This window comes from Phoenix dactylifera, chromosome 1 (assembly GCF_051530095.1).
Source record: "Phoenix dactylifera cultivar Ajwa chromosome 1, Ajwa_hap1_PhDact_Kaust_v1.1, whole genome shotgun sequence".
Classification (NCBI taxonomy): domain Eukaryota; kingdom Viridiplantae; phylum Streptophyta; class Magnoliopsida; order Arecales; family Arecaceae; genus Phoenix; species Phoenix dactylifera.
The window spans coordinates 68,402,391-68,464,958 of NC_143190.1; the positions used below are offsets into that span (position 1 = coordinate 68,402,391).

General features: G+C 42.6%; 1 protein-coding gene across 1 annotated transcript; it reads right to left on the minus strand.

Moving 5' to 3' along the window:
• Window positions 1-214: 214 nt before the first annotated feature.
• LOC103724350 (glycerophosphocholine acyltransferase 1) lies at window positions 215-17,868 on the minus strand. The gene is made up of 8 exons (XM_088710785.2): window positions 17,582-17,868; window positions 17,337-17,468; window positions 17,041-17,098; window positions 16,807-16,907; window positions 5,490-5,585; window positions 5,303-5,396; window positions 2,520-2,757; window positions 215-816 (listed from the first exon to the last, which is right to left on the minus strand). Exons 1-8 carry the CDS (start codon window positions 17,657-17,659, stop codon window positions 435-437), a joined length of 1,179 nt encoding a protein of 392 aa, XP_088566911.2. The 5' UTR covers window positions 17,660-17,868; the 3' UTR covers window positions 215-434.
• Between the last annotated feature and the right edge of the window lie 44,700 nt (window positions 17,869-62,568).

A 62,568-nucleotide genomic window follows, 5' to 3' on the forward strand; every position in this document is an offset into this window, starting at 1 on the left:
AATACAATAAAATATAATATATATTAATATATAAAATAGAATCTCAAGCTGTAATCTATATATATATATATATAGAGAGAGAGAGAGAGAGAGAGAGAGAGAGAGATAGAGTGGCGGGGGAGACCAGTGGTGCAAGGTGTTGAGTATTTTTTTTGATGCATCAGTCCGCAGGATACGAAATAGACATAAATGAACTCTCCTACTGTAGAAATAATTTAACAAGCAACATAATCAATCTGCATCTGCTGTAAAGGTTCTTTACACAATGTGAAAAACCACACAATGATTTCAAGGCAAACGTACAAGAAAGAGCTCTGAAAGAACTGTTTACCAACAAACCAACCACCACCCATAGACTACAATTTGCTAAAAGGAAGGAAATTAAATGGACCGATTGCTGCTTCGACAGTGCTAACTCAGCAGGCAAGGCAGAACTATCTTATGTCTTGTGAATTATTTTGCTCGTCGGGTGTGTCAGATGTGTACTGGTTGGTGCTTGAGAGATCTACCGCGGGCTGTTGAGGCTGCTCCAGGATGGGCTTCATCTCCAGTTTCTTCTTCTCCTTCAGGACCACCTGCCTTGGCATGACTTCCAGAAGAAAGCTCCCACCGTTCCATGTGGTTGCAGAGACTTTGAGGACTTGAAAAATCACATGCATCTCGTAGGAAAGAAAGATGGGGACCGTGAGAGCCATGGTTGCAACGGTGAAGATTCCTTGGAACAAGATATACATGGTGGGGCGGTTCTGATCGCCGAGCAAGCCACTTAACCGCCACCAGATGTTGTTGGCCTTCTGTGCCTTCTTTGAGAGTTCCCTGGAATACACACAAGGGGATGAATTAAATTATTGCGTCTAGAAATACTTTTTAAAGAATTTTTAAGTGTATCAAGCTCTATTTTGTGCATAGAAACAGTGTCACGACTAAATCCATCGGCTGCCTTTTGTATGAGCAATATCAACAAAACCACAGCAAGAAAAGCATAAAATACTCAAAATGATGCCTTTAATGTATCCTTAGGGTGTTGCCAATGATCCTAATGAAGACAAACCACCTGAGAAAGAAAAAAGAGCTTGACATCTCATCAGACATAAAGATAGCTGGATGCTTCCAAATAAATAACTTGTACATGAACTACTTAACTTTGCAAAGCATCTAGAGATTACCGTAATTGGATGCATCGATTAGTCAAAACAAATGGTCAACAATTGCACATCTTGCTAATGTATCTAAAAATACATCAGCCACCTCAAACCCCACTTTTTCGGGGGAGTCTCTCCAACCGTGGCTGCCCAGTAGGCATTACCATCGGTAAGGCGACAGCGCGGCAAGGTTTCATGGCAATCAAGCCCGACATGGAGCAAGCTTATGATCACCTTTATTAGGAATCCTTGAAGCTTATACCAAGGCAATAAAGGTTTCTCGGACCAGTAGCTTTGGTGGATTCAGGGGTGAGTTATGAATCCAACCTTTGCCATTCTCACCAACGGAAGTCGATCATATTCGGATTTGAAAACAGATGCAGTTGGATTTTATCCGACCCGTTTTCTCCCCCCCCCCCCCTCCCCCCCCAAAAAAAAAACACCAAACACCCCCCGGCTTTGTTGAAGTCAACTCTGATGCTTCTGCTCATCATCATGAGTCTACTGCCGGCATTTGTTGTGTAAGACTATCGAGTTCTCCTACATGCAATGACTTCTCTGAATCCTTACACCACAATGCCGCTCACCGAGCTCCGGGCAGCCTGGGAAGGGCTCCAAACAGCGATGAAGGTGCTGCATGTGACCTTCATATGACTCTCTCACTGTTGTTCGTTGTGCCCAGCAATGCGAAACTGCTAGCGTGACACCATGCATGTGTGTCGTGGAGCCAACCAGCCAGCAAACTGGTTGGCGTCTCATGTTCTTAATAACTTCATATGAATGAAAGCCAGTACTGGATCATTGATGTGCCCATGGACCTTGGGATTCTTTTGTCCATGGACAGGTACGCTTGTATCTATACTTGATAACCAGCAATAATACAACCTTGTCTACAAAAAACCTCGGATAGCAAATAACTGATACAGAGAAATTTTACATCAGGAACTGAACTAATTGAAGAATGTACTAAAATTCTTCTGGGTCATCCCCTGAACCATTCTTCTCACCCCAGGATATGGGAAAAGGCTTGCCGATTCAGGCAAAAGTAAAGGTGTGTTGCTTTTAAGTCTCTACTATTCAGCATTTCAATATCCATTGAGCAATACAAGTTACCTTCTATCAGTTCTCATTTACAAACAAATCATTCAGCTTAAGTCTATCATAATTTCTAAGATCTTGATATATTTTCATAAGTTAATTCAGTTGATATCTTTTAAGTAATTTTTCAGACCCCAAAGGTTGGCGCACAACTCATTTGACAAGTGTAAATGTTAGCATCAGTCAATAAATTATATTTACAATATCACAAACATTAGCTGAAAATAATTATATGTCACATGTCAGAAAAAAAGGTGTCTTGATGTGGCAATGACTAACCTGTAAGAAGTCATTACTTCAGGATCCTGCAGAAGTCTCTGGCGACGTAGGACATTCACAATGAGGAAATAGAGAAGCTGCCACAGTGTGTATGCAACTAAAGGAACAAAAAATAACCACATCCATAGGTACGACTTATCCTCCACATAGGGCCAGGAGACTCTTGCCGCTCTCCCCTCTGGGTGCATAGCAGCAAAAGTTTCTGGATTCCACCACCGAATAGTGAAGAAGACTATCCCTGAAATAGATCATATATATCTGTAAGTTAAAAATGAATATCTTTAGTGAGGAAATATATTTATAAACTAAACTATTTAAGGAATATTTCAGGTTAAGTACCCATTACTGTAGTTATGCAAATCATTTTGATCATCTTTATCAACAAAGTATACTAGTTAACTGTAAAAAGTGAAAGGGAATGATAAGCATTGATGGACAAAAGGAAGAGCGGCAAAAATTAAGCTAAACAAGGAAAGAACAGTCATATCTATTAGTTAAAAAACTACAACATATGATTTATTTTTTGATATTGTTCGATAATTGGAAGGGAAGGGGGGAGGGAGATGGTGACAAGATCAGCACAAATAGAGTTAGAAAAATCATTAATGGGGAAGAGTTTGAAATTCATGACTAGGTGCTTTCTCCACATGAACAAAATTGTGCTACAAAAAAATGGATTAGCATTGGATAAGGGTGTAAAACATTATGAATTAACGCTTGTTGATTTTTCTACAAATGAAGGGTATCAATAATGATGAGCTTAAACAAAGAAGGAAATGACAATAGAGGAGGAGGTTGAGCACTTGCTCTATGCAGTTAACATAAAGAAAACAGTGAAAGAGAAACTATAGGCGAAAAATCAAGGAAGATGAATGAAAGTCAAAACATCTCCCCACACAAGTCCATATGCTCTAGCTCAAAGCACAGCAAGAGGTTGGAAATTCAGGGACTTGTGAAGACCAATGTAAGTGCTAGATATTTCAATAATTAAATTGTTCACAACCAGTTCCTTGATTCATGGTTTCCATCAATCCATTAAGTACAAGCTTCCATATTGGGAAAAAATTCTGAAGTAAAACTGTCATGCTAAAATTGCAAACCAATATTAAAATTGGCTTTATTGAGCGCAACCATGATTTTCAACTTCATGACCTTGAAGGTCTGATAGTCGAAAGTAGAGTCATGGGACCTCCATTGTATCACTTGGTCCAATGCTGCCTTGCAAAGATAATCTTAATTTTAAGCATAAGCTAGAGAACTAAACATTTATTTTTGGATTTCTCGCAACATTCTATGCATTCTTCAAACAATCTTTTGCCAATGAAGGTAGTGAGTGGAGATCCTTGTTAACTCAATGTCCTCAGCGCTCCTTTCTCCAACTTTTAGACATATCCCCTTCATCTTGTGATAACTTCAAAATTTTCACTAAAACTACAAATGGACTTAACTTATGCAATCATTTGCTGCACTTCTCCAAATTTCAATCCCTCACTGCTGCTGATATATTATTATTATATCATCATCATCTTCAAGATCATGAATCCATGATGACGTCCTTTCTACAACTTTTAGAAATATCCCTTTCATCTTATGCTAATTTCAAAATTTTCACCAGACTACAAATCAATTTAACTTATGCAATTGTTTTACTGTATTCTCCAATATTCAATCCCTCAGTGCTGCAGATATATGATTACAACATCATCATCATAAAATATTTCCTGTACCACCTACTATCATCATCATCATCATAGAATATTTCCTGTACCGCTTACCATCATTTGAAAGCTGGCACTCCAGCACCAACCGTCTCTAAGTTAACGTCTCCCGAAAACTTGTGGCATGTACCCACACTGAAATATGGCAGAGATTCAAGATTCACCAAACCTCTACTAGTTCATCTCCAGCTTATGTCATCTAACCCTCTAAGATTTAACTACCAAATCTAGGATGTTTTTATTTTTTTATTTTTTGCTTTTTATGTGCGTGTGTGCATGGGGGTTGGGCGGGAATCTATTTAGAGGAACATTTTACCAAATCATTACACACACTAGACATTAATTATCTATTACATTGATCAATCTACAGAAAATAAGATAAGTCAAACATTCAAAAAATATACTCCGTCAATAATAAAAAATTATTGATAACATTATTATCAGTTGTTTTCATTTTTCACAAAGTTTGCCTCAGGTTAGGGAACACAGAAAATTATAAATTTGGATATAAAAATAAAGGAGAACATGGACATTATGCAAGAATACTGAGTTCCACATGCTTACAACCTTTACCATAATACAGTTACAACTAATAATTATCTAAGAAATAAAATAAGAAGATCTAATAAAATAAGCTGCACCCAGTTAGCAATACTTGATATTCTTACGCTGCAGATACTTGCATAAAATATTTTTTCCCCATATAGTATGAGACATCTTCAAAATTAAATACAAAGCATTCCAATGCTCGAATCAATCTGAAAGGAAATAGCATATGTGTTGCAGATTCTACTGAAATCCAAAAAAAGTTACACAAATTTCAATAACATGTTCTATAACTTTTATAGCTTAATCAAGAAACAGCTGAAAAAAGATATTTCCGCATAAGTGATTACTGCATAACCTATGATATAAGCTTAAGCATTTTATTGATTGTCAGTATCTTCATTAACCAAAAATATGGGAAAAGGTCCAAAGGATCTGTGAGAATGCACAGGTATAGCATAGAGTTATTTTTCAGAAACATAAGGTTACACAATCTACCTCATCAAGTAGACAGCTTACCAGGTAAGAGATGTATTAGCACACTAACAATTTTGTCGAGGGAACTGAAAACCAAGCTGCAACGCCATACGATCAGCGCCCAAGCCAATGGCCCCTGGAGCAATTTTGTCATCAAAATAAATAGCTTTGAAAATGAACAATAGCTTGGGGAAGAAAAAGAGGACAAGAAGGAGAGAAAGGTTCTTACTTCAGCAAAAGAAAAGCAAACCATGAAAAGCTTCTCATTTTTCGGAAAGAAGAGGAGCATGATAATGAAGATTGTATTGGCATAGTAGCAGAAATCCTGTAAAATCCATGGGCAACGAGGTGGTTGCATTAAAAAAAAACACCACATTCCACCATATGAAAGCAGAGATTGAGGTTGTCTTGAAGTTACAAATAATATGATATAATAATTATATAGAGCCAGGACACTTTGATACCCAAATACTAGCAAATTCAGTGGTGTAAGACCCAGGAAAAATCATGCCATGCTTTCCATATAATAATTATAAGCTATGATACAATATGTATTTTAGGAAAAAAAATTGAGCTGAAAATCGCATGACCTGGTTTTCTCTCATCTGGAGTTACAGTAACTTCTCTCCTTTAACAGGATTATGGGAATGATTGGGGAATAAGGATTCATGAAGCCAACCCCAAACTGTGGAAAGAATGCCTGAGGGATGTGGCATCCACAAAACCATATTGAGAAAGTGAAAATACAGTTTGATATCTAACATAGCTTCTTAAAGCAAGATCATCTGGCTAAGGTGTGTCAAGAAAACAGCGACGTGGCATCCAAAGCACAATTTATTAGTTCAGTGTCAATCTAAAACTTGAGTGCTGTGAATATACATGTATGGAAGACACTAGCACCTCTAACTCCTAACTTTTTTATCCAAGCTGTGAAGAAATATAATAAGCGCCCTTGTTGCAAGATGTAAGAGAAGAGGCTCTATGCTAAGGTTTTTTTTTTAAAGCTAAGATTTGGTCATGCTCTGAACATTAGGTATCTGTCAAGTTTTAAGTGCCTAAGTTGCTCAAGAAGCAACTAAGCATTGATGAAATTTTTCATGCTAATGACTAATTCTGAGCTGAGGTCATGTTTCTATTGTATCTTTGATAAAGGAAAAAAACAATGCCCTTATTGTTCTATAGTAAGCACATATAATATCTCCACCCATCCATATAATTGGGACAACTCATTTCACTGGCCTTTGATTCAATATAAAAAATCAATCAAATTCTTATCTGGCATAGAATATCAAACCATCAGCCCCCCAACTGCCAGGTGCCTTAGATATCACAACAAACAACCATAGTAAGCCTAAAGAAGCCAAGTACATGGTGCACAAGTTTATACTTAAAATGCCATATCTATAGATGTTACACACTCCATATATTAAAGTTCTCTCAATCTTGTGTAGAAGATTACATAGGGTAATGGCTTTTATGCAGATTGATAGTACAAGAGAACAGCAAGGTTGCCTAGTAACCTCCATAAGCATCTTGCTGTGATGGGGCAGCCAGGTTATGACCGGCTGGGCCACCTGGAGACAAAGCATAAGCTTAAAATTCTAATTTGATGCTAGCATAGCCCAAAGTTCCTAGATCTTCATGGCTGACTCAGAGCCCTTTCTATTCTAGTTTCATATTAAAAAAACCATGACAGCTTTGACTCATGCTCATTAGTCCTGAATATAATGATATAATAATATCCTTTAATATCCAGTAACAACAAGCAGTAATGCTGAAATCCTGTTCTTTTTAGCACTGGCTTGCATTATCCCTGTTCAGCATTCATTCTAACAAGGTAATGGCTCTCACTTATTGCAATTTTTTACAACTCTTTCATAAATCCTTCATGTGGAATTTCCCTTATACCTCACAAATAAATGCAAATCACAACATTTTAAAGGCATGTCATAGCTTTCATCGAAAGTTCATCATTTATCTCTTCATTCATATGATAGTTGTGCTTTGACTTTCCTGACTTTCATATGCAGAGATAAATGGTGAAGAACTTGCACTTCATTTCTCTATCGACCATAACGTTAGACTAGAACATCACTTCCATTCAACATTCCACATCAAATGCATTTAATATTCTTTGGTTTGACTCAACTGAATATCAGTCCCCTGTTCTTCAAATAATTCATATTTCCCGTTCAAAATTTACATTAAATCTCACTAGATCAAGTAACACTATTTCAATTAAAAAAATGCAATGGGCACTTAAAAATAAGTATCTGTTTAATATTGATGTGAGTAAAAAAAGTATAGGCTTAACTGCTTAAGGCCAACTTTAGTGCAGGCCAAATCAAAGCCCGATTGTCCCAGCAAATTTACATCTGAACCTGTCATGAGTTTCTCATACATGTCATCATATAATTCAATATTAACCATAGATTCTAATACTAAGAACTGCTACTATATCTGTTAGATAATCATAAACATGTTTGTTACACATTTTATATATATATGTGTGTGTGTATGTAAATTTGGTCGACACTAAGGTTCTTCCATTGTGACCTGGATATCGTGGGTTTAAAACATGAAAATAGCCTCTTTACATATGAGAGCAAACTGCTTACATCTGACCTCTCCAAACTCTGCAGTGGCAAAAGCCTCATGCACTGAGATGGGTTTTTTTTATGTAAATGCATATATCATGAAAGATGGGATTGATTCATGGCCCACCCCCTTTAAAACTTCAAAATTTGTCTTGGCACTTAAAGCAGTGTTTGGTTGCAGAATAAATTAACTTGGAGTAAATGGGTTAACTTACTCCCAATCCTCTTCACAATAATTTACTCCACCATGTAGGCACGGTTTGGGGCAGGATTTGCCGTTTTGCTGCCGAACTCTGTACCGGTGTCACACTAGTACAGTGTCAGTATGGTATGATGCAAAAATTTTTTAGCATACCGTGCGAAGTAGTACAGTATGCCTCGTACCGCCCCAAACCGAGTGGTATGGCGTACCATGGTTTTGGGTGCTTGGTCGGTTAAATGACTAACCATCTCTTAACCAACAAATAACCAACATCCAAACAGGGCCCAAAAAGGTGCTTAAATGCATAGAGCTCTCTGTACTCTCTTTCTTCACAATTTTACAATAACTTAATCCCACTAACCCTCAAATTTCAACTAAGCCAAGAATATCACTGACCCAGGAATAAATGGATAAGGGTGGGATTCCAAGAATTAAGATTAACTATCCCTCGGTTAGTTATCCTGCAACCAAATGCAGCATAAGAAATAATAGTTTATTCCAAGATAAGTGAAAAGAAGCGCAACTTATCTTTACCCATCTTACTCTTTGAATAAATAGGCTAGTTTTCTAGCATTTTTAGCAGGTTGAAGTGAAATAAGTGGAGCAAAAGGGGCCTTTGTTCCATTTCTTCCTTTAGCCTGTAACCAAACACAGCCTAAATGGTTAAACTTACTCCATTTTTTTCTTGGTACACAAACTTACTCCATTTTGGTGGACAAAATATAACCATTTAACCTGCATTAAAGGGTTAAGTGGAGTAAAAAGTTACGGCAGCAAAAATGTTATGGTCAGATTTTCTGAAATTTCTATTATGCTCTCAGCAAAAGTGTTGTACCCATTAAAAAGGTGGCTGTTTGTTTGAGTAAACAGAATAACGGGCAAACTACCCAAAATAGGATCCTGACTGCCTCGTCTTGTTTGCCCTTACCTTTTGTGCTTCCCTCAAACATTTTACTATAATTCTAGATATCATCCATAAATCTTAGATTCTTAATGGATGCAGTAATAACTTTAAACAATAAATCAATATGCAAACATTTTTGCTGCTACTTTAAAACATATACATTTGTATGTATGTAAATGCATTTACTCTAAATGATCAGATTGATTCATGGCTTAACCCCTCTGAACTTTCAAATATTTGCTCTAGCACTTAAGGTGACTAATTGCTGGGTTCACTCTTGAATTTTGACAACTCTAAAATCGGGAATTCATTTAGGAGTTCACTCCAGACATATGAAGAAGTGAACTCGAGTAAGAAGCAAACGATACTGCGCACCAAAGAATTGTCCATGGCTTGCTAAAAACATTAGGACCTCATTAAAAATACTTAAGAATCCAATTCAAAAATTAATATACCATATTTAATAATTAAGCAGTGGAGGGATAAGAAATAAGCCCGTTGTACCACATTACCAATTTTGCACAACCGATTAGAGCTGAAATCGGATTAGATACGGAACGGATACTAATATATCCATATCCATATTTGTTTTGTATGACAAATATAGATACGGATACGGATGTTAGTCAGATGCAAAAATTCATATTTATATTTGTTTTTAACGGATACGGATACAGATCGGACATAAAAAATATGGATATAAATACGAATATAAATCAGATAATTAAACTTGATGACCACAGAATCAAAGATATTACTAAGTGGATGATAAATCAAGTTAATAGCATGTCAATATGATCATTTATTTTTCTTAAAAGTTCATGAATGCTATATAAAATTAAATAGGATTATAAATAAAATCGAATATTCAGATACAGATCGGATAATTGCCTATCTATATCCATTTTTATTTGACGGATATGGATACGGATACAAATATTAGTCGAATGCTCAAATTTCTATCCATATCTGGATAGATTCAAATATGAAACAGATCCAAATAGATATTATCCAATCCACTTTCACTCCTACAACCAATGGTTCTAAAATTAAATGCATGTTCGACTATACTCAGCACAGGAACCGACAAGCTGATGTACACTATGATGGGATATTTATGGGATTCTGTAAGACCAGGTATTGTTTAGGAAAAAGATATAATATGGAATGTAGGGTTTTACATTTAGAATTGTATATCACATCACGTCAGGTTGCTGACAATTAATCAAAGTATGGTTTTATAGGGGTGAGGTTGAGTAGGGATGATAGGAAAAATTGACTTACTGATTCTTGAGAAGGAAAATTAATGATGTTAAGATTTGAAGTGAGACTTTAAAGAAAAACATGTCGCAAAACTCACTTCAAGCACATATACACATGCAAAATAGAAAGGTAGGAGAAAAAAAAATCCATGGAATCTATCTTCTTTTTTTTGTCTTTTTGAGGGGAAGAGAAAAAATTCAAAGAACCTATCAACGGAGAAACAACAATATTTATCAACATTGGATATATCTAAAGTATTAGTGATACACTAAAAGAATCACATAGATAATTTATGGCTCACGGAACTAATGTACTGAAAAACCTAATTTGATTAGGATTCAGCATCAATTCAAATTTTATATGGAAAACCATAAGATTAGACACTTGCTTCCTAATCTCTAAATCTATGGTTGTTTGACACACCATACACCAAAGCTTGCTGACTACTAAAGCCTATGAAAGTATAGAATCTGCATATAAGCTGGTTGACTATGACACCTGTGAAAAATATTAAAAATCTGCATATTGGAAACACCTTAAGCAATGAAACCCTACAAGCAGAATAAAGTATATGAGAAGCAAAATGAAAGTCGAAATATGTAACAAAGCTCTGGCAGCATGTTGGTCTAGGTTAAGTATGTTTGTATGCTGCTTAATGGTGCGGACACCAGTGCCAGATCAGCCATCATCGAGTCTACGGTCGCCACAGGGTCCAGCCAGTGCGGCCAGTTTGATTTTATTTTGGATTTATTTATTTTAGTTGGATTTATATTATGTTGATTGGGTTTATTTGCATATTGTCATTTTAGGGTCTTTTCGGATTGTTTTCTTTGCAGAGGCCTATTTATTATTTTGTGATTCTATATATATGGGTCCACCCTCATGTTTAGGGTTTGATGAATGTTGAATGAAAATTAGCCTTCTTGTCCTCTTCTTCCCCCTCCTCTTCTCCTCCTCTTCTTCCCCCTTTCCTCTCCTTTCTGCAGTTGTCCTGTATCAACTTTGGTATCAGAGCCAGGTTCGACTTTGCCTCTATTGTCAAAGCCCAGCCTTGAATAGAACAACTCTCTTCCTGGGAAAGAAACCTCTCTCTCCCCTGTGACATGCTGGCCGTGAGTTCCTTCTTCCAGAAATCCATCTCGTAGCCGTCCAAGGGATCAAGAAGCATCAAGGGAAAGTAGTACAAAAATTAAAAAAAAAGAAAAAAAGAAAAAGAAAAACACCCTTCTGTTGCCCCTTTCTTCTTTCTCTGCTCCCACACAAAAGAACAAAAGGGGAACAACCCCTGTGCCGGACCCTCCCCGCCCGTCGTCGCACCTGAGCCTACCGCCGCCATCAGTCGTCGCCGCTGCCTCCCCCACCTCGCAGCACCGCCAGTTCGCCACCGCAGACCGTCGCATCTCCACGGAAGCCACCGTCCTGAGTCCCCGTGTCTGACAGGCCTCCATCCACCGCCGCAGGTTACAGACCCGCAGCCGTGACTGCCTCCCTCCACCCTGGAGCGTCGTTCCCCACCCGAGTCCGCCGCCCCCTTCCCCGCAGCCGAAGCCGCGAAATACGGCGCATCCCAACGAACCCGTCGGAGATTGAAGACGGACTGCATTAATGGGTAAGATCCAAAACCCGGTAACCCGCTCCGCTCCACGAAAAAAAAAAGAGAGGAGCCGCACGTGAACTGCGCGTGCTCACTCGCACGTGAGTCACACGCGCAAGCGCGCACGTGACCACACGTGCGTGCCAAAAAAGGCAAAAAAAAGAAAAGAAAAAAGAAAAAAGAAAAAAAAAGACAAAAAAAGGTACATGTTCATCTTCCTCACTGTGAGCACCCTCGCCACCGCCTTCGTCCGCCCGCCTTGCCGCCAAGCTCCACCATCCTCCTTCCCTTCCGTTGCTCACTTTTTTTCACAGCGGCCGTCCGCAGTGCCGCCTAACCTTGCCGCGACCGCCGTCGCCGCTCCACCGCAACGCCGCCTTCGTCTTGCCGCCCTCGCAACCGCCGGTCCGAGTTTTTTTCCACCGCAAAGCTCAGCCGTTCCACGCCGCCGAAGCTCGCTGCTCCACCTTCTCCCTCCACGAGCCCACCGCCCCTCCGCACCGGCCCGTCGCACCATTACCCCAAATCTCCCCCCCCCCAACCCGTCATCTCCTCCGATCACACCGAAACCGCACCTCCGGGCGCCCTTCTCTCCTCCCTCTTTCTTTCTCACAGGCCCGACTCCTCCATCAGGCCCACTGCCCACCCCGATTTCGTTTCACGGGCCAAGACTAACGGCCCGCATGCCACTTCAGCCCGCCTTGACTTCTTCTTCACGGGCCTAAACTGACAGGCTTGCAACGCCACTGCAGAGCCCACTGCAGCCTGCCTCTTCCTTCTCCCTTTAGCCCACGGCCCAGCAGGCCTACGCAGCTCCCTCCCCTCCTGTGCTTCGTGCCCGTTGACGAGCCGTTTGCCGCACTTTGTTCGTCGTCCTCTACCGGGCCAGGTTTGTCCTTCCCTGAAAATTTAGTTTGCTTATTTAAATTTGGCATTTAATAGTTACTTTTTGTGCTTGGTGGTTTACCCCAAAAATTCTAAAACACACGCTTCACACATCCCACGAAACACACATAAACTCTAATAGTAGCCCTCTTTATTATTAATTGTGGAGCTAAACCTTCGTTGGGAGACCTACGTGGCTCCGTGACACCTTGCAAAACACGAGAACTTAGTATTACTTGACTGCAGCTACTTGTTGGCCTGCGTCTCATATTAATTTTCAGTTTGAAATAATTATTTGCTAGGGAGTAGTTTTAGTTTATATTGAGTATATACTTTGCAATTTCAAATTACTCTCATGCATTAGGTCTACTTAGGAACCTCTATAGTTGGTAGGATCATACATATCTTCATTCATTTTATGCATCTACGTAGTGGTCGTGTCACATTTCATTCTGAGTCCCAATTAGACATAGATTTCAAAATAGAAGCTCTATTAAAAGCTATCCAAGACACTAATGCTCAAGTCCAAAACACTAATGCTCAAGTCTAAAACACCAATGCCCAAGTCCAAGCCAACAATGCCCAAATTCATGACCTAACTACAATGTCCACCCAGGTTAATGTCCGACTTAATTCAATTGAGGCTTCACTTCAGAGGGTTATTGAATCCAAGAAAGATAGTGCCTTCCATTTACCGGGTCTTGAAGGGGACGACACCCTAGAACAAATCCTAGAACAACAAGGCTCTATTCAGCAGAGCAATTTTGATAATAGGTCTGCTCCAGATCACCATCATGCCTACCCTCGCTCTAGAGGACTTGGTCCCTTCCCTAATATTGATAGAGGTTACTGACATAACGTAGAGCCCAAAGAACCTCGTGACCCTGATGAAGATGTAATGAGAGGCATTAGGGTTGAAGCCCCCACTTTTGATGGTCGTCTTGACCCGAAAGTCTTCTCAGACTGGTTACATGAAATGAACCACTTCTTTGAGTGGTACAATTTATCTGAAGAGAAGAAGATTTGGTTTGCCAGAATGAGGCTCATCGGTCGAGCTAAACTTTTCTGACAAAGCACCGAACATCTGCTAACTAGGAGACATCAATATGCAATAACTGATTGGGTAGTGATGAAAGAGAAACCTAAGGAAAAATACCTACCCTTGAGCTACCAGGATGACCTCCTCAACCGATGGAATAATTTGCGACAAGGTAATCGGTCTGCTACAGATTACATCGCCCAGTTTGATGAATTAATAATGCGATGTAATGTGGAGGAAAACGAACGAATGGTCCTGAGTCGGTTTAGACGAGGTCTTAATGATGAGCTTAGGAAGAAAGTCATCCTTCGAGAAATATCCACTCTCGACCAAGCCTACACATTTGTCCAGAATTATGAGCAGGTAACCAGGTCTACATTTGCTCGTCGTTTTGACCCTCAAGGGCCATTTGCCAGTGCTCTCCCTTCCAGATCCTGACCTTCGCTTGGATCCATGCCTTCTAGACCAGTTTCTGCCACCCCCACCCCTAGTCGGGACACTAAGGGCAAGGGCATTCTTGGTGAAGCACCCAAGTCTAGTTCGAGAATTTAATGTTTTAAGTGGACATGTTGCCTCACAATGTGCGACTACATCTCTTGTCATTGAGGCACAAGAACAAGAGGGTAATACTGGCGAATTGGAAGAACAAATCTATAAGCCAAAGTTAGATGACATCCAAGACATCGATGATAACCAAGATGAACGTCCCGATAATTTAGGATGTATCTACACCACGCCTCCACCAGTTGTGACTGCATCCGATCAGTCCGCTATGAATATAGTAAGGTGTGCTCTCGCCCAACCTACAGAACATGATGACTGGAGGCGAACTTCAATCTTCCATACTTATATAAAGTGCGGAGATAAGGACTGTAAGGTTATCATTGATAGCGGGAGTTGTATTAATGCAATATCTTCAAACGTTGTTTTCCATTGAGGTTTGATTCCAGCCCCTCAGATCCAACCTTACAATGTCTTTTGGGTTGACACGTCTTCTATCCATATCAAAGAGCGGTGTCTCGTACTAATTCAAATTTTTTCTTATAAAGACACTATCTAGTGTGACGTGATCCTGATGGATGTGTCACCTAGTATTGGGGAGACCGTGGTTGTTCGACCTTAATGTCACTATTTCTGGTCGGTCCAATTCTTGTTCTTTCGTATTCGAGGGCACGAAAATTAAGCTCAATCCTTTACCACATAAGCCACCTGACAAGAACAAGAGAAGCAAAGTATCCAAGGACAGGGGTCTTCACATCCTGCGTCCTGTTGAATTTAAGCGGGAAGTGTTCCACAAATCTTTAATGCCCACCCTATTTGTCCAAAAAGTTTATCCTCATAATTCAGTCCACAGGTCTATAGGCAGGAGTCCCTTTGAGATAGTATATGGTTATAAAGCTAGAAAGCATGTCAACCTTCTACCCATGTCACCGCACATTCACATTTCAGAGTCTGCACTTGCATTTGCACATCACATGCATCAGTTGCATCAAGACATTAGTAAGCGCATTCATGTGCATAATGCTCAATATAAACTACAAGCTGATTTTCATAAGCGGAATAAGATATTCCAATCTGGGATTATGTTATGGTGCGTATTCAGCCTGAGTGGTTTCCGCAGGCTCGTAGTGCTGGACCCTTTCGGGTATTGCATTGGATTGGCACGATTACCTATGTTATTATTCTTCCATCTGATTTTGGTATCAGCTCTACTATTAATATTGAAGATCTGGTTGCTTTCAAGGGTCCACCATCCATCCTTGATGACCCTTTCGCTGAGCCATCTCTTGCGCTCGGTGATTCACCTATTCTTGGTTCCATACCATCTCCACTTCCTTTGCCTCTCCCATCAGCACAAAAAGAACTCATTGATGCCATATTAGACGAGCAGACTATTTTTTCCGGCGCTAGGAGCATTCAGCGCTTCTTGGTTTGTTGGCGCGAACGACTGAAGTTCAATTCGACTTGGATCACGCACGAGGAGCTACCGTTGATTGACCCATATTTGTTGGAGCTCTACCGGGGCTTCACCGAGCCGCTTTCGTCGAGGTCGACTTCTTCCCCCTCGGGGAGAGTTGGTGCAGACACCAGTGCCAAATCAACCATCATCGAGTCTACGGTCGCCACAGGGTCCAGCCAATTCGGCCAGTTTGATTTTATTTTGGATTTATTTATTTTAGTTAGGTTTATGTTATGTTGATTGGGTTTATTTGCATATTGTCATTTTAGGGTCTTTTCGAATTGTTTGCTTTGCAGGGGCTTATTTATTATTTTGTGACCCTATATATATGGGTCCACCCTCATGTTTAGGATTTGATGAATGTTGAATGAAAATTAGCCTTCTTGTTTTCTTCTTCTCCCTCCTCTTCCCCTCCTCTTCTTCTTCCCCCTCTTCTTCTTCCCCTTTCCTCTCCTTTCTGCAGTTGTCCTGCATCACTTAACATAAAAAATCTTCTTCATGTGCATGTGCTATCACCAGTAATGAAGAGACTCACCCCTACATGTCCAGATACAATTTTGCTGAACCCTCGTTTAAGGTGACATCTTTCATGTGCATTGCCTTTTTCTTATTTTTCTAAAAGTAACAATTTTGTGCCTCTTCACTTTCCACATTGTGTTTAGTGTACTTTTCTCTTGTGGTTTAGGAGTAGAGGAAAATATGCAAAGCTTAGGCAGACATTCTAGACCCACAAAAAGGAATAAAAAGTAAAGTTTCTGCCAAAACCTGAGTGCGGGTCTAATGTCAACACCTTAAAACTTTTGGTAGCACCTTGCCACCTTGTTAGTTGCATAAGCCATGAAATAAGCACCTTTCTTTCTTTTTATAAAAATTAAAATAATGATAAATCTTCTGCTACTTTAATGATCATGCAGTCCCTTGTTAAAGAAGTAAAGAGCATAAGTTCATATATAGGAAGTGATCGACATCAGCCAGTATTCATCGTAGTCATTAAAAAGCATAATACAAATGACAAACCTAACATGACTGTTCCCAGGAGCATCAATAAAAGATGTGAAAAAGGAAAGCAAAAAAAAAAAAATCATTCTCATGCATAGCTCACCAGAAGGTAATAATGCCATTTCTTGTACCGATAATATATCCACCGAAGAGGAACAAATGTAACATAGAACAAGCAATACACGTAAGGGATATCTTGCGGCCCTGATAAATCAAATTAAAAAAAAAAGAAAAAGAAAAAATAAGAGAAGCGAAGAAAGATAGAAAGTAAAATAACATGTTAGACAGGAACGAAATCTTTCATCAAAATAAATACCCGGAATCAAGCATTACTTACGTGCCCCCAGTATGAAGCAAAATGCACCAAATCCAAGAACACCAATCAAATGGGTCACCTGATATCAGCAAGAAAATTTTAAAAAGATCATATTTACAGTGCACAACCGAGCGATTTAGCATACCAAATAGGTTATATCACAACATAGAACTAGAAAACCATAACCCAATCCCCAAATCGATAACCTATCTTTCAATCGCTAAAATATCCACAGTACCGTATCCAACATCAACAGGCCCAGCCCAGAGAAGAAACCCATCGGATGGATTAAAATCCACAAAAGGGGAAAAACCAACCTTGAACAAAATCCGTTCATGCTCCTCGGCTTGCTTGGCGATCTTGACAGCCTGCTTCGACAGAATTTCTTTGGTCTTTTCTTTCGTCTGCACCGCCTGCTTCGACAAAATCTCCTTCGTCTGAACAACCCTCTGACCAATCGAACCAAGAAATCAAACCGCAAGCAAGAAACCCCGTACAAGATTCACAAGCTAACTCAAACGAATAGAAGAGCAAGACGGGGGAAAATTTTAAAGCTCGGTACCTTAGATTGGTCGGCGATCCTTTGACGGACCTTTCTAAAGGCCTCGCCGTCGTCGAGGCCCGCCTCCCCTTCCGACATTGGAGAACGGATTCCTTTGTTTGCCCTTCGTTGTTCGCCTTCGCCCCCCCTTCTTTGGGAGGAGAGAGATTTAGAGAGAGAAGGGAGGCAAGGGAAAGAGCAGACGCTTCCGAGAAACGTCTCAACGAAAGACGACGCTTTTTCGTTTTGTTTTATCGACAGCTGCAGTTCTGACGACACGAGGAGTGATATGATCGCTCATGGTTTGTACGCCGTTGGACGAAGCCGATTTTTTTTTAGGCCTTCGGACTTTTGATGCGCGGCTGGAGCAAGAAAACCGTGGGTGGGAATATCGCGAGCGAATTGATATGACTGGGGGTGGTGGTTTGTACGCCGCTGGATGAGGGAGACTCACCATATGGGTGCAGCCCATAAAATTTTTAAAAAAAATAATAGAAGAGAGAGAGAGAGAGAGAAACAGAGACAGATACAGATACATGGTTCTTCCAAATAAAATTTTCGAAGTAATAAACCGCATAGAATGCCACCCAATCCGCAGCACCGTTCGCCTTTTTATAAACCTGAATAGTCTGATAGAAGGCGCGCTCATTCAAAAGACTACGGATGTCGTGGAGCAGCCGTATCTCATTAGCAGCGTGCCCCTGACTTTTAATCTACTCAATTACTATGACTGAGTCCCCCTCAAAAAGAATGCGGTTGTGTTTAGCTTCCGATATTCCCACCTATTGTTTTGTGCTCCCGGCATCGAAACTCCAAATTTATTGAACGCATGGAAGCATAAGCAAGGGACACGAGGCTCGCAATCAGACCATCTGCCTTATATAGGTGACGCTCTTCTATGCGGCTATAAGCTTGGCACTGGTGACGGTCTGATCACAACCAGGGGCGGCCCAATGCATTTGGAGGCCTAAGGCGATTTCACTAAAGGAGGCCTTTTTTTTTTGAAAATATGGATCTAGCAATGTGTCGATCCAACACAGTTTTTTTTCACCGTCACGAAGAAATGAATATTTTCTCCAAACTATTTTTGAAAAAAAATACCTAAGGAAACTATTTTTCCTTAAAAAGCAAACCTATTTTTGAAAAAAAAAGAATCATTAAATCCCTAACTTCTCCAAGCTCCAGAATAAACAAGAAGAAAAGTTGACTCTAAATTGAAAGATTCATATAGCTCCAATCAAATTTCTTAGTCTTTCCTCGTATTCGTCTCTAAAAGACTTAAGACCCTAGGAACAGGTACTCGTGAGTCCTCTTAGGACCCAAAAGCCAAGCAAACCCTTTTTTTTTTTTTGCTAAAAAAAGAGGGAAGGGGGGAGGAAGGGATAAGCCCATCCCCACGTAGCAGCCCCCACTGGGCCCCTGCCCTGCCAGGATCCTTTTTTTTTTTGCTAAAAAAAAGGGAAGGGGGAGGAAGGGACAAGCCCACCTTTTTTTTTTGCTAAAAAAAAGGGAAGGGAGAGGAAGGGACAAGCCCACCCCCGCGTAGCAGCCCCCACTGGGCCCCTGCCCCGCCAGGAGAATGTTCAATGCGGGCAGAAATGGCCGTGTATTGGGCACCCCAACCGGTTTTACTCATACCCTTCCCATCCGTGGGCCTGGCTCAGCTACCCCTCTAGGCTCTGGCTCGAGTCCCACGTGTGAGGACGTCACACCTGGCACCACCCCGGCTACTAGAGGTCCAAGAAGCGTTCTTATGCCTCATGTCCAAGCAGTGGCCGAAGCCATATATTAATCAACGCCGTAGCGACTCGAACTTGGAACCATGAGGATAGAAATTCCGTCCAGTACCGCTAGGCTACCACCTTGGTGGCCAAGCAAACCCTTCAAAATCTCTTTTTTATCCAACAAAATGGTAACTTTAGATTTTAGAAGGGGAGGAAAAAAAAAGACAACCTACAAATTGCTCTGTTCTTACTAAAATTTCACAAAACAAAATTGACATACGGCTTTAGAAAACTAACAAAAAAGGAAAGAAAGAACAGAATTATTAAAATTAAAAAGAGGCAAAGTTCTTCATCTTCTAAAATGAACTTCCTTGGTTCTTGTACAAGATCTTCAGAACTTGTTCTGCCTCATCCCCTCAAATTTCGAGTTGGTGAGCTCTTTGAGTTCCTGGAGGTTTCTCCTCCTCCTCGACCCACTTGAAGCCTGCCATGCAGCAACAGAAGGTTATGTCAGTGTTACCATCCACGACGGCAAGAAACAAAACAGAATAAAGTACACTAAAGAGGACGATGAGGGAGAGACCCTTGAAGTTGCAGGCCGCACTTTGTGTGTGCGTGTGTGTGTGTGTGAGAGAGAGAGGAGTTTCTTGGAAGAAGAGTAGGTCCGATTGAAGGAGATGAGAAGGGAGGGGCATCCAATCCATCCTATCGCCATCAGAGGAACAAGATATCTCTCCCTCTCAGTGCCAATCACAAAGGAAAAAAAGAAGAAGCCCTAACCTGCCTCGCCGGGGCCCGGGCCCGGGTCACGCAGTGCTTGACTACCTGAGTGGCTGAGCGAGAACTCCGGTCTCCGGACTTCGGAGTAGGGCGGACGGCGGCCCAAGAACTGAAGAAGTCGTCTAGAAACTGGAGAAGAACTGGAGTCTGGGGGTAGGGGGAGAGCCGGAGAGGATGAGTCACTGAGATTCTGAGAAGAACTAAAGAAGCCTCAGAAGGTTCAGAAAACAAAAAATGCACTGGGAGAGAAGAGGAGGGGGGAGAGAAGAGAAGCGGGGTCAGAGGCTTGTAGCTCACCTCAGTCATCGACTTACCTATAGTCGTAGCTTGTTTCGCTGTCCGTCGACGGGAACCCACTGTAGCGGTGTTGCCAGGTGGGACAGACATCCTCCTACTCCTTCCTAGCTTTCGGATGTGAAAGCTATAGCTGTGCAGGTGGCAAAACGGGGCCTTCATTGAGCCGGGGGCTTTAGGCGACCGCCTTAGTCGCCTAAGGCTCGAGCCGGCTCTGATCACAGCCTCGTGCCTCTTGCTATGCTTCAATGCGTTTAATGCGTTCGGAGTTTTGATGCTCGGAGCAGAAAACAATGGCTGGGAATATCGGGAGCTAATCGCGAGCCTCATGCCTTCTCCTAACCACAAATATTAGTGTAGTAGCAGCGCACATAAAAATGCCACATTTCAGAAAATGAAGGCCCCCATGGTGCGTATTTGGCAACTATGGCTATCCCAATACCGAATAGACTCGGTTTTCAAAGTAAACAAAAGCGTTTGACCAAAAAAAAAAAAAGTAAACAAAAGCGTTCCATTTTGGGATAGACGAGGATAGATAACGTAGCAGCGACGCGTGCATGTACGCGATGCAAAAGATTCGCCATGGAGGTCCCTTCACTAGCATTTATTAATCATGGATACATAAAAAAATTTAATCACTGAAACGTGGCATATCAAATGTGGTCCATAAAAAAAAAAAATCCAATACCAAATATGATAATTTTGGACCATCAAGGATCCAATTATCACGAGATGAGAACATCAGTGATCTAAGATCACCAAAGTAGCCATATTTGGGTCACCAAACGCCGCCATTAGAAGAAGTAGCAAGAATATGAGATGACCAGTGAACTGATCCAGATTAGTTGAAAATAAGCTGCTTAAGAGATATGACTGATTTAGTTTTTCTATTGGATTATTCTTCTATATGTACGAGGACTGTTTTCCAATTGAGAGGTTGCAAAGACAGTCATTTTTTATTAGAGATTCGATCCAATTAGCAAAGAGAAAAGGAGATAGAGACAAAGAAAGCACTGAATATGTATCTTTAATCGTTGAATGGTATTTTATATATCAAACATGCAAAAAAAAAACTAGTAATTAGGTAACATCTAAGATTTGGGTCCAAATTAAACAAGTCGTCATGAGTTTAGTGAATCTTTGCAATCAGGTTGTAGATGCTTGAAAACTTGCAGTAGTACACCAATTTGAGGGCTAGTGCAGATTTAATTAGGATGATTACAATTTAGAAAATATAAATAACACTCTGGGGAGAAATAGAACTAGCAACATGAACAAAAATTTATCATAACTCTTCATTTCAATTTCCTTCCTCTACCTCTCTCACACATCTTATTTGGATGCTTAAATGTGCAGTGTATAAAACTGGCAAGTGAAATTCTGATAAAGTCGATGGGCTATATTAGCAAAACAATATCACAAACTCAGCAACTTTAATTTGCAAGCCACGCTACATGGAGTGATAAGGAGAGGCTTGCAAACTATAAACATCAATCTATCCAAAGAGTGGCAAGGCGCGTGATGAGTTTGAATCAAAGCAATCTCATTTCCAACAAAGCTGAAACTCCAGCCAGCGAAGAAACAGTTTTAGCTAGCAAAGAGATGGCTACGAGTCATTTGAATACAAAAGAGAGTAAGGTTGTTGCAACTACAAAAACAGATGGTCACCTGATGATCATGAAATAACAAACTATATCTTGTAAAGATATAAACTAACTTGTACTCATTAAATACTCATGAAAAGACATTCTGGTGCTCACGTTTCCTGAGTACAGAAATTCATAAACATATAAGTCCCTTTTTTAGTTTGGTACCAGAGCCATTGTGAGCATCAAGAGTTTCATTCTTCCGCTACAATCATGTCAACCATCTCTTTTAATGTCAGCAACTTTGTCACCCTTAAACTCACACCAGATAACCCCTTATGGCGTGAGCAGGTCATTGCACTAGCCGAAAGCCAAGATCTCTATGGTCATCTCACAGAAGACATGGTGCCTCCAACCATGTACACTCCAAACACATCAACAACAGATAAGCCCCAGTTCAATGCAGCTTATCCTCACTGTAGAAAGTCTGTTCGCTTACTTCGAGGGTGGCTCATTGGCACTCTGACAGAAGAAGCACTTGGGCTTGTTGTGGGACTTCAGACCGCCAAACAAGTATGGGACGGTCTTCAAGAATCCTACGCCCAGGATTCCAAAGAACGGGAATTCACCTTAAGACAACAGGTAACATATCTAAAGAAGGATTCAGCAACAACCCTGACTATCACCTTCGTGCCTTCAAGAAATTGTATGACAGCCTTGCAGCCATTGGCCGTCCAGTTTATGATAGGAAGAAGGTATATTTACTTCTCACTAGCCTTGGTCCTCGATATGAAACCTTCGTTACCACCATGCTCGAACTGCCGATGCCAGGCTACTCTGAATTGTGTCCCTTCTTCAAGGGTATGAGCAAAGAATCCTATGGCAGGAACCACAACAAATGGCTTTCTATGGCCAACGACAACACCATCAGCATCATGGGACTTCCAAAAATAGCAAACATGATTTCTCCTCCAAGGGACGTGGGTTTCAGGCTTTCAGCCAACCAACACAAATACTTCAGCACCTCGTGATGGAGGAAACCGAGCCACTGGACCAATCCTCCCAGATGGAACGCACCTCCAGCGCATGACACCTACAGAGCGAGAACGCTATAGAAATCAAACATGTCAGATCTATGAGAAAGAAGGCCATATTGCAACTATATGTTGGGAACGATATAAGAAAAAATCTGTTCAATCTGAAGAAATCCCACAGGCCTTAGCTACTCTCACACTTGATACGTCAGTGCAGGATACAGAATGGACAACTGATACAGGTGCCTCAAATCACATAACAGGTAAACAGATCTACTGTTCAAGTTACATTCTTATTTTGGAAATGATTCAGTTCTAGTTGGTAATGGGAATGCTCTATCCATCAAAGCAATTGGTGATACACGGATTAAACATGGGAAGACAAATTTAACATTGCGAAATATTTTATTGGTTCCTTCATTGGCTCGCAATCTACTTTCGGTGAGCCAACTTACAGATCAATTTCCATTGAATTGTGAATTTTCTAATGTAAATTTTTGTGTTAAGGAACAAGAGACGGCCGAATTATGATGATAGGACATCGTAAGGGTGATTTGTATGTGTTATCACCTCCCCATGAAGCTCATTTTTCAAATCGATTCACAAAGACAGCAGAGGAGGTGTGGCACCAGAGGCTTGGGCATCCACAAGCTGTTGCTGTCCGTATTCTAAAGTCTAAGGGTTTAATTAGAAGCACTGGTTTGAATAAAATGACCACTCTCCGTGAGAGTTGTCAGTTAGAAAAATTAAGCAAATTTCCCTTCAAACATTCGGAGTCTGTTAGTTCTAATTTGTTTGATAAAGTTCATTGTGATCTCTGGGGTCCTGCACCAGAGTTATCAATTGGAAAATTTAGATATTATGCATGTATTATTGATGATTATTCTAAGTATTGTTGGTTAATCCCTTTACGTCTCAAATCTGATTTTTCCTCCGCTTACTTTGGCTTTTGAGCATTATGTTTACAGGCAGTTTGACAAGAAGATAAAAATATTTCACTCAGACGGAGGAGGAGAATTTATAAATGCAACACTGACTTCACATTTCAAAAAGGAAGGGATAATACATCAAATCTCCTGTCCAAATACTCCACGACAAATAGGTTCAGTTGAACGACGACACCGAGTGATCAGAGAACTTGGCATGACCATGCTCTTTCACAGTGGAGTCCCCAAGCAATTTTGGGTGGAAGCCTTTCATACAGCAGTTTACTTAATAAATAGATTACCTTGTTCTGCAATAGATTTTCAGACTCCTTACTTCCAGTTGCATAAGAGACATCCTGATTACTCCAGTTTAAGGGTCTTTGGCTCAAGATGCTATCCTTATACTTGGAAGACAAAAAGAAACAAATTTGACCCTAAAACAATTCCTTGTGTCTTTGTAGGGTACAGTGACAATCACAAAGGTTATAGATGCTATCATCCTTCTACACAAAAATTTTTGGTTTCACGGCATGTTGCATTCGCTGAGGATATCTTCCCATATCGAGCAACAACTCAACCAATTGCACCTCATCCCTCAACAGTGTCCATATCAGAATTTAAAGATTGGATTGAACAACATGACTCTTACAATAATGACTGTTTGCATTCATAGGATAAACCTCTCATATCTCTTGGTGATATCACCATCTCAAGCACTCCTCTCTCATCAGCTCGAGTTACTTCTTCTGAAAACAATACACCCACAACAGTTAGCAGCGAGATCTCCAACTTACCAGTACCTCCTGAAGGACATAGCTCTACACCTCCACATATGGACATAGCCAACACCTCACCAAACGATCAGCAAGAGATACAGTCATGTGGAGATCAACGACAGCTTTCTGATCCACACTCAGCAACTGCAGCAACTGAAGCACTTGTGGAACCTCATCACCCCATGCCTGAGCAACAAGTTTCAGACACTCATGTATATCCGGTTTCAGATACTCCTATACACCCCATGGTCATGAGACTCAAAGCTGGTATAGTAAAACCTAATCCCAAGTATGCTCTCACTGTGGCTTGGCATGATATTCCGCAGGAATCCAAGACAGTCAAAACAGCACTTCAACACCCTGGGTGACGAGCTGCAATGGTTGAAGAGCTAGATGCTTTACATCACAGCAAAACATGGAGATTAGTCCCTCGCACACGAGACATGCATGTGATCGGTGCCAAATGGGTCTTTAAACCAAAGTTAAACCGATGGTTCTCTTAACAAATTGAAAGCTCGTCTTGTCGCTAAAGGATATCATCAAGTTGATGGTGTTGATTATTTTGAAACATTCTCTCCTATTATCAAACCAGGTACTATTTGACTGGTCATCAGCCTCGCGCTTCTTCGCCATTGGGAGATACGTCAGTTAGATGTTAAGAACGCCCTTCTCTATGGACAAACTACTAAGGACATATACATGATTCAACCACCTAGAATGATGAATCCCGCCTATCCCAACCATGTGTGCAAACTTGAACGTGCTCTCTATGGTCTCAAACATGCTCCAAGAGGATGGTTTGATCGATTCAGCTCCTTTCTTTTACAATGTGGTTTCTTTTGCAGCTTGGTTGATCCATTCTTATTCATCTATCACTCATCACATGGGACATTAATTCTAATTCTCTATGTTGATGATATGTTAGTTACAGGTTCCAGTTCCGATTTGGTGACCCAGTTCATTGCAGTTCTTAATCAGGAATTTACTATGAGGACCCGTGCGGGCGTGTGTTTAGTCCCACATCGGTTATTCGCTGGGTAGATCTTGGGTACTTATACAGGATCAAGGAACCTAAATAATATCTTCCGGCTAGCCATTTTAGGTGAGGTCCTGGATTGTTACAAATGGTATTAGAGCGGACCCGGCCCATAACCTATGTGGACTAGGGGACACTGCAGCACGGATCCATTGGGGCTGACCACGGGCCAATCGTGGTGTTTGTGATTTGATTTGAATAAATATGAACCCTTAGCCTGACGAGGATGTCAGGGCTTGAACGGGGGGAGTATGTGAGGACCCGTGCAGGCGTGTATTTAGTCCCATATCGGTTATTCGCTGGGTAGATCTTGGGTACTTATACAGGATCAAGGAACCCAAATAATACCTTCCAGCTAGCCATTTTGGGTGAGGTCCTCAGTTGTTATATTTACCATGAAAGATCTCGGCACACTTCACCACTTTCTTGGAATGGAGGCCACTCCTACTTCAGAAGGTCTTCACCTATCACAAACTCACTATGCCCTCACAATTCTAGACAAAGCAGGAATGCTGGATTGTAAACCCATGCACCAATGGAGACCAAAACCAGTGGTCTCAAGGATGGCACTCCATTTGAAGACCTGAGCTTCTTTCGTGGCTTAGTTGGATCTCTTCAATATCTCACACTCGCTCGACCAGATTTAGCGTTTAGTGTTAATTTTGTGTCACAATTTATGCATGCTCCTTGCTACTCTCACTTAAAAATGGCCCGGCGTATTTTGCGATATATGAAAGGAACATTAGATCTCGGTTTAAATTTTCGCTCACACTCTACACTTGATCTTTTTGCCTTCTCTGATGCAGATTGGGCAGGTTGTCCTACCACTAAGCGGTCCACCACTGGGTATTGCACCTTTCTTGGCCATAATCTCATCTCCTGGTGTGCCAAGAAGCAGAATACTGTGTCACGATTCAGCATCGAAGCAGAATACAGATCCATGGTTCATACCATTGCAGAACTTATATGGCTCACCTTCATTCTGCGTGACTTGTGTGTGCCTCAACGTACTCCACTAGTTCTTTTTTGTGACAACCTGAGTGCTCTCTACATGACAGTCAATCCAGTTGTTCATGCCAGAAGCAAACACATTGAGCTAGATTATGACTTTGTTCGGAAACGGGTTGCTTTTGGTCAACTTGTCACTCGCCATGTCACCTCTATGGAACAATTTGCTGATACCTTTACCAAACCGCTCTCCAAAGTAACTCTTCGCCATCTATGCAGCAAGTAGTGCCTCACACCCCGGCACAACTTGAGGGAGGGTATTAGTGAAACAAAATCACAAACTTAACAATATCAGTTTGCTAGCCATGCTACACAGAGTGATAAGGAGAGGCTCGCAAACTGTACATATCAATCTATCCATAGAGTGGCAAGTGTGTGATGAGTTTGAATCAAGGCAACCTCGTTTCTCACAAAGCTGAAACTCCGACAGCGAAGAAACAGTTTTAGCCAGCAAAGAGATGACTGCAGTTTTAGTCGTGCTGTGGCAAGCACTCCCTTATCCAAACACTTAGTTTATGGAGCGTTTCCCCCCTTCGGCCTGTGGCCTCGTCCCCCTCGGGGGGAGTTGCAGGTGTTAAAATCAAGTTATCCTTTCGTTCGGCTTGGAAAGCCTCACTTCACTTCTTTTTTGAGGGTGATTTCTCTATCAAAAATCTTTGATAAAGCTTCGTTTTGATCGATGAATAGAATCCCTCTCTATTTGGTTAAAAAAAGTCGATTATCTCACGTTTTTGTGTATGACTTTTAACATATCATGATGAACAGAACACTAAGTGTGCCAATGAGTAGCTTTGTAACGCTAAACCTCCGAATCAGGAACTGTTACAACCTCCAAGTGGTTGATTTGATGTATCCCAAACTATAGGTAGTTAAACACTAGAACCTACCCTTAAACTTCCTGGTTGCCAGGATTTGTAAAGTTTAGGTGTCCTCAAACTTCCAAAAGCGGGTTGTTAACAAGCAGCATAAACTGATGTCGTGTTTAGGTGTTAAAAGGTTATGAAATCTCCTTTGATAACGGAGATTTCATAAACTGGCCCCTGCAGTGAAAGGGAGTGCTTTCCAAGCACGACTGGTATAAGGCTTCACCGTTTGAGAACCCCTTCTTTCACCTTGGTGAAAGGAGGCAAGGTAAGGCTTCGCCGTTTGAGAATACAAGGCTTCGCCGTTTGAGAACCCCTCTGATTGCACGATAAAGAGTAGAAAGTTTCCTTTAAGAAACTTTCCTTTTGTGAGAATTACCCTTGCTAATAAAAGTAGACAATCTCAATCCTCCTACTTACCTAAGTAGGGGACGAGGGCTCCTTCCCTCCACTTCACCTCCGGATACTGTATGGAAACAAATTTAGGAATTAACTTATCCTAGTGGACATGCAGCACACACCAGGAGCCTGGGGTATATTCAGTCTGAAACCCACACTTGCAACGTTGTCATCTGGGGCGATTCATCCACAGACTCAGAAGCAGAAGAGCCGGAATTGCCTATCTAGCCTAGCCTCAGGATGATCACATTGGGAGACTCCTCCAGCGAGTCTGAAAGTGAAGAAATCCCTCCACATTCCCCCTCCAACCTTGGAAGCTTCGAAGGCCGTCTGGAGAGGCCCAAGAGTCACAAGTCAATGAAAACAAAACGGAGGCCGTGGTCCTTCTAGCTGACATGCCCGACTTGTAAGAAGCTCCCGAAGAAGTTGAGGATAGAGGGCAGGCCACAGTAGATGAGTTGTTGGAAATCCACTTGGGTACTGAGGAAAACCCCAGACCGACCTACATAAGTGCACTACTCTCAGAGGAGAAACGGGAAATGTATAAAGTCCTACTTCTTGAGTTCATTGACGTCTTCGCATGGACCTACAAGGAGATGCAGGGCCTAGACCCCGAAGTAGCCGTCCATTACCTGGGTATCCCATTCCAGCGAATGATCCTATACAGTTCGTATATCTATTTCGTCATTCGATCACGAAAACAGTGATTCTTGAACGGGGAAGAATCGTTGCGATGAAGGAGAAGAAAGAACTCATCGATCGACCTTTTCCAAGAAGAATTGGTTTTTTTGATCGGTCGAGTGGTCAAATACCCAGCTAGTGGGACCAGTTTATGGATTGAACAAGAATAGTACGACTTCGGGCTGGGCTGGATGGAACAAGTGCGAGCCTTTGACAATCTTCGTACACAGCAGCCAACGTCCCGGGGCGGGGCGCTCTGACGATGAAGAGAGCAAACAAAGGCGAGTTTGAAATTTGCATTTGTAGTCTTGTTGCACGGTAGAAGAAATTCTATCGTCGCCCTATCTGAAGACGTAAGGCGAGGCCCTGTTTTTGCAATGGAACAGGAGAAAGGGGAGTGTGGCGGGCGGGCACCTTGCGCACAGGCGTCACAATAGAAAAGATAAGATGAATGCAAGAGATAGAAAGGCCTGCGGACCCTATCACGATCTTGATCACGAAACTGATAATCTCTACCATAGGCATCAGACTATGATTCCCTCGGTGGGATTAGTTCCAACAACCCCTACGGACTTAACCGAATACTACCTGAACCAACTAGATCTCCGCCTTCTTGTACGTACCACTGATTGAGGGAACCCGCAGGTCTTGAGTCTTAGTGGGAAAAGTTCTCCTTACTGGAGGAGGTCCTCTTCCCCAAGTTACAAGAGCTTTTGGGATGTCAAGTTTCAAGTTGCCCTGATCTAATACTAATACCGCCTCCGCTAGTCTAGGGCCCTAGACCTGGTGAGGAACTACTTCAGCTAAAAGCGGCTTTCATATTAGGTGATAACGTGTTCGGAGATCATTATACGTTAAAAGTCATTAACTAAAATGTGATTAAATCCACTTTTTGAAGACAAATGTAGACAGGATTCTATTCATCGATGAAAACGCGCTTTAAAACTCAATTTATTCTAGGAAAATCACCCTCGATTAAGAAGTGAAGTGAGGCTTTCCAAGCCGAACGAAACGAAGACTTTCTTTTCTTGTTTTTCCTGTGACCAACTCGACCTTAAGGGAGAGGGGACCTCATAAAAGGGTAAGGAAATCTAGGCTAAGGGAAGTCATCTCTTAGGAGGTAATTCCCTCCCCTTCCTTAGGCTATGGAACGTTACCCCCCCAAAGCCCACCTCGGGGGGGAATAGGAGGTAATTAAACTAGACGAAAGGCCGGGGGGCCCACCCCCCGAACCCCCGGTGTTCTCAAACGGCGAAGCCTTACCGCTTCCGGTTTTGAATCCAATCCATAATCTCATAAATTGGATCCAAAACCTCATCAAAACAGAAAAGCTTCCATACTATAACAGGAGGTGAAGCAGAGGGAGAGAAGCCCTCGTCCATCAATGCATGTGAGAGGTAAAGTTGAGTGTTCATCAGAGGGTCGGGGAGGGCTTATTGATTCTCTATGACATCCATTAGACAATAAAACCTTTACTTCCCTTAGCCTAGATTTTCTTACCCTTTTATGAGGTCCCCTCTCCCTTAAGGTCGAGTTGGTCACAGGAAAAACAAGAAAAGAAAGTCTTCGTTTCGTTCGGCTTGGAAAGCCTCACTTCACTTCTTAATCGAGGGTGATTTTTCTAGAATAAAGAGAGTAAGGTTGTTGCAACCACAAAAACAGATGGTCACTCGATGATCATGAAATAACAAACTATATGTTGTAAAGATATAAACTAACTTGTACTCATTAAATAATCATGAAAAGACATCTCTGGTGCTCACGTTTTCTGAGTACAGAAATTCATAAACATACAAGACCTTTTTTTAGTTGGCTATGCATAGGCTGCATAAAAAATGAAGTGCATATAATCCATTTATATCCAACAACAAAAATTCAATTCTGATTTTTTCTTATTCCATCCAAATTTAACCACACTTGTGGCTAGGATATTGATATGCTGCCAAAAAAATTCTGATATATTGAGATAACAATATATATGTTATCAATATATGCCCTTCTCCTTGGATCTATATTTAAATTATTTTAATTGTATTTGATAGAAGAAATATTGGACATTTCGATCTCGGATTAGATCGACACCGAGGTGAACAACTTCGGCAAAAACAAGGATTGTACTCCTTTAACTCTGTAATTTAAGCCTACAGCTCCTCGTTCTGCCAAAAACTAAAGTAACATGAAAAGTTGCATAGGCTAGTATCATGTCTCTATGGATCGGTTATACGTGTTGATGTCCAAATGCGTCGGGCTTTAACCAGACAAGTTTTGGAGGCTCTCATGGATCGGTTCTGGACCAACTGGACCCGTTTTGGAAGGTTCATTCGGACCTTCCCAGCGCTAACCGATATGGATAGGTGCAAAAGTGGTACTGCCGAAGCCTCCACCTCGCTACCAAGGTGGTAGCCCGGTGGTAAGGGGGCTTGGACTCCACCCGAGTTGTCCGGGTTCGAAACACGCGGGCATCGATTAAATCAGGAGACCACATGCCCCACGCCTGGATGGCTCTATGTGGATATGCTTTCCTTCCATTAGTACTAAGGTGGCGCTGGGATGACGTACTCACACGTGGATGGCCTAGTGGGGTTTCTCACAAGTTTTCTAATGGAAGGGGGGGCCTAGTGGAGGCTGCTAGGCTGGTAGTGTTCTGCCCCTCCTCCTCCCCTCCTATTTTTTTTTTTTTTAAAAAAAAGAAACCCCCACCTCCTTTTTTTTATTTTTTCTCTTTTGACTAGAGCGCTGATACACTCCCCAAATTTAAGTGCCTACCTCATCATCAACCGGTAAAATTACATTCTCTGTGAATAAAATTTCCATTTTACCCTCAAATAAATAGATGTAGATACGGTTTATGAGTTCTTGGGGATGAATACAGGGAGCACCCCCCCCCCCGGTGGGAAAATATCACAACGGCTCCCTTTCCCCTCCCTCGCCTGGATTTCTGTTCTGCGGTTACTTTCCCGTTTCCCTCGAGCCATCGACAAAGGAACACTGCGCTCGCTGAGGAGTACCACATCCTTACACTTAAAATCAGGAACGTGTCCATTTTCTCCCGAATTTGGTTAGAAAACTATTATGTACCCATGTGAAGTCTGCGTGTTAGCCGAAAATATGGATTTTCAAAGATTATAAAATATCTAAAAAATATTTTTTTGCATTTTGGTTGGTTACGAAGGAATAGTATGCTACAAAATAGCTTATATTTCGTTGAAAGTCTATTTTCTAAAAAAATTATATAAAATATTTATTATATATTTTACTCAAAAAATTCAAAAAAAAATTATTCTAATACTTAACTATAAAAAATTAATTTTTCCATACCTTATATAATTTTTTTTTTCATAAAATATAAAAAAATTATTTTTATAAAAAAATAAATATAAAATATTTTGTTATTCTTTTGGTACAACAGCAGCTCATACCAAACGATTGTGAATGCAGCCAATAAAGTCAGAAAACAAAAGACTATATAAAGCCTTTGGCAACAACGCATGGTCCACCCAGACAAAGCCTCTCGAGTGGTGAGCCGCAAAGGAGGCAACCCAGTTAACGGCACCGTTTTTTGTCTTCCTATATACATGTGTGGCCTAGTGAGAGTTGTACTCCCTCAAAAGTCTGCATATGTCACGGAGCATCGACCTCTCCTCAGTAGCGTATCTTCATCCTCGGATCCACGCGATCACCGTAGTCGAGTCTCCCTCGAGGAAAATGCAATCCACACCCAGCACCCACCTGGCATAGGACAGCCCCTCCCAGGCAACATTAAGCTTGGCGCACGCAGCAAACGTATCGAAGATCCGCTGACCCCCTGTTGCCACCAGCCTGGCAGCATGGTCTCTGATGATGAATCCCACACCTCCGCAACTTTCACCCTCGCCCACACTGCCATCGAAGTTCACGTTAAGAAAGCCAGAGGTGGGGGCACCTAGAAAACACATACGGTCCTGGACGCTGCAAGAGTAGAATGGACACACCAGATGTCCCTAGCTAACCCAACAGGTGAAGCCTCAGTAGTGCCAATGATCACTGTCGTGTGTAATAGCTCTCTATCCACCACCACCCTCGGATGAGAACTGTCATCCTTGAATACCCGGGTATTTCGGTCTAACCAGCAGTGGTAGGCCAGATTGGCAGCACTGGTCCCCCTCTCCTCCAGCTTGGATCTCCACACCAAAGCCTCCAAGAAGCATAGGAACACCTTAATGGACGTCCACCTCCTTCGCTGGTCGTGATGGGCCTTGACACACCTCCAGATCTGCTTGGCCCGCGGGCACTCGATGAGAGTATGGTAAATGACTCCTCCATCTTCGGGCACACCACACATACTGCCGGAATCCTCATCCCCCGCCACGCCAGCACGCCTCTGGTCGACAAACATCCCGAGGCCACCTTCTAGAGGAACAGGGCAACGCGAGGGTGAATGCACATCCTCCAGATCCATCCTCCATCAATCTACCGTGTTAGAGGCCTCCCAACTATCTCAAATATATCTCGAGCGCGCACCACTGACCTTCCGGTCATGGTCCATACTCTCCTATCCGCTGTCTCCCCAACAGGGATCAGCAGGGACAATACCCACTCAGTGAGTTGCTCCCCAAATATTCGCCTGACGAGGACCTCATCCCACCTTCGCTCCCTCTGAGCAAATAAGTCACAAACTCTGCGTCCAGCCAACCAGCCGTGGTCGATCAAGGTGGGCCAGCCCTACAGTGGTGCCTCAGATAGCCACTTGCCCTCTAGTATGCTGATGGCCCGACCATCTTCGATCTTTCATCTGATCGCCGGTTTCACCACTGGGGCATAGGCACATATCTCTCGCCAGATAAAAGAACACTCTCACCCAGTGTAGAAGTCTGACGGAGAGGCAGGATTCCCAAGCTTTGCCCTCAGCAGAGGACCACAGAGACACCCTGATTCTAGGAGAAACCTAGCTACCATCTTGGTCATAAATACCTCCCCACGCTTAATCAATGAGTTAACTCCCAATCCGCCCTACTGATCGGCTGACAAACCGTCTCCCATGCCAAAATGTGAACTCTGCCTTTGTCCCCATGCCGTTCCCAAATGAAGCTTCCGAAAAGTCTCTCCATGCATCGAAGCACTGCAATAGGTACTAGGGTGTAGGATAGCAAGTAAATGGGGATGAAACTCGGGACAAGCCGTACTAGAGTGACTTTGCCTACCATCGATAACGTGCTCGCCTACCATCCCTCCAACCTGCGTCTGATACTCAACTCCATAAGTGTGCAATCCCCTCTGCGAAGGCGTCGACCAGTGATCGGAACTACGAGGTAGCTGAGGGTCCCCTCCTACTCTCCAATCCCCAAGATGCTCATGATAGAAGCCTTCATACCTGGGTAGATCTTTAGGCTAAAGTAGATGGCAGACTTGGCCAGGTTCACTGCTGACCGGATACTCCACAGTACATGCCTAGGATCCTCCGGATAGCCAGGGTTGATCATCTCATCGCACAGGCTAGTAGCATACAATCATCTGCAAACAACAGATCCAATATTTGGGTCGACCCTGCTGACGGACTGTAAACCTCTACCTCCTACCTTGTTGAAGCATGCCGGAGCGCACAGGACAAGGAATCTGCATAGATAATGAACAAGAGAGGAGACAGAGGGCAACCCTACCTCAGTCCCACAGAAGACTCGAAGAACTACAAGGGGGAGTCATTTATCAGTAAAGCAAAAGATGGGGTCATAATGCATCCCTGAATCTACTTGATCCACTGTAGGTGAAAGCCAAATTCCTCCAGGTAGCTAGCCACGAAGTCCCACCTCATCTTTTTGGTATGCTCGCTCTATATCAAGCTTGACACCCATCAAGAACTTGTGCCTCGGCGTCTTTTGGAGGTCAGCCATGAACTCATGGACAATGAGGACATTGTCAGAGATGGAGTGTTCCCCAACAAAGCCCCCCTGCTCAGGATAGATGAGTCTGGGTAGGATGTCCCTCATCCTCTAGACCAAGATCTTCGCCACAACCTTATGCAAGGTAGTGCACAAACTAATCAGTCGGTAGTGATCTGACTCCACTGGATCCTACCTTTTCGAAATTAGGGTGACGAAGGTCCGCTTCCACTCATCGGGCATCGACACAAACAAAAAAAACTACTAGACCGCCGCCGCAACCTCCTGCCTGATAATGTGCCAACATCTCTAAAAGAAAACCAGGAGAAAGTCATTTGGCCTCGAAGCCTTATCCTCGTCCAAGGACTAGAGGGCTTCCTAAACCTCCACATCTGATATCGGCCTGACCAGGGCTTCATTCTCGTCCTTGGAGACCCTCCTCTCAGGGTCTAGCCTGCATGCACCACCAGCCACATCCATAAAGTCGGTCCACCTGTGTAGAGTAATTGAGTATTCCCTAATTGATTCTGATGAGCACAAAGCATTTTGAGTATATCTTATGTTGTACTAATGAATTCAATCTATTGATTCAGGCAAATATGTATGAATTTCTGTTTAAGTGCCTTGAGCTTTGGTTCAAAGTAATTTGACTAAGTGTTGGACTCAATTTGAATCAGTCTGCATCACGAGTCGACTCCGGAACTTTGCGAGTCGACTCCGGGTGGTTTGATGTTTCTGGCACAAGCTCGAGTCGACTCCGGAACTCCTCGAGTCGACTCTGACTGAGAACAGACAGAAAGACATAACGATGGGTTTTAGACCCTGTTAACGAGTCGACTCCATAAGATTTCGAGTTGACTCCGATGCTTGCCGAGTCAACTCCAAAGGGTAACAGACAGAAAGACAGAACGATGGATTTTAGACCCTGTTACCGAGTCGACTCCAAAAGGTTGCGAGTCGACTCCGATTCTTGATGAGTCGACTCCCAGAGGAAAGCAGTCTTGTTCGTTCTATTCCTGTTTACCTAAAAATATGCTAAACAGATCGTTGTTAGAACCGACAAACAAAGTTTAATTTAATTTTACTCTTACTTTTTCTACTCGAAGAATAGCGGTTGTAAGAGGTCGATCCGTAGGGAGGCGATTGGAGTTGCATAAAAATAAAAACGTTCACTCGGATTTGAAATTGATTTTTGAAGGATAAAAAAAATATTACTTAGGGGATGTAGAATGATTCTCTAGTCTATCAGAGAATGTTTTCTATTTGAAAATAAACAAAGGAGATAAAGAAAACTTGCAATTGAAATGTAGAGTAGGGATCGATTCCTGAAAACATAATATAAATGAAAACTGCAGATCGAATGGCAAAGAAAAATTTTAGAGTTATCTTAAAACTAAGAATTTTAAAATGCATAAAATAAATTGCAGAAATTGAATTGAAACTTAGACACGGATTTCATAAAATAACAATTAAAAATTTCATAACAAGAAATGATTATAGAAGTAAAAAAAAATTGAAGATGAAGCCTAATGCTTCTTTTCTTCTACAAATAAAAAAAAAAGAAAACAAGGACTAAAAGAAAATCAAATAGAAATCTCTCCTTTCTTTTTTTTTCTAATTTTTTAATCTTCTTTTCAAACGAAACAGAGCATGGCTCTGTTTCTTTTTTTTTCTTTCTTTCTTCTCTCCCAAACCGAACACACCCTTCCCCTGTTTCTTCTTCTTCCTTGGACCAGCCGGCCACCCTCACTGCCCAGCTCTCCCCAACCTCCCCCCCTCTCAACAGCCGAGCACCACCTCCTTTTATAGCTCGCCCCCACCTTGAAGCTGGCTTGAGAATCGAAACGGTGGTGGGATCACTGACGCATCATGGACAACGGACGAGGATGAAACGCCGGGATTAGCATCCGCATCATGGGCGGAAGCAGAGGCAGAGGGGGGTCTCGAATCCGGAAGGGAGAAGCGGGGATTTCTCGGAGGAAGGCGTGGAAGCTTGATCCGTGGCGTGTGGGGGAGAATCACGGGCGGACGTCTCGAATGGCCGGATCCTTGGACGCGGAAGCTTGATCCGTGGCGTGTGATACGCTAGGATGGGCTGGGAGCGTGGATTCGGGATGGAAGAAGATGAGATGGGAGGCTGGCTGCGGGATCCTTGATGGCTGAAGAGGAATGGATCTGGGATCCTTGATGGCTGAAGAGGAATGGATCCTTGATCGACGGGAGGAAGGAAGCTCGGTCTGAGGCGGAGGAGGGTGGAGTGAATCCGATCACGGCTTGGAGCAGGGGAGGATGGACGGCCGTGATGCTGGGAATCCGCAAGAGGGTGGCACGGGTGTTTGGATGCGATCTGTGAGGCGGGATCACGGGAAGGAGGGACTGGCCGCTGGGATTCCTGGATGAAAGGCCACGGGATGCTGTGGGCGTTGAAGATGGAAGATGTTGATCCGTGGAAGATGGACGGTTGGTGGCTCGACTCCATCAGGGTGATGGCCGTGAAGGAAATGATCGCGGGGCCTTGATGCGGGACTGATTTGGTAGGTGACTGGATGGACGGCGCAGGATTTTATGCTTGCATGGCAACTGGGAAATTTGTTGAGCTCGAGCTGCCGGGCATTGGGCTCAAACCCAATGTTATTGGGTCTCTTGGACTCCTTGCACTCAAACACAAATACAATGTTAATTAATTAATTTTATCATTAAAAATTAACAATAATACTAATTAAGGAGGTACGATGATTGCACTTTTGTGCTCTCATCACACCCCTCAACTAGCTTATTGCTAGTCTCTAGCAATTTAGTACAAAAATTAATAAAAGTGCAAAAGTGTTATTTATTATATAAATATACTAAGATAAATACTCACTTTCGTAGAGCATTACGATTGCACTTAGCACGTGCAACAAGCCGTTAAACCCCTAGGTTATCCTAGTGGACGAGTGTTGTCTCGTGAGGGTTTGCAAAGAAGTTACCTACAAACTTTATTAGTCAGGAATTTCCAAATTTTAACTCGATATTTGAACAAGTATTACTGTATGAAACTAGAATTGCAAGGACAATAAAGACTTATAGCTATCATATTTAAGCAGACTTTAACTCAAGTTTCGTTACTCCCCATCTATCTGCTAACAAGTCAAGAATGTAGTGAGGTGCAAGATAGTATCATATAAATGAGTGGCTTTCACTTACTTCCAACATGATCACTCTAATTTTCAAGACTTTCTAGAGTTAAATGGTAATGAACACCCCATATTTATTTATTTATTTATTATTATTTTTTTATATCAGACTGAATGCTAAGAAGAATGACTTGTGCAATATCTAGCCTTATTAAGCTTTCTAGCTGACCCATGTAGCGAGTGTTAGGCCAATGACTCCCGATCCAGATAGCTCAGGGCACTAGGTGTAGAGATACCCTAACAGGCTTAATAACTCAAGTTAACTAGGCTTCAAGGCCAAATTAGTCACATAGAGTTTAATCTCAATCATCCTCACCTTTTTACGCGAACACTCGCTGCTTGCCAAGCAAGAGGCCCGGTTACTTAGTGAGAAGACTTAAAATAAACTCATTATTTTTATTTTATTTTATCTTTCTTTTTTTTGATTAGGGTGTTCATCACACATATAACTTTAAATTATCCCGAAGATTAAAAGTATTCATATTAGTTGCAAGTATACATACCCCACTATTCATGTGCTTACGTGTTGGTGCTAAATCATCTTGTAACATGTTAGCAGAAGATAGGTGGGACAAAAACTCAAGCTAGAACTGCTATCATATTTCTTAACTCAAAGTTATTGTCAAAGCAATTTCTAGTTTGTATAGCTAAAAAGATTAGAGTTTGAGTTAAAAATTTGAACTCCTTTTTTTTAAAAAATTTTAATTTTAATTTTTTTTGGCATAAAAAATCAAAAATATTCTCACCCCCATACCTAAATCTAACATTGTCCTTAATGTTAAAGAAAATTTAAAGCAGTAATAGGATAGAGGAGAAGTTACCTGATATGGGTGGATAAAGTGACAATAGGGACAAACCTGCATTTTTTTTTGAGCACAAAAATATTTACATGTTGGGTTGCCTCCCAAGAGCGCTAAGTTTTATGTCTTCAGCCAGACAATTATAATTCATTCATGATAGACAGGGTCAGTCAGAAGTGTCTCCTCGACTTCTGGACTCAGATACTCAAGGTATGGTTTTAAACGATATCCATTGACTTGAAATGACCTACCATCCTTAGTATTGCATATTTCTACCGCACCATGCGGATGCACTTTCTCTACCGTGTATGGGCCAGTCCAACGAGATTTAAGTTTTCCAGGGAATAGATGTAATCGAGAATCATATAATTTTGTCCTTGGTGAAACTCTTTACGAGTAACCATTTTATCATGCATGACTTTCATGCGATTCTTGTACTTCTTAAGACACTCGTAAGCATCGTTCCTAATTTCTTCAAGCTCGTCGAGCTGCAGCTTTCTATGTTCTCCTGCCTTGTCGAGATCGAAATTTAGGCGTTTAATTGCTCAATAGGCCTTGTGTTCTAACTTGACAGGTAAATGGCAAGCCTTGCCATAGACAATCCTTATGGGGACATTCCAATTGGTGTTTTGTAGGCTATTCGATATGCCCATAATGCATCTGTTAACCTAAGGGACCAATCCTTTCGAGATGGGTTGACAGTTTTTTCAAGGATGGTCTTGATTTCTCTGTTGGAACTCTCAACTTGTCCACTCGTTTGTGGATGATATAGTGTACCGACCTTGTGGGTGATGTTGTACTTCCTAGCAAGGGCTTTAAAAATTTTATTGCAAAAATGTTTCCCCCCATCACTAATGATAGCACGAGGGGTGCCAAAGCGAGCGAAGACATACTCCTTAAGAAACTTGATCACTACTTTGTGATCATTGGTCTTACACGAGATAGCCTCAATCCACTTAGACACAGTCAACAGCTAGGAGTATGTACTGGTGCCCAAATAACATAGGAAAAGGACCCATAAAATCAATACCCCAAACATTAAAGATTTATACAATTAAGATCGGGTTCAGGGGCATCTCATTTTTTCTTGAAATTTTTCCTAGTCTTTGACATTGGTCACATGCTTTACAATACTCGTGTGAGTCATGAAATAGTGTGGGCCAATAGAATCCGCACTGCAAAATCTTTGCAGCCATCTTTTTACCACTGAAATGACCACCACAAGCGTGGTCATGACAAAAGGAAAGGACTTTCCTTTGTTCGTATTCAGGGATACACCGTCGGATGATCTGATCAGGGCAATATTTAAATAGGTATGGTTCATCCCAAAAATACCACTTTACACGAGCTAGGAAGCGAAATTTCTCCTGTTTGGTCCAAGAGCTGGGCATTTGTTCAGTAACGAGGTAGTTGACTATGTCAGCATACCATGGAACATTGGTATGGAAAATCATCATTAGTTGTTAATCCGGAAAAGTTTCGGATATAGGTAAGGATTCTGCAGATGACTCAACAATCAGTCTGGACAAGTAGTCAGCTACTATATTTTCAGATCCCTTTTTGTCTCGAATTTCGAGATCAAATTTCTGGAGCAATAGGATCCAACGAATGAGCCTTGCCTTAGTATCCTTCTTTGTGAGAAGGTACTTAAGGGCGGCATGATCGGAATAAACAAGAACCTTAGATCCTATCAGGTAGGGACGAAATTTATCTAGGGCAAAAACAACTGCCAACAATTCTTTTTCAGTGGTGGAATAGTTGAGTTGGGCGTCATTTAGAGTTTTGCTCGCATAATGAATAACATGGGGAAGCTTCTCTACTCGCTGATCTAAGACAGCACCTATGGCATAATTGGATGCATCACACATGATTTCAAAAGGACGACTCCAATCAGGACACCTTATGATGGGTGCTGAAGTCAATTCAGACTTCAGTCTTTCAAAAGCAGTTACACAAGTTGGTGAAAAATTGAAAACAACATCTTTGGCCAACAAATCACATAAGGGTTTTGGTATTTTGCTAAAATTCTTGATAAAGCGGCGGTAAAAACCCGCATGCCCTAAAAATGATTGAATTTTCCTAATAGTCTTAGGAGGTGGCAATTTAGCAATTAATTCTACTTTGGCTTTATCCACCTCAATTCTCCTTTTTGACACAATGTGTCCTAAAACAATACCTGATTCTACCATGAAATGACACTTCTCCCAGTTAAGAACTAAGTTTTTCTCTTTACAGCGTTCTACAACAAGTGTCAAGTGGTGCAGACATTCATCAAAATTGGATCCAAATACAAAAAAATCATCCATGAAAACTTCTAAAAATTTCTCCACCATGTCGGAGAAAATACTCATCATACACCGTTGGAATGTAGCCGGTGCATTGCATAGCCCAAAAGGCATGCGACGATAGGCAAAAGTGCCATAAGGACAGGTAAATGTGGTTTTCTCTTGATCCTCACGTGCGATAGGGACTTGGTTATATCCAGAATAACCATCGAGAAAACAGTAATGGGAGTGGCCAGCTAGCCGTTCTAGCATTTGATCGATGAAGGGTAGAGAAAAATGGTCTTTCCTAGTCATGGCATTAAGCTTCCTATAGTCGATGCATACTCGCCATCCCGTTTGGACTCGAGTAGGGACTAACTCATTGTGATCATTTTTCACCACAGTGATGCCAGACTTTTTAGGTACGACTTGAACTAGGCTTATCCACTGACTATCAGAAATAGGATATATAATTCCTGCATCTAAAAGCTTGATGACCTCGGCTCGAACTACGTCCTTCATGATTGGATTAAGTCGCTTTTGTGGTTCTCTAGAGATTTTTGCATCTTCTTCTAGATGGATTTTATGTTGGACCACAGAAGGACTAATCTCCTTAATATCAACTATAGACCAACCGATAGCTTCCTGATTTTTCCGAAGGATACTTAACAGCTTCTCTTCCTGTTCTTTAGTCAGATTCGATGCAATTATAACAGGTAAGGTCTTGTTTTCTCCAAGAAATGCATACTTCAAGTTTTCGGGAAGGTCTTTAAGTTCTAGTTGTGGAGGTTTGACATTGGATGGCACTAGCTGAGATTTCGAAATAGGCAATGATTCAAACTTGGTGGCCCATGTGCTAGTATCCATCACAGGAATGAAATCTAACAATGCATTAATCTCTTGACTTGACTCACAATCTTGACCAAAATTAGCCAAACATCTTTCTAATGGGTCAGAATAACTCGACTCTTCAAAAGAACTGCTAATTATGTTCTCAATCATGTGAATTTCTTCCAAATCGTCCATCTCAGTTGACTGACTACTACTATGAAAAACATTAAGCTGGACAGTCTTGTTCCCAAAGGCTAGAGTCATTATTCCATTTCGGCAACTAATCACAGCATTTGAAGAGTGGCCAAAAATGGTCTACCTAAGATCACCGGGATGTGACTTTCTGAATTTTTTACTGGTTCAATTTTAAGGACTACAAAATCCACAGGATAGTAGAATTCATTAACTTTTACAATCACATCCTCCACAATTCCTTTGGGATACTTTACCGTCCTATCTGCTAACGAAAGAGTGATGTTTGTGGGTTTTAATTCTTCCAAACCCAACTCTGTGTAAACAGAATAGGATAACAGGTTCACACTAGCTCCTAAATCTAGAAGAGCTCTCTGAATGATGGTTTCTCCTATTTTAATGTCAACAGTGGGGCAACCAGGGTCCTTGTATTTTTGGGCAATCTGTTGTTCAATAAGAGATGAGGCTTGTGCAGCCATAACAGCTTGCCTAGGAATACTGGTTTTCCTTTTTACCATGGTCAGGTCTTTTAAGAATTTTGTATAGGAGGGGATCTGTCTGATGGCATCTAGGAAGGATAAATTTATTTGAACATTTTTAAAGACTTCCATGATTTCATCATACTGAGATTTTTTCTTTGAGTCTTGTAGTCTACTAGGAAAGGGAGCCTTGGGTGTGTACGTCTCTATTGGTTTCTCCTCTATTCCTTGTGTTCCCTGTTCTTGTGCCTTTTTCTGAGTGGGGTTCGGTTCATGCTTTTCTTCTTTTTCTTGTATAGGAAGTTGGACCTTGTTGTCCATTGGTTTGCCAGACCGTAAAGTGGTAATTGCCTGGACTTCATGGGCAGGGTTTCCATTAGAATCAATCTGAAACTGGCCTCTCGGCCCTTGATTCTGTTGCCTACTAGGGTTAGGCACTGGCTGACTAGGTAGTTCACCTTTCTTTCTATCTCCTAGAGAGTTTGCTATTTGGCTTAGACTAACCTCAAGTTTTGCAATTGCTTGCGCATGGAATTGGTTAGTCTGTGTTTGAGCCATGTTGGTCTGTTGTTGCTGTTGGATGAAGTCTTGTTGCTGCTTCATCATATTTGCCATCATGGTTTCTAGAGTTGAAGATTGTTGTGGGGCAGGGGTATTGTAAGGAGGTACAGATGGAACCAAAGGTTGGTTCATTTGTGATGGACCTATTCTAGAAAAGTTTCTCTGAAAACCTGGTGGACCACTTTGATGCTGAATAGGTTCATTTTGCTTGTATGAGAAGTTCGGATGAAACCTATTATCAGGATGGTAGACTAGGCTGAATGAATTAGAAGTGGGCTTCTTGAAGGCACTATATGAGTTTAGAGCATTTGCCTGCTCAGCCTTAATGTTGGATAAACTAGGACAACACTCCACTAGATGCTCAGAACTGTTACACAAGATACATAAACTATGTGACTCGTGATCCACTTTCATGATGGGATTTAACTCTTTATATGAACTCGAGCTAGTGGAAACAGTGAAAGCATCAAACTTTTTACTTAAGTTGTTCATTCCAGTCACCAGATTGGACATGACATTTTTGAGTTCTGGGTCTGCTTTCATTTCATAATTACCTAGTTTTCTATATCCGAACTCATCTCTATTTACTTCCTCACCATAGCTACTCCAATTTTGGGCATTTTCAGCTAAGTCAACAAGAAATTCATAGGCTTGATCTGGGGTTTGGTTCATGATTCTACCCTTGTGCATGGACTCAATAATATTTCTATGTGTCGGAGTTAGTCCTTTATAAAAGAAGTGGACTAGATCAGCCTTGTCAAGCCCATGGTGCGGGCACTTGACCAAAAGATCATGGAATCTTTCCCAAAGTTGGAAAAATTCCTCCTTAGATTTTCTTCTAAAAGTTCTTATGGCATCCTTAATTTTTTCAATCTTTACCATGGGATAGAATTTAGCCATGAACTTTCTAGATAGTTGTTCCCATGATGTGATGGAATTAGAAGCAAGAGAAAACAGCCATGCAGCGGCACGATCCTCTAAAGTCATGGGAAACAACCTTAATTTAATACCCTCTTCATCTAAGTTTTGATTTCTAAACGTTTGACAAATTGTCCAAAATTTGTTTAGATGAATGTAGGGTTGTTCACTTTCGAACCCATGAAACTTGGGTAACATATTTATTGTTGCAGCCCGAATCTCGAATTGGGCTGCATTATTAATTGGTAATACTATGCAAGTAGGGGGACTAGCGGATGCGGGTGCGAACAACTCATTCAAAGTTCTAATATGTTCACCCATTGTAGAGATTGACGGTTGGTTTATAGTTCGTAGGTTGTGATGAAAAGTTCTGTCAATCTCAGGATCAAATGGGGTTAACTTATCCCTTAATGACCTTCTACCATGCATACATTATCAACACTTCATTATATTTGACTCCTACAATGAACGAAATCCTAAAAGAAGAGAAGGGCTAGACACAGATGACCACAACCAACACTACACAACAATTTGACCCTATTAGTCTTAGAATTAAGTGAGGTTTAGTAGCTTCTTAAATCTAGTTGCATAGAGATTTATCAGGTTAAAAAGTTTCTGAAATTCTCTCTAGATTAGACAGCTCCTAATCTCCCTTTCAGATTAAGCTTGAGCTTACCAGTTAAGCGATCCAGTAACCAATGACCAGAAAAGTTTCGGGGTGTGTGGTGGTGCTAGAAGGGATACACCGATACCACAATATCCGTAACAATTCTCACTATTGTAAAACTTTTCTAGACATCACCAATTACTAAATCCTCACTAGAGTGGCTTTCAGCCGCTTCTTTCCAAGAGTCTAATTGAGCTCGAAAACCCTAAGGCCAACGTCTAATTTGATTTTAATTTAATTTGGCTTAGGATATGTGTGCAAGGTGGTGATTTTTGGGCTAAGGACAGGTAATGACTTCCCGACCTTATCTTTTTAATGGGTTTTGCCATTAAATTATTTTATGCAAATGCTTAATACTAAATGCAGCAAATAATCAATAATTTTTTAAAGTTTATGCAATGTCATTAGGTTGTACTGATTAAATGAGCAAGCAAATTTTTTTTTATTTACTATTTTTTATTTTTTTTAATTTTTTTTCATATAGCAATAACTTGAATGTAAACTAAACACAATCCTTATGTGTCAGTCAATCTCCGAATGCCCGTTGAATAAGCTCTGGAGATTACTCCGTGAGGAGTTCCAATAGAGGTATGATAACCTCGGAGGATTGCACCTTATCAATTACTAGCAAAAATAATATATATATTTTTAATTTTTAATTTAATTAATTTTTTTTAACTTTTCTTTTTTCTAAAAAAATTTTAAATTTCAAATCTCGAATTTCAGAATTCAAATTTTCAATTTAAAATTTTTTTGAATTTTAGAATTTTGGAATTGTTCTTTTTTTAAACTTTTAATTTTTTTTTGAATTCTAAATTTTGAATTTCAAATTTTAGAATTTAATAACTACGAAATTATTAACTAGAAATTATCAAAATAAGAAAAATAATAAAAATAAAAATAAAAACTTACTACCGGAGTGCGTTCACTTCGAGCATCCAAAATTCGATTTGATCTTCGTGATCGTTCTTGCTTCTCGATTTGCCTTTTCGGCAACGGTGCCAAAATTTTGTTCGTGCTATTCCTGTTTACCTAAAAATATGCTAAACAGATCGTTGTTAGAACCGACAAACAAAGTTTAATTTAATTTTACTCTTACCTTTACTCGAAGAATAGCGGTTGTAAGAGGTCGATCCGTAGGGAGGCGATTGGAGTTGCATAAAAATAAAAACGTTCACTCGGATTTGAAATCGATTTTTGAAGGATAAAAAAAAATATTACTTAGGGAATGTGGAATGATTCTCTAGTCTATCAGAGAATGTTTTCTATTTGAAAATAAACAAAGGAGATAAAGAAAACTTGCAATTGAAATGTAGAGTAGGGATCGATTCCTGAAAACATAATATAAATGAAAACTGCAGATCGAATGGCAAAGAAAAATTTTAGAGTTTTCTTAAAACTAATAATTCCAAAATGCATAAAATAAATTGCAGAAATTGAACTGAAACTTAGACACGGATTTCATAAAATAACAATTAAAAATTTCATAACAAGAAATGATTACAGAAGTAAAAAAAAAATTGAAGATGAAGCCTAATGCTTCTTTTCTTCTACAAATAAAAAAAAAGAAAACAAGGACTAAAAGAAAATCAAATAGAAATCTCTCCTTTCTTTTTTTTTAATTTTTTAATCTTCTTTTCAAACGAAACAGAGCATGGCTCTGTTTCTTTTTTTTTTCTTTCTTTCTTCTCTCCCAAACCGAACACACCCTTCCCCTGTTTCTTCTTCTTCCTTGGACCAGCCGGCCACCCTCACTGCCCAGCTCTCCCCAACCTCCCCCCTCTCAACAGCCGAGCACCACCTCCTTTTATAGCTCGCCCCCACCTTGAAGCTGGCTTGAGAATCGAAACGGTGGTGGGATCACTGACGCATCATGGATAACGGACGAGGATGAAACGCCGGGATTAGCATCCGCATCATGGGCGGAAGCAGAGGCAGAGGGGGGTCTCGAATCCGGAAGGGAGAAGCGGGGATTTCTCGGAGGAAGGCGTGGAAGCTTGATCCGTGGCGTGTGGGGGAGAATCACGGGCGGACGTCTCGAATGGCCGGATCCTTGGACGCGGAAGCTTGATTCGTGGCGTGTGATACGCTGCGATGGGCTGGGAGCATGGATTCGGGACGGAAGAAGATGAGATGGGAGGCTGGCTGCGGGATTCTTGATGGCTGAAGAGGAATGGATCTGGGGTCGTGATCGACGGGAGGAAGGAAGCTCGGTCTGAGGCGGAGGAGGGTGGAGTGAATCCGATCACGACTTGGAGCAGGGGAGGATGGACGGCCGTGATGCTGGGAATCCGCAAGAGGGTGGCACGGGTGTTTGGATGCGATCTGTGAGGCGGGATCACAGGAAGGAGGGGTTGGCCGCTGGGATTCCTAGATGAAAGGCCACGGGATGCTATGGGCGTTGAAGATGGAAGATGTTGATCCGTGGAAGATGGACGGTTGGTGGCTTGATTCCATCAGGATGATGGCCGTGAAGGAAATGATCGCGGGGCCTTGATGCGGGACTGATTTGGTAGGTGACCTGATGGACGGCGCAGGATTTCATGCTTGCATGGCAGCTCGGAAATTTGTTGAGCTCGAGCTGCCGGGCATTGGGCTCAAACCCAATGTTATTGGGTCTCTTGGACTCCTTGCACTCAAACACAAATACAATGTTAATTAATTAATTTTATCATTAAAAATTAACTATAATACTAATTAAGGTGGTACGATGATTGCACTTTTGCTCATCAGTCTGAAAGGCAGAGAACCAATCTCGGAGACCCTGTGAACGAGTCGACTCCAAGTGTTCCAGAGTCGACCCCCAAGTCAGCCGAGTCGACTCCAACAAGACCCGAGTCGACTCCGAGGCAGATCAGTTCAAAAGACAGAGAATCGGTTTTCCGGCCTCTGAGAACGAGACGTCTCCCGAAGATCTCGAGTCGCCTCTCAAGACAACTGAGTCAACTCCAAGAAAACCCGAGTCGACTCGAGGAAGAAAAACAGAAAGATGGATTTCTGGAACCCTCAGAACGAGTCGACCCCTAAGTGCCTGAGTCATCTCCAGATGTTGGCGAGTCGACTCCAGTTTTGGTCCGAGTCGACTCTAGGACGAGACGAACACTTTAATTCAAATTCTGAACAGTGGGCGAGTCGTCTCCAGTAAAGCGCGAGTCGACTCCAGTAACAGCCGAGTCGACTCCAGATCGCACGAGCCAACTCCGATCCCAACGGATACATTGTCAGGATGTGCAGACGGGACAAAACGGCTCCAAATCTCTCTCTAATGGCTAGTTTTCAGAAGGAACCACTTAAATAGCCAGAGTGAATAGTAGTAGACAAAAAATAGAGCTATTCCATCTAAGCATTAAAGCATTTCAACCACCAAGAGCTTCCATTGAGTAAATCCAAGAAAAAAAAGAAAGAAGTGCATTCAACTCAAACTGAAAAGTGCTTCCTTCGCATTCAAGGCTCTACTACTATCTTCCATCATTCGGCACATTCAAAAGGAGACTCAGAATTCGAGAAGCCCCTACTTCCTCATCTAAAATCTGTTTGAGGGCTTCTAACTCAACCTTGTTTATATTGTCTCACACTTACTTTTTAGAAGCTTTCTTTGAGAACTTTTAAACTCTTATTTTGTATACTTGATTCAATCAGGGGATTGAATCAAGGGTTGTAAGGTTTGTTGGTGAGCCAAAGATAAAACCAACGGTGTAAGGTTGTGGTTGGTGGACCTGAGAAAACCAACTGGGTTTTATTGTGAACCCGAAAAAACAATCGGGTGGTTCTAGTCGGTGAGCCTGTCAAAACCGACCGAGTTCATTGTGACCTCGTGAAAACAACAAGTTGGGTTGTGAGCTTGTAAAACAACCGGCTGTAATCCTAGAGATTATAGTGAACTCCCAAGTGCGGCTTGGGGAGTGGACGTAGGAGCAAGAGTTGGCTCCAAACCACTATAAATCTTTCTGTGTTTGTATTGCACCTTGTCTCTTTCACTCTTCACTCATTGCATCTAGTGTTCTAACTAATTCACTTGCAATATATTTAGTTAATCACTCACCTTATTTTTAATTGAGCAATAATTAATTAAAACCCAAATCACCCCCCCTCTTGGGTTGTCTCCTTGGGCAACAACCTGGCTCGAAAAAGCTGCCCCAGGGTCCATCAGACCGTATCCTGGTCCTCTGTCATCTGTCCACTGCTATTCTGAATCCTGCAGACCCGATTCCACTATCTCAAAATGATGGTCGACTGGTGGAAATACCTAGTATTCCGATCACCCTTTCTGATCCACCTAACTCTGGATTTTTGTCTCCAGAACACCTTTCGCTGCCTAAATAGAGAGTGATGCTTGGCCAGCAGCCCCGTGAACACCCCCTGATTCTCATTTGAAAGGCCGCTCCCTTGGTCCTCTTGAGCTTGTAGTCTGGTAACGGAGGCCTAGGTTTCCTCCACCTTTCTAAAGATGTTCCCCACCTCCTCCCTATTCCATCTGATTAACTGGCGCCTAGTCAACTCTAATTTGTGGGTCACTTATACATCACATCTCTTCAAACTGGCGTCCGCCACGCCTCCTTCACCACATCCCAAGACCGCGAGTATGACCGCCACACCTTCTCAAAACAAAAAGGACTATGAAATGGAAAAGCATGTAAGGTACTCACCGGAACGGGGTAGTGGTGTGGGGCTATTCTGGGCAAATGGCACACCCAGAAATCTAGGAACCTCTGTATCTAGCTAGTCGAAGAAAACACTCTATCAATCCTCTCCCACACGTGCGCCCGCCCTAACCTGTTATTGCACCGAGTGAATCTCAGGCCGGTGAATCTGAGGTCAGCTAGTCCATTAGACAATATGAAGTCCTGAAACTCTCTAACCTCGATCTTGTTGGTGAAGGCCTTCCCCTCTTTTCTGTTTGGGGCTGTCGATGTAATTGAAGTCCCCTGTCATCATCACCGGGTGCCCCAACTGGATGAGATTGGTGGCCTTTTTCCACAAAGTTCTTCTCTCCCTATAATCCGTGCTAGCATAGGCAGCCAAGAGGACCCAGGGGGCCCATTCTCATCTGAAATCACGACAACCACTTGCTGACTGCACTTATGGAAGACACCGATGTTGCATCCCCCCAATCTCCAAATCACAATAATGCCCTTCGAAAGGCCCTGTGACTCCACTACGTAGCTTCCCCATGACCTCGGGATGGATTGCTTCACCAGCTACAAACTAGCCCCGGACAACCTAGTCTCAAACAGAACACAAATTTCAAGGTCATGCAAACTCACGAGTCTATGAAAAGCTGGCCAAAACGAAAGTTTGTCGGCTCTCCGACAATTCCACAAGAGAATCTTTATTGCATAGTTGGGGTGTCGATGGGCTGGGTTACACCCTCCGGCTCTCGTGTCCTTCTCGCCTCATCATCGACCACTTCTCCCTTCTTCCCCGGCCCCCCAAGTGCATGTCGTAGCTGCCGGACAATAGCCTCGTGCGCAGGCCCATGTGAAGGCCCAGGACCGTCCCAACCTAGTTCAAACACTTGATTGCCCACCTCGGGCCCCCCAAGTTCGGGCGCCCTGACCTCCCGCGACACTCCATGATCAAGCTCCCCCACACCCGCTGTCATCCTTCCATTGCCCTGCATCTCCCCCCTCAGGATGTCGCCGTTGCCGATCAACATTGGTGCAGTGGGCCCACCCACGACCATCTTCTCAACTGCCTCCGCCCCTCGCCGATCCGTAGAAAGTTCGGACACATATTGCAGGCTAGTGCCGCCACCACCTTCCCCAACAACTGTATTGCGTGCCTGGGAGCCGCCTCCGATCGCCGGTGACAAGCTGTGGCTCCAGAACCACCTCCAATCACCACCCTAGCATGCCTCAACCGCGCCTGGCACGAGGGGCGTCGGTGGTTGGTCGGCCTGCCCGCGGCCCGACGGCCCAAGGCCGATCCTTCATTTGGATGGGTTGCAGGCCCGTTTCAGTGGCCCAGGCCTGCTTACCACTCGCACTAGCCCTAGATCCACCTTGTTCTGTGGGCCTGGCCCCGGCCCAGATCCAGCAGCTCCTCATCTCGAGCCTTTATGCGACCCAGGCCTGCATGAGGATAGGCCTGGTTGCCACTCGGTTGTGCTTGCCCGGCGCCGACCCGGTCTGAATCACAGGCGTCTCCATCATGCCCGACACTGAGTCGCCGAGCCTGGTGCCCTTCTCCGGCAAGATACGCTGGACAATCTTTTTGGGCTTCTGCCAGCCCTCTGACTCCGACGAGGACAATAGCGCACTCAATCCTCCCTTGGCTGGACTCGGCCCCTGATTTGGAGAAGCCATTCCCCGGGTCGGGCCAATGCTGGACTAAGTTGTCTTCCTCGCCATGCCCCAGGTAGCGCCGCTCCACTGCTGGCGGGCCCAGGCGGTGGTCATCCCCGGGCCAAAGACCGCCCGCCCCCCCCGGATTTGTGTCGCCTTCCTCCGTCGAACCTGGTTTTGCACCCTGACCCTCTGCCGCCTTCGAATCCACTCCCTTCTCCGGCTCAGACCCCAGCTGGTAAAAGCGATAATTGCCTGCCTGGTGCCCGATCTGGGCACACAGGTAGCAAAGGCCTGGCAGGTCTGTTGGGAACCCGCCCATGCCGCTGATATTTCAAAAATTTTTCAGATGGCAGCGGAATCGGCATGCACGAGTTCGACGTTCATCGCATGAACGTTGTTTCGAGACCTTTCGTAATTAGGTAAGAATTAAAACTTTTAAAACTAATAGGAAGATCAAATCTTCACCTTGCGCGGGTAGATGATCACCGCAAATCTGAATTCGTGGTTTTGGAAGAGGGTTCGTTTGAAGCCGTTCAAACGTCCGGCCTCTACGGGTATCCACACGAAGTAGAGAACCGATCAAAGCTTTCTTGTCTTCCCGGGGTGCTAGCTCCCTTGCAAAGACTTCTTTTGATGGCTGATCTCCTCTCTTTCAATCAACCCTTGATTGTGCTTGAGAGGAGGAAGAGGAAGAAGGAACTCAAGCAAGAAGAACACAGCTTCTGCAGCCTTCTTTCTTTTCCCCGCGTTGGAAGAAGGATTGGAGGAAGAGGAGGCGGACAAGGCTCTCTTCTTTTTCCTTCTTGTTGGCGGCTGAACCAGGGAGTTGGGAGAGGGTGGCGGCAGCAAGGAGAAGAGGATTCAATTGCTTAGGGCGCCGGCCCCTAGTCCTCCTTATAAAGGGATTGGAGCTCCTAACTTTTAGGAGTTCCAATGACAACTTGCCTAAGAAGGGGGGGGCGCCGGCCCTAGCTTCTTCATGTCGCCCTAGCCAAGTGAGAGGGGCTGATGTCCCTCTTACTTGGTTAACCTAATCCTCTTCCAAAGAGGATTAGGTGCCTCTCTCATGGTTTAATCCCAATCCAATTAGGATTAGCCAAATTTGGTTCAATCTACGCTAGTCCTAATCCAATTAGGACTTGAATGAATCATGACTCAATTGAACTCTTCAATCCTAATCCTATTAGGAGTCATGTTGATTCATTAGATTAATAATTAATTTAGACTTAAAGAATCCTAATCTAATTAGGATGTATTTAATTTTAGTCCTAATCCAATTAGGACTCTTATTTGAATCCGAAGTCCTAATCCAATTAGGATTTCTAGGAATCCTACTCCAAGTAGGAATCCAATTTTAATTCAAAATTCCTAATCTCATTAGGATTGTAGGAATCCTATTCTAAGTAGGAATTCCAGTCCTACTCCAACTAGGATTCCCAGCCCTAATCCAATTAGGACTCTAGGAATCCTACCCGAAGTAGGATTTGTGTTTAAGTCTAATTAATTAATTCCCTTTGTTCACTTCTTCAACTTCTATCAATCAAATTGATTTCTTTGTGATTCCTAATCACGATTTCAACCATCGGATCGGTCAATACTTCTAGTGTGTGTGACCCCATAGGTTCTATTCTGACTGGTAGTGAGATATATTGTGATCTCTATCACTATATCATTGAAAACTCCTTTCAATGGGTTGGAACGATTCCAACTCAACTCATTAGGGTTTATCGATCATCAAGATAATCCCTATGAGTCCCACCATCCACCAGTGACACCTAGCAGCATGTAGTGGCTACCCAGCAGAATGGAATGATGAACCTCTAGGTGCAGTTAACATGTGATACAGTCCTACTATCGTGGATCCCTACAGGACGGAGGTCATGGACAACTCGTCAAACCCCATCGTCTGTCATATGTCAAGATTTATTCGACTTGAGTTCGATAGTGGAAAACTCTTTCTCCACTTTACTGCCCTGGCCAAGGTCTTAGAACTCAGTCTAACAAATCACATAGGATCACTCCTCTTCTATCAAGGTCGATAGATTCCTTATAGGTGCATACCCTACTCCTACAGTGAACCTACTGCAACCAATCTACACTGCATGGACCCATATGGCTAGAGACCATGTATGTGTGCAGTCAAACTACAATAACCTCACTGTGAGTAGCCGAAGCACCGCAGGTCAAAGGACCAGTCACACTACTGCAACATCAAGTAAGTCACTGACGAGTGGATAGACATCCAAGTGACTTCTTGTCTTGGTCACGCTCAGTACCCTTGTTCTCTAACAAGCACCTGCACTATCACTTCAGTGTCCCTACACTGTGGACTCAAGTCTCGTCCATCCAGAAGGAAAGTGATCTGTGCACTGATCGGATCGATCACCGTCCTCGTGATGATCCATTGATCAGGAGCATTTAGAAATTAATCACCAATGATACATGGCTCAAATTCTCAACTCTTGAGAATATGTATCATCATCTTATTAATTTCTTGGACGATTCATAGACACATAAACAATATGAATGAAAAAGATGCCTTTTATTTATTCAATAATAAATAGTCAAGTACAAAATTATGTCCCTAGAATCAACAATGTGTCAGCCAAATTGGCTTCTAGGGCATACATCTAACAATCTCCCACTTGCACTAAAGCCAATTGGTCATATATCTTAGGCCCATCTTCTCAAGGTGGGCTTCAGTCTTTTGCTGACTCAGCTGCTTAGTGAAAGGGTCTGCCACGTTATCCGCAGAGTCTACTCTCTGCACCTCTACATATTTCTTCTCCACATAGTCGCGTATGAGGTGAAAGCGCCGCTCTATATGCTTAGACTTCTGATGAGACCTTGGCTCCTTAGCAAGGGCTATGGCGCCATTGTTATCGCAGTAGAGTGTTATGGCATCTGATGTCATCACATCCAGCTCTGCAATGAATTTCTTGAACCAGAAGCCTTCCTTAGCAGCTTCAGAGGCGGCGATGTATTCGGCTTCCATAGTAGAATCAACAATGATCGGTTGTTTAGAACTCTTTCAATTCACCGTACCACCATTGCACAAGAACACGTATCCAGATGTTGACTTCCTGTCATCGACATCAGTCATGAAGTCTGAATCTGTGTACCCTTCTACCTTTAACTCTGATGATCCTCCAAAAATCAAGAATAAATCTTTAGTTCTTCTCAAGTACTTAAGAATATTCTTCACAGCTGTCCAGTGTTCTTCACCTGGATTCGACTGATATCTGCTTGTGACACTCACAGCAAGAGCTATATCAGGTCGTGTACATAGCATGGCATACATGAGGCTTCCTATTGCCGATGCATAAGGAATCTTGCTCATGCGTTGAATCTCCTCAGATGTGTTGGGGCACATCTTCTTGGAGAGATGAATTCCATGCCTTAGGGGTAAGAGACCCCTCTTGGAGTTTTCCATGCTGAACCTCTTCAGCACCTCCTCTATGTACATCTTCTGTGAAAGGCCAAGCATCCTTTTAGATCTATCTCTATAGACCTTTATTCCCAAAATATAGGATGCTTCCCCAAGGTCTTTCATGGAGAATTCTTTTGACAACCAGACCTTGACCGAGGTTAGCATGGGAATATCATTCCCAATCAGGAGAATGTCATCTACGTACAGTACGAGAAAAACGACAGCACTCCCACTAACCTTTTTATAAACACATGGTTCCTCTTCATTTTTGATGAAATCAAACGTTTTGATTGCATCATCGAAACGAGTGTTCCAACTCCGAGAGGCTTGCTTTAGTCCATAGATGGACCTTTGCAGCTTGCAGACCTTGTGATCTCCATCACTGGAAGTGAAACCCAAAGGCTGTTCCATATAGATATCTTCATCAAGATATCCATTCAGGAAAGCAGTTTTCACATCCATCTGCCAGATTTCATAGTCATGAAATGCTGCAATGGCAAGCAATGTTCGGATGGATTTTAGCATGGCTACAGGTGAAAAGGTCTCCTGATAGTCAATGCCTTCGCGCTGACTATACCCTTTCGCCACAAGCCTTGCCTTATAGGTCTCTACCTCTCCATCCGAACCTATCTTCCTTTTGTAGATCCATTTGCATCCAGTAGGTACAATACCTTCTGGTGGGTCTACTAAGGTCCAGACTTGGTTGGAATGCATGGAGTCTATCTCTGACTTCATAGCTTCCAGCCATTTCTCGGAATCGATATCAGATATCGCCTCGTTGTAGGTTTTGGGATCCTGTATGTGATCCCTATCTCCCATCAGGAACATTTCCTCGGTATCCTCTTCTAGTATACCTAAGTATCTATCGGGAGGATGGGAGACCCTACTAGATCTACGAGGTGGTCGAGGGACATCGTGTACTGGCTCTTTATGAATGGGTTCAATAGGATCCATGACTCGTTGCTTTTCAGAGACTTTCTCTTCAAGCTCAATTTTCCTCCCACTGCCTTTATCAAGGATAAACTGATTTTTCAAGAAGATGGCATGACGGCTCACAAACACATTGTGATCCTCTGAGATGTAAAAATTGTATCCTAATGACTCTTTAGGATATCCTATAAAACGAGCACTTATGGTCCTAGCCTCTAACTTGTCCGCCTGTAGTCGCTTGACGTGGGCCGGACATCCCCAAATCTTGAGATGACCCAGACTTGGTTTCTTACCATGCCATATCTCATACGGTGTGGTAGGAACGGATTTAGAGGGAACTCTATTCAATAAATAAATCGCTGTGAGTAAGGCATCTCCCCAAAGGAACATAGGTAAATCAGTGAAGCTCATCATGGACCTGACCATATCCAATAGGGTCCGATTCCTCCTCTCTGACACTCCGTTGAGTTGAGGTGTACCCGGAGGTGTCCATTGTGAGACTATGCCGTTTTCTTTGAGATAGTCCCGAAATTCCCCACTAAGGTATTCTCCTCCTCGATCTGATCGAAGAGCCTTAAGAGGTTTTCCAGTTTGTTTTTCTACTTCATTCTTGAACTCTTTGAACTTTTCAAAAGAGTCAGACTTGTGTCTCATAAGATACACATACCCATACCGTGAATAATCATCGGTAAAGGTAATGAAGTATGAATAACGTCCCCTGGCTAGCACATCGAATGGGCCACATACATCTGTATGTACTAGGGTAAGTATTTCGGTGGTCCTCTCCCCATGTCCTACAAAGGGCAGTCTAGCCATCTTTCCTTGAAGACAGGACTCGCAAACTGGATATGACTCGGAAGTCAATGAGCCTAAGAGCCCATCTTTATCCATTTTGTTCATCCTATCTTCTCCAATATGGCCAAGTCTGAGGTGCCACAAATATCTTTGGTTTATCTCATCTCTGGATCTTTTGGATCCTTTGGCACTCACATCTTGCTCGGTAACATTCACAGATACATCCATATGTAAATGATAGAGACTGTCAATCATGAAACCACGTGCGACTATTTTATTTCTTAAATAAATAGAACAGCAGTCTTTGTCAAATGTAAAAACATGACCTTCCTGTGCTAGACATGAAACAGAAATCAAATTTCTGCTAGCAACAGGTACATAATAACAGTCTCTAAGTATTAAACTAAATCCAGACGGTAGTCGCAGATGGTAGGTGCCCACAGCCACAGCAGCAACTTTTGCCCCGTTGCCAACCCGAAGGGTTACCGCACCTTCCGCCAGCCTTCTACTTTCCTTTAGACCCTGCATGGTAGTGCACAAATGAGCACTAGAACCAGAATCTATAACCCAACTAGAAGTAGAAGAAACCGTTAGATTAGTTTCAATAATGAGCAAGTCTATACCTTCTGAAGGTGTGTCACCTTTCTTGTTCTTCAGGCTCTCGAGGTATGAAGGACAGTTTCTCTTCCAGTGGCCTTCGACATTGCAGTGGAAACATTTTCCTTTGTCGTTAGCACTTTTCTTTTGAACTTCCTTCTTTGGCTTCTTGTCTTTCTTCTCGCAGGCTTCTTTTTCTTCCAAGTAGACTTTCTCTTGGAACCAGAAGTCAACTCAGCAGCGAGAACATTGCCCCTTGAACCTTTCAAGGCTCCCTCAGCAGTTACCAACATGTTGATTAGTTCAGTCTTAGTGCATTCAATCTTATTCATGTGGTAGTTTACTATAAACTGACCAAATGAATCAGGAAGTGACTGTAGGATCAAATCCACTTGCAATTCCTTGTGCATGTCCATACCGAGCTTCTCAAGCTGCTCTAGGTCCTTGATCATGGTCAGACCGTGATCATGGACAGACTGCCCCTCGCGCATCTTCGCTTTGAAAAGCCTCTTGGACACTTCAAAACGAGCTGTGCGACTTTGCTCACCATACAACTCTTGCAGGTGTGCCAGTATGTCCCTAGCAGTCTTTATATTTTCATGCTGGCATTGGAGTTCATTAGACATAGATGCCATCATATAGCATTTTACTCTAATGTCATCGTCCAACCACTTTTTATGCATCTCACGCTGAACATCAGTGGGACGTGCTGGTAATGTGGGGATATCTGAATCGAGTATGTAGCCTATCTTCTCACAGTCCAAAACTATTTTGAAATTTCTAAGCCAGTCCTTGTAATTGGTTCCGGTCAGTCGGTTGGTCTCAAGAATACGGGTCAAAGGGTTTGAAGCCGACATTGTATCTGCAGAGAGTAAAGATTCTAGTTAGACTTTTGTACTTGATCCTAATCTGTCCTAAGGTCTTTTAGAACAAATATGACTCCCACTATTTTCTCGAATCCCTCACACTCCCCTGGTAGGGAAACGGAAATCCTACGCGACTAGGGTTTCTAGTGGGTACTGCGGTCCCACCGATTTACATGCCACCTCACCTAACAGTTATTGGTGACACATAGATGGATGAGTGTACAACTCTTGTACAATGCTTCTCAAGCATGGTGCAGTGTAACTTGGTCTCTAAGCCATGAAGACCTCACCTAACAGTTATTGGTCCCATTTCTTAGTTAAGTCAGACCCACTGTATAACCGTAGGAATAAAGTCGTCATTGGGTCCTCACCTAACAGTTATTGGTGCCCAACCCCACCTTTACCCTACAACATCTCATGTCTATAGAGAGGTCCAACCCCCCAATGCAACTTGACCACTGTATCCAGCCGAGACAAGTCAACATCAGAAAGGCCTTAGCAGCTCTACTACAGTGGAAGACCTATTGACTTAATATTGGTTAATCAGGTCTTAGTGTTTGCAACTTGAGCCCTTCATAAGAGGTAATCGAACAATTGGCCAGGTAAGCAGGTGGGAGGCTCCCCTTACTCAGAGAGTAAGGTCCTAATTAAGTAACCACCTTTCATGCTTTCCTAGACACCAATTAGATCAATTAATCTAATATGACTTGCTCATGTCGGTTCACTCTCGACTTGATTGAGGAGGTTTTGATTTAGGTCTCAATTGGGTTTGCTACATCACATGTAGACCTATCTACCTGACTCTCATTCACATCACATGCAAACGGCGCATTGCAGGCAGTTATAATCGCGGCAATAATTAAAGCTAAACTTTAACTAGGTGATGATCATGGATTCTAATTAGGTCGTATTACAAGCACATGCACATCAATCGATCAAGTGGTCTTCAACTCTTGAATTGGTTCCAAGCTTCCTTGATTCGATCCTTGATCAACTCTTGATCCCATCGCCATCAACCGCTTAGATCACCTTTCATCTCATGCCTTTGCTTCAACTTGATCGTTGATGTACATCACATCACAGAAATACAACCAGATGTAAAATAAAAATAAAAATAAATTACATCTCCTTTTAGGAGGCACGCAGGCCTCTCAAAACATCAAATAAGATGCATGCAAGCATCTGTAAAATTTACATGACATCGCAGATCACATCGCAGGTCATTACATTTGATACCAAAAGGGTTTGAATCCTATGATCATCACCGTATGCTACAATTATAATTTCAGATCTGAAAACTAACTGATTATATCATGACATAGGTCGCTGATCATGCTAATCATGATTCTAAACTTTGTAATCCCATTAACAATGCAATTAGAATCATCTTTTTATCACATAAAAATCAGCATGTAAAAATCAGCACCCCTGAAAAATCTGCATGCAGAATTTTTCAGCATGCATGATCAATCAATTTTCAGATCTAATAAGCCTTTAGATATTTAATTCTTACCTTAATCTACGAAGCCTAGGCTCTGATACCACTGTTGGGAACCCGCCCATGCCGCTGATATTTCAAAAATTTTTCAGATGGCAGCGGAATCGGCATGCACGAGTTCGACGTTCATCGCATGAACGTTGTTTCGAGACCTTTCGTAATTAGGTAAGAATTAAAACTTTTAAAACTAATAGGAAGATCAAATCTTCACCTTGCGCGGGTAGATGATCACCGCAAATCTGAATTCGTGGTTTTGGAAGAGGGTTCGTTTGAAGCCGTTCAAACGTCCGGCCTCTACGGGTATCCACACGAAGTAGAGAACCGATCAAAGCTTTCTTGTCTTCCCGGGGTGCTAGCTCCCTTGCAAAGACTTCTTTTGATGGCTGATCTCCTCTCTTTCAATCAACCCTTGATTGTGCTTGAGAGGAGGAAGAGGAAGAAGGAACTCAAGCAAGAAGAACACAGCTTCTGCAGCCTTCTTTCTTTTCCCCGCGTTGGAAGAAGGATTGGAGGAAGAGCAGGCGGACAAGGCTCTCTTCTTTTTCCTTCTTGTTGGCGGCTGAACCAGGGAGTTGGGAGAGGGTGGCGGCAGCAAGGAGAAGAGGATTCAATTGCTTAGGGCGCCGGCCCCTAGTCCTCCTTATAAAGGGATTGGAGCTCCTAACTTTTAGGAGTTCCAATGACAACTTGCCTAAGAAGGGGGGGGCGCCGGCCCTAGCTTCTTCATGTCGCCCTAGCCAAGTGAGAGGGGCTGATGTCCCTCTTACTTGGTTAACCTAATCCTCTTCCAAAGAGGATTAGGTGCCTCTCTCATGGTTTAATCCCAATCCAATTAGGATTAGCCAAATTTGGTTCAATCTACGCTAGTCCTAATCCAATTAGGACTTGAATGAATCATGACTCAATTGAACTCTTCAATCCTAATCCTATTAGGAGTCATGTTGATTCATTAGATTAATAATTAATTTAGACTTAAAGAATCCTAATCTAATTAGGATGTATTTAATTTTAGTCCTAATCCAATTAGGACTCTTATTTGAATCCGAAGTCCTAATCCAATTAGGATTTCTAGGAATCCTACTCCAAGTAGGAATCCAATTTTAATTCAAAATTCCTAATCTCATTAGGATTGTAGGAATCCTATTCTAAGTAGGAATTCCAGTCCTACTCCAACTAGGATTCCCAGCCCTAATCCAATTAGGACTCTAGGAATCCTACCCGAAGTAGGATTTGTGTTTAAGTCTAATTAATTAATTCCCTTTGTTCACTTCTTCAACTTCTATCAATCAAATTGATTTCTTTGTGATTCCTAATCACGATTTCAACCATCGGATCGGTCAATACTTCTAGTGTGTGTGACCCCATAGGTTCTATTCTGACTGGTAGTGAGATATATTGTGATCTCTATCACTATATCATTGAAAACTCCTTTCAATGGGTTGGAACGATTCCAACTCAACTCATTAGGGTTTATCGATCATCAAGATAATCCCTATGAGTCCCACCATCCACCAGTGACACCTAGCAGCATGTAGTGGCTACCCAGCAGAATGGAATGATGAACCTCTAGGTGCAGTTAACATGTGATACAGTCCTACTATCGTGGATCCCTACAGGACGGAGGTCATGGACAACTCGTCAAACCCCATCGTCTGTCATATGTCAAGATTTATTCGACTTGAGTTCGATAGTGGAAAACTCTTTCTCCACTTTACTGCCCTGGCCAAGGTCTTAGAACTCAGTCTAACAAATCACATAGGATCACTCCTCTTCTATCAAGGTCGATAGATTCCTTATAGGTGCATACCCTACTCCTACAGTGAACCTACTGCAACCAATCTACACTGCATGGACCCATATGGCTAGAGACCATGTATGTGTGCAGTCAAACTACAATAACCTCACTGTGAGTAGCCGAAGCACCGCAGGTCAAAGGACCAGTCACACTACTGCAACATCAAGTAAGTCACTGACGAGTGGATAGACATCCAAGTGACTTCTTGTCTTGGTCACGCTCAGTATCCTTGTTCTCTAACAAGCACCTGCACTATCACTTCAGTGTCCCTACACTGTGGACTCAAGTCTCGTCCATCCAGAAGGAAAGTGATCTGTGCACTGATCGGATCGATCACCGTCCTCGTGATGATCCATTGATCAGGAGCATTTAGAAATTAATCACCAATGATACATGGCTCAAATTCTCAACTCTTGAGAATATGTATCATCATCTTATTAATTTCTTGGACGATTCATAGACACATAAACAATATGAATGAAAAAGATGCCTTTTATTTATTCAATAATAAATAGTCAAGTACAAAATTATGTCCCTAGAATCAACAATGTGTCAGCCAAATTGGCTTCTAGGGCATACATCTAACAAGGTCCTCATAGACGAAGGCCTGCCAGTACCTCATCTGGCCTCCTTGAATGAAAGTACCTGGAACCAGTGGCTGAAACAAGTCAACCACCACTTTCACCGTGCATAACCGATCCGCCATCACTCGCTAGAGACACCATCGAGCTCCAATGGCCTTCCCGCTGCCGCCGCTATCTCAAGCAGGGACTCTCTGTCCCAGAATTCCAAAGGGATGCCTGGAAGTCGAAGCCAGATTACCATCCGGTTGACGGTGTGGGTGCCCAGGATGAAGCCGGGTTGCCACTTCTCCATGGCGAGCAGCTAGCCCGCCACCAGCCACCGGCCAACCGCCATCATCACCGTTATGTCATCGTAGGATTTGAAGCAGAGCATCATGAGGCCCTCCACCATTGGTAGTACTTCGATCGTCTCTTTCAGTTTGCCCCAGCTCCTGAGATCACATGCTGCCATCTCCGTCGGGACGCACCGGCCCAAGCTCCTGGCGATCGCAGCTGTTTCCTCCCATAAGCTCCTCACTTGCTCCACTCGTTTCGTCGGCAGCACCACCACGCGGGGGAAACGACATTGGAGTGCCGCTAGCTTCACCTCCGTGGGCCGATGGATTACCTCCTCCGACCGTCGCAGGACCCCCTGCACCGCATCGGACCACGAGGGTGTAGGCTCGGCCACCCCCGGAACTGGGGCATCCAATCGTCCTCAGTTGGTTTCGGCCGCCATGCTGGAGTAGGGAGCTGCCATCGAGGCAGCCCATGAGGTGTTGTGTTTTTTTTTTTGAGCGGCTACTCATTCCATATAACTCTAACATGAGTACAACCTGCCAAATCGCGGAAAAGTAAAAGGTACAAAGAAGGATGGACGTCTGATGCAGACATCCAAAAAAAATTCCTGAAATGTCGGGCAACAAAGGAGGCGACCCTATCTGCAGCCCTGTTCGCCTTCCTGAACACGTGTCCTATCTGAACATCACCTATCAACCAAGCCATCCTACGGGTCTCCCGGATGAGGGGGTGACCATCCCCAAACCGATCCACCCTCCGGAGCCAGTCGATAACCACAGATGAGTATAAGGATGGCAAAATATGACCCGACCCGCCAACTCGACCTACCAACCCGATCCGTGTTTGACCCGCCATAAATAGGTTTGGGTTTGGCCTAAATAGGTTTGGGTCGTAAACAGGTTGACCCGTTTAACCAGTTTATTAATTGGGTCGGATACGGATTTTAGATGTCTGACCCATTTAAGCCGTTTAACCCGTTTAACTATTAGGCATGTTAAACAGATCTAAACAGGTTAAACGGGTTAAACAGGTCTAAACAGGTTAAACAGGTCTAAACATGTCATGTTGGGCAGGTTAAACGGGTCTAAACAGGTTAA

Coding starts and splice junctions, on each gene's coding strand:
- LOC103724350 (XM_088710785.2), bottom strand. CDS start 17,659: ATGTCGGAAGGGGAGGCGGGCCTCGACGACGGCGAGGCCTTTAGAAAG. Junction 17,099..17,336: donor ATGAACGGATTTTGTTCAAG/GTTGGTTTTTCC, acceptor TGCTGATATCAG/GTGACCCATTTGATTGGTGT. Junction 5,586..16,806: donor AATGGCATTATTACCTTCTG/GTGAGCTATGCA, acceptor TGGATTTTACAG/GATTTCTGCTACTATGCCAA.